Below are 72089 nucleotides of genomic sequence, written 5' to 3'. Positions count from 1 at the left end.
CTTGTCCCTAAGGAGTCAGTCTCTTTATGGCCAGACATATCCTGCTGTAGGGAATTTGTTTCAGTCTTTTTTGAACTAGCATTTTCTTGAATGGAGATAACCTCAGGTGGGAGATCACTCTTTGGGGGGCTGAATGTGGTGGTATCTTTAGTTGAACTCAACCTCTCACACACTTTTGGAACCCCATGGGACTTTTTTGAACTAGCAGAATCTTTAGCTAATTTTGTCCCGTTGGATTCCGTCTTTTTATTACCGGACCTATCCTTTTTGGAGCCAGCCTTTTCCTGAGTGGAGATAATCTCGGGTGGTAACGTACTCTTTAGAGGACTGGTTGTGGTGGTATCTTTAGTTGTACTTGATCTCAAAAACATTTCTGGAGCTTCATGGGCCTTTTTTGAACTAGCAGAATCTCGACTTAATCTTGTCCCTAAAGAGTCAGTCTCTTTATGGCCAGACATATCCTGCTGTAGGGAATTTGCTTCGGTCTTTTTTGAACTAGCAGTTTCTTGAATGGAGATAACCTCAGGTGGGAGATCACTCTTTGGGGGGCTGGATGTGGTGGTATCTTTAGTTGAACTCAACCTCTCACACACTTTTGGAACCCCGAGAGACTTTTTTGAACTAGCAGAATCTTTAGCGGAGGATTCAGTCTTTTTATTACCGGACCTATCCTTTTTGGAGCCAGCCTTTTCCTGAGTGGAGATAATCTCGGGTGGTAACGTACTCTTTAGAGGACTGGTTGTGGTGGTATCTTTAGTTGTACTTGATCTCAAAAACATTTCTGGAGCTTCATGGGCCTTTTTTGAACTAGCAGAATCTCGACTTAATCTTGTCCCTAAAGAGTCAGTCTCTTTATGGCCAGACATATCCTGCTGTAGGGCATTTGTTTCGGTCTTTTTTGAACTAGCATTTTCTTGAATGGAGATAACCTCAGGTGGGAGATCACTCTTTGGGGGGCTGAATGTGGTGGTATCTTTAGTTGAACTCAACCTCTCACACACTTTTGGAACCCCATGGGACTTTTTTGAACTAGCAGAATCTTTAGCTAATTTTGTCCCGCTGGATTCCGTCTTTTTATTACCGGACCTATCCTTTTTGGAGCCAGCCTTTTCCTGAGTGGAGATAATCTCAGGCGGTAACGTACTCTTTAGAGGACTGGTTGTGGTGGTATCTTTAGTTGTACTTGATCTCAAAAACACTTCTGGAGCTTCATGGGCCTTGTTTGAACTAGCAGAATCTCGACTTAATCTTGTCCCTAAAGAGCCAGTCTCTTTATTTGTTTCGGTCTTTTTTGAACTAGCATTTTCTTGAATGGAGATAACCTCAGGTGGGAGTGCACTCTTTGGGGGGCTGGTTGTGGTGGTATCTTTAGTTGTACTTGACCTCAGAAACACTTCTGAAGCACTTGTGAACTTTTTTGAACTGGCAGATATTTTAGTTAATCTTACCACTGAAGAGTCAGTCCTTTTATGGGCAGATCTTTCCTGCTGTGGGGAATTTGGTTGGGTCTTTTTGGAGCTAGCAGTTTCTTCAGTGGAGATAATTTCAGGTGGGATTGGACTCTTTGGGGGGCTGGTTGCGGTGGTTTCTTTAGTTGTATTTAATATTAGACCCACTTCTGGAACACCGTGGGACTTTGAGCTAGCAGAAAATGTACTTAATCTTGTCCCTAAAGATTCAGCCTCTTTATGGGAAGACCTGTCCTGCTGTGGGGAATTTGTTTGGGTCTTTTTCAAGCTCGCATTTTCTTTAGTAGACATACTCTCAGATGGGAGTGCAGTTTTTGCGGGGCTGGTTTTGGTCGTATCTTTAGTTGTACTTAACTTAGTGTTTGAAGTAGCAGAATTTTTACTTAATTTTGTCTTTTTATGGGCAGACAAATCCTGGTGTGGAGAAATTGTTTGGGTCAGTTGCGAGCCAGCATCTTCTTCGGCGGAGATACTCTCGGGTGGGACTGTACTCTCTGGCGTGCTGGTGGTATCTTTAATTGTGCTTGATCTTAGACACACTTCTGGAACACAAAGAGACTTTTCTGAACCAGCACCATCTTGGCCTAATCCCTTATCGGAAGATTCAGTGTTTTTACGGCAAGACCCATCCTGATGTGGAGAAACAGTTTGGATCTTTATCGAGCTAGCATTTTCCTGAGTGGAGATAATCTCAGGTGATGATTTAGTCTTTAGGGGGCTGGTTGTGGCGCTATCTTTAGTTGTACTTGACCTCAGAGACACTTCTGGAACCCCGTGAGATTTATTCGAATTAGCAGAATTTCGAGTTGACCTTTTCCCTGAAGATTCCGTCTCTGCATTTTCAGACCTATCTTGAAGTGGGGAAATTGTTTGGGTCTTTTTCGAGGCAGAATTTTCCCGGGTGGAGACACGCTTCTTACGACCAGGTGGGTCTGTTGTCTTTAGAGGGCTGCTTGTGGTGGTATCTTTAGCTGTACTTGATCTCAGACACACTTGTGTGATGCCATAAAACTTTTTTGAACGACCAGATTTTCTAATTAAACTTTTCCTTGGAGAGTCAGTCTTTTTATGGGCAGACGTATCCTGGTGCGGGCGATTTGCTCGGGTCTTTTTCGAACTGGCATTTCCCTGAACGGAGATGATCTCGGGTGGGAATGAACTCTTTGCAGGGCTGGCTTTGGTGGTACATTCAGTTGTACATGACCTCGGACTCACTTTTGCAACCTCACATAAAGATGTGTACCTCTCGAAAATAGTAGGAACATGGTCCACTCCATTATGTTCCTCACCATTATTTGACGCTGAAACAGCTATTTGTTTCGGAGTCTGAAGCAAACGTTTTACTTTGTCTGAGGGCTGTTTTCTTTGCCTTCGGTTTCTGTTTACCGTCACATTTATTTCCACGTTTGCCTTCTCTTCAGTCGAGCCACATTTGTTTGGCACCTCCTTCAGTGGTTTCTCCAGCAGTGTTTGCTCAACTTGCAGTTCCGTTCCTTCCAGTTCTTTCTCTGGCAGTGTTTGCTTTATTTGCTGTTCCTTTCCCACCAGTTCTTTCTCCAGCACCGTTGGCTCTACTTGATGTTCCTTTCCCGCCAGTTCTTTCTCAGGCACTTGCTGTTCCTCTTCAGTCAAGCTACATTTATCTCCCCCCACATCCAGTGGTTTCTCCAGCAGTGTTGACTCTACTTGCTGTTCCTTCCTCTCAGTTTGTTTCTCCAGCAGTGTTGACTCTACTTGCTGCTCTGTTTGCTCCAGTTCTTTCTCTGGCAGTGTTTGCTTTATTCGCTGTTCCTTTCCCTCCGGTTCCTTCTCCAGCACTGTTGGCTCTACTTGCTGTTTCTTTCCCTCTGGTTGTTTTCCCAGCAGTGTTGACTGTACTTGCTGTTCCTTCCTCTCAATTTGTTTCTCCCGCAGTGTTGGCTCTTTTTGCTGTTCCTTCAGCAATGTTGACTCTACTTGCTGTTCCTTCCCCTGCATTTGTTTTTTCAACAGAGTGGACTCTACTTGCTGTTCCTTCCCCTGCATTTGTTTCTCCGGCAGTGTTGGCTCTTTTTGCTGTTCCTGCCTCTCCATTTGTTTCTCCCGCAGTGTTGGCTCTTTTTGCTGTTCCTTCCTCTCCATTAGTTTTTTCAGCAATGTTGACTCTACTTGCTGTTCCTTCTGCTCCATTTGTTTTTTCAACAGAGTGGACTCTACTTGCTGTTCCTTCCCCTGCATTTGTTTCTCCGGCAGTCTTGGCTCCACTTGTTGTTCCTTCCCCTGCATTTGTTTCCCCAGCAGTCTTGGCTCCACTTGCTGTTCCTTCCCCTGCATTTGTTTCTCCGGCAGTCTTGGCTCCACTTGCTGTTCTTCTGGATGGGGAACACCACTGTACTGCTGCACAACCACACGTGCTTGTTTATTTGCTGGTGTTTTACCAAATGATTGAAGCTGAATTTGAACCTTTGGTGCGGCCAACTGTTCTTGGAAAGTTGTGGGATTAGCGTATCCTTTGCGCCCCAACATCTGTTCGGCATTGGATTTGGCTCTTGTCTTAATACCAGTGGTAGCAGGTGAATTTGCCAATATAGTTGGTGGTTTATGTACATCACGATCTCTTTTTAACCCAGCTTGAACTGCGGTCACTAAGCACTTATTTTTTCTACACATCCCATATGAACATTGCCGGTCAATATCTTCCGTGTCAGTTTGCTGGTCAATCTGATAGTCTTCTGTGTCAGTGTGCTGGTCAATCTGGTAGTCTTCAGTGTCAGTTTCACTGGAAGATTCTGGTGATGAATCTAAAAAACAGCGGGAGGTGAACGAGAAAAGATAGAAAGGCCAAATTTAGGGAGCTATTACACAAAGTAGTGTGGATGTTTTAAATCACATGTAAGGCATTACCTGTGAGAGCAAGGAAGAGTTCATTGCTGGTGTCTGTGGGTGGAGAGACGTTTAACATCTGGAGTGGAAAAGAGAAAAAATAAAAACCCATTTTGAACACAAACCAAAACCTTGTGGTCTTGATTGTTACAGTGAATATTGTGCTAATGACTTTTACAAACTTTATACACACACACACACACACACCTCTGGCTGCGACTGGTAAAAAATATCTTTAAATGAAGCATCATAGTCGTGGTCCTTCAGCAGGTTGTAAACCATCTCTTCGTGAGCACGTTGTGGGTTTTGATCCAACGAGGCGTGGCTGGGAAGCAGGTCTGCAAACACAAATAGAGCTTAATGACAAATAAGCTTTTAGAAATTCATTAAAGGGGAACATTATCACAATTTCAGAATGGTTAAAACCATTAAAAATCAGTTCCCAGTGGCTTATTATATTTTTCGAAGTTTTTTTTCAAAATTTTACCCATCACGCAATATCCCTAAAAAAAGCTTCAAAGTGCCTGATTTTAACCATCGTTATATACACCCGTCCATTTTCCTGTGACGTCACATAGTGATGACAATACAAACAAACATGGCGGAAAGAACAGCAAGCTATAGCGACATTAGCTCGGATTCAAACTCGGATTTCAGCGGCTTAAGCGATTTAACAGATTACGCATGTATTGAAACGGATGGTTGTAGTGTGGAGGCAGGTAGCGAAAACCAAATTGAAGAAGAAACTGAAGCTATTGAGCCATATCGGTTTGAACCGTATGCAAGCGAAACCGAGGAAAACGACACGACGGCCAGCGACACGGGAGAAAGCGAGGACGAATTCGGCGATCGCCTTCTAACCAACGATTGGTATGTGTTTGTTTGGCATTAAAGGAAACTAACAACTATGAACTAGGTTTACAGCATATTAAATACATTTGGCAACAACATGCACTTTGAGAGTGCAGACAGCCCAATTTTCATCAATTAATATATTCTGTAGACATACCCTCATCCGCGCTCTTTTCCTGAAAGCTGATCAAAAGAAAGAAACAGCAAGAAAACTAAATGATAATAATATTTACAGATAAATCAATTAAATAAATAAAATAATAATAATAATAATAATCAGAATTAAAATAAAATAATTTAAGCAGATGGTAAGTAATAATTAAAACAAATATATATAGACACATAGGGAGTAATCATTTTTTCTTCTTCACTAATTCGAGAAATTAAAATCAAGCTTATGGGGCGTGACATAAGTGACCCACTTTTCCCAGTATGAAGTAAATTTCTCCAATTTATAATTCATAAAAGCAGTTATCTTCTCCATTTTATAAATGTCCATTGTGATTTCCTTCCATTGCTTCAAAGTTGGGCTCTCCTGGGATATCCACTTCCTGGTCATGGTCTTTTTTACAGGCCACTAGTAGGACATTCATTAAGCGTTTATCTTTTTTTCAGCCAATCCTGAGGTACTGTCTTACTTTCAAGGGGTACTTCACATTTGAAAATATCCTGTAGAGCTTGGTGTATCTCTTTCCAATAGTCATTTATGGCAGAGCAGTCCCAGAAAATATGGTAGTGGTTTGCATTTAAGTTCCCACAATTCCTCCAACATACAGGGGAGTTATCTTAGTGAGACTTTTGAGAAGGTGGAACAAAACATCTGATCAAACTTTTCATGCCAAACTCCCTCCACTTGAACTGGAGGGAGTTGTATTTCTCCAACATACAGGGGAGTTATCTTAGTGAGACTTTTGAGAAGGTGGAACAAAACATCTGATCAAACTTTTCATGCCAAACTCCCTCCACTTGAACTGGAGGGAGTTGTATTTCTCCAACATACAGGGGAGTTATCTTAGTGAGACTTTTGAGAAGGTGGAACAAAACATCTGATCAAACTTTTCATGCCAAACTCCCTCCACTTGAACTGGAGGGAGTTGTATTTCTCCAACATACAGGGGAGTTATCTCAGTGAGACTTTTGAGAAGGTGGAACAAAACATCTGATCAAACTTTTCATTCCAAACTCCCTCCACTTGAACTGGAGGGAGTTGTATTTCTCCAACATACAGGGGAGTTATCTTAGTGAGACTTTTGAGAAGGTGGAACAAAACATCTGATCAAACTTTTCATGCCAAACTCCCTCCACTTGAACTGGAGGGAGTTGTATTTCTCCAACATACAGGGGAGTTATCTTAGTGAGACTTTTGAGAAGGTGGAACAAAACATCTGATCAAACTTTTCATGCCAAACTCCCTCCACTTGAACTGGAGGGAGTTGTATTTCTCCAACATACAGGGGAGTTATCTTAGTGAGACTTTTGAGAAGGTGAAACAAAACATCTGATCAAACTTTTCATGCCAAACTCCCTCCACTTGGGTGAGCTGAACCCCCTCAAAAGAATGTAATGCCTATTTTTGATTTTGGTACAATGTAGTTCGAGCTCCAGATGTAGGATATTTTTTGAAAACCATATCATTGTAGTTCACTTCTCGCTCCTCAAGACCGATAAATTATTTTTCAAACGTTGGTCAATATCGATAATTATTCATATTTTTATGACCTATTGAAAATAAGGACCAAGAAAAAAATACATTAAATGTTAATATTTTTATTTCCAATGTAACCTTCCTCGGTTTATAATCCCCTCATTTATCAAGGCAGAAAGGAAAGGAAAACACGGAAAACAATGTAAACAAAAGTTACACTGAACACTTAACAATAACCTTTTATAATGAAAGTGCAAATATACATAAGAAATACTTAATAACGTGGAAAAAAAATAGTGCAAAGTGTGAAAATGAAAACAGAACTATTTTAGGACAGAGCACAGCTAAGGTGGAGTGGTATTACTGATTACGGTCTGTTTGAAAAAGTCCAAAACACTGCCATACTGTCAACGTAACTTTTCCCGTTTTATCCACAAATATATAAATTTTTAGTTTCATGCAAAGAATCAACCGCCAGACAACAAGATGGCGCAACCAAACTTGATAGTTGATACTAGAGGTGGATGAAATAATATATATTTTAGATATGCAACCGGCCCCTTATTTTAAGGCTCTTATGTTCCAGTTTTGCACACATTTCCGGGAATGTAATAAACGTGATGGGAATTTCTTATTAAAAATGCTCTGTTTTTAAAAGTTGCAAGTGATAAACGCTTATTTAGTGAAACAAAACCACATTTAAAACTACACCAATGTACATCAATTAAAGATGCACCAATAATCGATTGTTAATCGAATCGTAGCTCCTGAATCGTAATGGTATCGTGAGATGGTCAAAGATCCCCACCTCTACTTGATACTGTCACCTGATTGGCTGTTGGAGTGTCACTCCCACTGATCAGTGGTCACTTCCTGCATTGCTCGGTTACCAAATTATCGACGTGATCTGTCTGCAGTATCATCCGTATAAACTTGCGCTACACTGTGAACCCACACCAAACAAGAATGACAAACACATTTCGGGAGAACATCCGCACCGTAACACAACAGAACAAATACCCAGAAGCCCTTGCAGCACTAACTCTTCCGGGACACTACAATATACGCCCCCCCCCCCCAACCCTGCCCACCTCAAGCTCCTCATGCCCTCTCAGGGAGAGCATGTCCCAAATTCCAAGCTGCAGTTTTGAGGCATGTTAAAAAAAATAATGCACTTTGTGATTTCAATAATAAATATGGCAGTGCCATGTTGGCATTTTTTTACCATAACTTGAGTTGATTTATTTTGGAAAACCTTGTTACATTGTTTAATGCATCCAGCGGGGCATCACAACAAAATTAGGCATATTAATGTGTTAATACCACGAATCTGTAATTAAGAGTTGGACAATATCAGAATATCGGATATTGGCAAAAAAGCCATTATCGGACATCTCTAGTAATAATCTTACAATGTTATGTAGAGATGTACTTATAACAAGTTTATAGATAAATTATGCAATATTTCTATTAAATGTGGAGAGTGGACAAAATATTTTCTTCTTCCTAGGGGGCGCAACAAAACTTCCATTTTTTTTCCAAAAAAGAAAACAAAAATGTACGTTTTATCGGACATATTTTCCATTGATATGGATTTTGCGTCGATTGCGATAAATAATGACATCATTTGATCGCCCAGCACTACATGGGTGTCCAAACGTTTCCACCGAGGGCCGGGTAATGCGAATTGAAACAATGAGGGGACCACTTTGGCTATGTTACGATTTTTTTGTAACCGATTTTTCCGTTAACAATACGCTTCAATTTTTTTTTTTATATCCACACTTTTGTATGTGGGTATTAATCAAATATGCATTCTGAACAAACGAGTCACGTCCATGTGACCCATATATCGTCAAAAAGTGACAAACGTCATCATATTTCTTCGCTAAAATAGACCGTGAATGAGCATAAAATAGGCGAGGAAGAAATTGAAGCAAACACCCCACAAAGTGTGACAGACAAAATTCTTGTCCACTTTCTTCGTGATCTATGACACAAAATAATTAAGAAAGATTTGACAATGCTTGTACAAATGCCTTCAATTTGTCATAAATGCACCAGGAGTAAAACCCACCAGAACCTAATGACTATATAAAAATCCAAATTAGGCAACATTCTCAGGAGTGAGAAGGTGGCCGAATCCGATCTTTTTATGCAGTCGTTCACGTAACAAAAAAATATGCGACTTCTATGTGTAATGTGGACCCAATGCGCAGAAATCGTGACACGGGGGCCCTGCATTTATACGGGTGTTGGCATCAGTTCGGTACCGCAATGTCTAGAAGTTTGGGACAAAAATAGCCTGAACCCTCCTCGGTTATGCACCACGTGAGGAAAACCAGAAAGATGTTTAAAACCAGGGGTGCTCACACTTTTTCTGCAGGCGAGCTACTTTTCAATTGATCAAGTCGTGGGGATCTACCTCATTCATATATATCATTTATATTTACTTATTTATGAAATATATGTTTTTGTTAACAAGTTAAAGGTGTTTAATGATAATGCAAGCATGTTTAACACATATAGTTAATATTGTTAAAAAATTAAAGGTGTTTAAAGATAATACAAGCATGTTTAATACATATAGTTAATATTGTTAACAAGTTAAAGGTGTTTAATGATAATACAAGCATGTTTAACACAGTTAATATTGTTAAAAAATTAAAGGTGTTTAATGATAATACAAGAATGTTTAATACATATAGTTAATCTTGTTAACAACTTAAAGGTGTTTAAAGATAATACAAGCATGTTTAACACATATAGTTAATATTGTTAACAAGTTAAAGGTGTGTAAAGATAATACAAGCATGTTTAACACATATAGTTAATATTGTTAATAAGTTAAAGGTGTTTAAAGATAATACAAGCATGTTTAACACATATAGATAATATTGTTAATAAGTTAAAGGTGTTTAAAGATAATACAAGCATGTTCAACATATATAGATTCCTTTCTTTCATGAAGACAAGAATATAAGTTGGTGTATTACCTGATTCTGATGACTTGCATTGATTGGAATCAGACAGTGGTGCTGATAACGTCCGCATTTTCGAATGGAGGAGAAAAAAAGTCCTCCTTTCTGTCCAATACCACATGAAAGTGGTTGGTTTTTGGCATCTTATTTGTCCAGCTTCCGTACTCCTTTGTATACACTTTACAAGAAATACATTGCCGGCAAACTCCGTAGCTTGCTAGCTTGTGCACGCCAGCTTTCTGAGACTCTGTATCGACCGGTAGCTCGCGATCGACGTAATGAGCACCCCTGTTTAAAACAAACATACATCTAGTCTTGTATTATACTTAACATAAATTAATTTCTATATTTGAGGAAGAATAACAGACCAAACTAAATGTTACACAGCCAGCGTAACTTCCTGGCAGTAAACCTGCAAAAAATGGTCTTCTCAGGTTTCTCCCTGTTTACATTTTCACACTTTGCACTATTTTGTTACACCTTAACAAGCATTTCTTACATATTTCTTATTTTTGCGCCTTCTTTTGAAGCACTTGTGGTTGAGTGTTTATTGCAATTTTAGAATGGTGTTGACATTGATTGTTTTCCAGGCTTGTGTTGACATTTCCTTTCATTTCTGCCTCGATAGCTGAAATATTGATATCAACCAGTATAAAACACCTATATCATGATGAGTTTTCAGCCATATAGCCTGCCCCTGATGTCAAACATGTTGAGGGGCAATAAAAAACTAGCAGTGGGACAAAAAAAGCCCCCGAGCTGCACTTTGAACACGCCTTGGTTATGCACCACGTGAGGAAAACCAGAAAGATGTTTAAAACCAGTGGTGCTCACACTTTTTCTGCAGGCGAGCTACTTTTCAATTGATCAAGTCGTGGGGATCTACCTCATTCATATATATCATTTATATTTACTTATTTATGAAATATATGTTTTTGTGAACAAGTTAAAGGTGTTTAATGATAATGCAAGCATGTTTAATACATATAGTTAATATTGTTAATAAATTAAAGGTGTTTAATGATAATAGAAGCATGTTTAACACAGTTAATATTGTTAAAAAATTAGAGGTGTTTAAAGATAATACAAGCATGTTTAACACATATAGTTAATATTGTTAACAAGTTAAAGGTGTGTAAAGATAATACAAGCATGTTTAACACATATAGTTAATATTGTTAATAAGTTAAAGGTGTTTAAAGATAATACAAGCATGTTTAACACATATAGTTAATATTGTTAATAAGTTAAAAGGTGTTTAAAGATAATACAAGCATGTTTAACACATATAGTTAATATTGTTAATAAGTTAAAGGTGTTTAAAGATAATACAAGCATGTTTAACACATATAGTTAATATTGTTAATAAGTTAAAGGTGTTTAAAGATAATACAAGCATGTTTAACATATATAGATTCCTTTCTTTCATGAAGACAGGAATATAAGTTGGTGTATTACCTGATTCTGATGACTTGCATTGATTGGAATCAGACAGTGGTGATGATAACGTCCGCATTTTCGAATGGAGGAGAAAAAAAGTCCTCCTTTCTGTCCAATACCACATGAAAGTGGTTGGTTTTTGGCATCTTATTTGTCCAGCTTCCGTACTCCTTTGTATACACTTTACAAGAAATACATTGTCGGCAAACTCCGTAGCTTGCTAGCTTGTGCACGCCAGCTTTCTGAGACTCTGTATCGACCGGTAGCTCGCGATCGACGCAATGAGCACCCCTGTTTAAAACAAACATACATCTAGTCTTGTATTATACTTAACATGAATTAATTTCCATATTTGAGTAAGAATAACAGACCAAACTAAATGTGACACAGCCAGCGTAACTTCCTGGCAGTAAACCTGCAAAAAAGGGTCTTCTCAGGTTTCTCCCTGTTTACATTTTCACACTTTGCACTATTTTGTTACACCTTAACAAGCATTTCTTACATATTTCTTATTTTTGCGCCTTCTTTTGAAGCACTTCTGGTTGAGTGTTTATTGCAATTTTAGAATGGTGTTGACATTGATTGTTTTCCAGGCTTGTGTTGACATTTCCTTTCATTTCTGCCTCGATAGCTGATAGGATTATAATCAGAGAAGGGTTATACATTACTGGTCCATATTCTCTATTGGGCATAAAAATATTGATATCAACCAGTATAAAACACATATATCATGATGAGTTTTCAGCCATATAGCCTGCCCCTGATGTCAAACATGTTGAGGACCAATAAACTAGCAGTGGGACAAAAATAGCCCCCGAGCTGCACTTTGAACACGCCTTGGTTATGCACCACGTGAGGAAAACCAGAAACATTTTAAAACATACACATACATCTAGTCTTGTATTATTACAACCCTCGTCCGTTCCCTAATCGGATGTATGGAAACAACAGGGTGGAACTATAAAGTGCAGGACTGTGTAAATTAAACAAATAAAATATAACAAATGTGCTACTTTGAAATAATAATTTGGTCTAACAATATTTACGTAAAAATAATTGCTGCTTGACATAAATTAATTTCTATATTTGAGTAAGAATAACAGACCAAACTAAATGTTACACAGACACGTAACTTCCTGCCAGTAAACCTGCAAAAAATGGTTTCTCCCTGTTTATATTTTCACACTTTGCACTATTTTGTTACACCTTAACAAGTATTTCTTACATATTTATTATTTTTGCGCCTTCTTTTGAAGCACTTGTAGTTAAGTGTTTATTGCAATTTTAGAATGGTGTTGACATTTCCTTTCCTTTCTGCCTTGATAGCTGATAGGATTATAATCAGAGAAGGTTTATATTTGAAGTAAAAAAATTAAATTTTTACTGGTCCATATTTTCTATTGGTCATAAAAACATTGATATCTACCAGTACAAAACATGTATATAATGATGAGTTGTTTAGCCATATAGCCTGCCCCTGGTGTCAAACATGTTGAGGGCCAATAAAAAACTAGCAGTGGGACAAAAATAGCCCCCGAGTTGAATTTTGAACACTTCCTTGGTTATGCACCACGTGAGGAAAACCAGAAACATTTTAAAACATACACATACATCTAGTCTTGTATTATTACAACCCTCGTCCGTTCCCTATTCGGATGTATGGAAACAACAGGGTGGAACTAAAGTGCAGGACTGTGTAAATTAAACAAATAAAATATAACAAATGTGCTACTTTGAAATAATAATTTGGTCCAACAATATTTACGTAAAAATAATTGTTGCTTGACATAAATTAATTTCCATATTTGAGTAAGAATATCAGACCAAACTAAATGTTACACAGACATCGTAACTTCCTGCCAGTAAACCTGCAAAAAATGGTTTCTCCCTGTTTACATTTTCACACTTTGCACTATTTTGTTACACCTTAACAAGCATTTCTTACATATTTCTTATTTTTTCGCCCTCTTTTGAAGCGCTTGTGGTTAAGTGTTTATTGCAATTTTAGAATGGTGTTGACATTTCCTTTCCTTTCTGCCTTGATAGCTGATAGGATTATAATCAGAGAAGGTTTATATTTGAAGTAAAAAAAAAAATTTTTTTTACTGGTCCATATTTTCTATTGGTCTTAAAAATATTGATATCTACCAGTATAAAACACGTTTATCATGATGAGTTGTTTAGCCATATAGCCTGCCCCTGATGTCAAACATGTTGAGGGCCAATAAAAAACTAGCAGTGGGACAAAAATAGCCCCCGAGCTGCACTTTGAACACGCCTTGGTTATGCACCACGTGAGGAAAACCAGAAACATTTTAAAACATACACATACATCTAGTCTTGTATTTTTACAACCCTCGTCCGTTCCCTATTCGGATATATGGAAACAACAGGGTGGAACTAAAGTGCAAGACTGTGTAAATTAAACAAATAAAATATAACAAATGTGCTACTTTGAAATAATAATTTGGTCTAACAATATTTAGGTAATAATAATTGTTGCTTGACATATATTAATTTCCATATTTGAGTAAGAATAACAGACCAAACTAAATGTTACACAGACATCGTAACTTCCTGCCAGTAAACCTGCAAAAAATGGTTCCTCCCTGTTTACATTTTCACACTTTGCACTATTTTGTTACACCTTAACAAGCATTTCTTACATATTTCTTATTTTTGCGCCTTCTTTTGAAGCGCTTGTGGTTGAATGTTTATTGCGATTTTTGGGTTGTTTTGACATTGATTGTTTTCCAGGCTTCTGTTGACATTTCCTTTCCTTTCTGCCTCGATAGCTGATAGGATTATAATCAGAGAAGGGTTATATTTGAAGTAAAAATGTAAATCTGTTTTTTTTACTGGTCCATGTCTTCTATTGGTCATAAAAATATTGATATCAACCAGTATAAAACACATATATCATGATGAGTTTTCAGCCATATAGCCTGCCCCTGATGTCAAACATGTTGAGGACCAATAAAAAACTAGCAGTGGGACAAAAAAAGCCCCCGAGCTGCACTTTGAACACGCCTTGGTTATGCACCACGTGAGGAAAACCAGAAACATTTTAAAACATACACATACATCTAGTCTTGTATTTTTACAACCCTCGTCCGTTCCCTATTCGGATGTATGGAAACAACAGGATGGAACTAAAGTGCAGGACTGTGTAAATTAAACAAATAAAATGTAACAAATGTGCTACTTTGAAATAATAATTTGATCTAACAATATTTACGTAAAAATTATTGCTGCTTTACATAAATTAATTTCCATATTTGAGTAAGAATAACAGACCAAACTAAATGTTACACAGACATCGTAACTTCCTGCCAGTAAACCTGCAAAAAATGGTTTCTCCCTGTTTACATTTTCACACTTTGCACTATTTTGTTCCACCTTAACAAGCATTTCTTACATATTTCTTATTTTTGCGCCTTCTTTTGAAGCACTTGTGGTTAAGTGTTTATTGCAATTTTAGAATGGTGTTGACATTTCCTTTCCTTTCTGCCTTGATAGCTGATAGGATTATAATCAGAGAAGGTTTATATTTGAAGTAAAAAAAATTACATTTTTACTGGTCCATATTTTCTATTGGTCATAAAAATATTGATATCAACCAGCATAAAACACAAATATCATGATGAGTTTTCAGCCATATAGCCTGCCCCTGATGTCAAACATGTTGAGGACCAATAAAAAACTAGCAGTGGGACAAAAAAAGCCCCCGAGCTGCACTTTGAACACTGCCTTGGTTATGCACCACGTGAGGAAAAACCAGCAACATTTTAAAACATAAACATACATCTAGTCTTGTATTATAGATGAAAAGGTGTCATTAATTGTGACTCATACGCTTCTGTTGTAGCTGGATTGTTTTTTTTAAACATTTCCTTGATGTTTCGCGGAACCGGAAAAGGCGCGGCCTTTAGCAGGACACAAAGCTTGCTACCGGAAGTGGAATTATCGGATTTATCTTCTACGAAACATTTATTTTTTTTATTCTGACTATTACAAAGTGCGCGAATTTTTTTTAGATTGTGTTCGATATCGATGTGTTTGGATGGACTTTTACACCGGCTATAAAAAACAAAAAGCGACACACAACAAGAAGGCCTGTACTTTGTGCCGCGTGTAGGGTTGAAATAAGACACTATGAATTACTTTTGAGAATTAAAAAATAAATATAATATGTTAGCGGGTTAATAACACATGTTTTTGAAAATCAAACTGAATGATAATTGTTTTTTTTTTAAACATTTCCTTGATGTTTCGCGGAACCGGAAAAGGCGCGGCCTTTAGCAGGACACAAAGCTAGCTACCGGAAGTGGAATTATCGGATTTATCTTCTACGAAACATTTTTTTTTAATGCCGATTATTAAAAAGTGCGCGTATTTTTGAGATTGCGTTCGATATCGATGTGTTTGGATGGACTTTAACACGGCTCTAAAAAAAGGAGGTTTGTTTGTGGCGTTTCCCTCCTATTGTACGTCCCCGCGCGTTACGCAATCCTTTGATCCAGTTGCAAAACAGACGAATTTAGCGCCGGCATCCAACACAACACGTCTTTAAAGATACTAACTTTGACGGAATAAACAAGTTTTTTCTCCACAAAACAGAACTCACCGCATTGGACGGCCGTGTCGCGCCGTTCCGGGCCCTCGCTTTGGCTCGACTCGTTGACCGAAGGAGTGTTCACGGTTTCGTTTTCCCGGCATGTTGTTTTCAGGGCCTCGTTCTCCATCTTGGCCCTCGATAGTTCCGCCTTTAAGTCGTCGACCATAGTTTCAAAAAGTTTGGTAGTTTCCTCGACGGTGCTCTTCACGATGTGCTCCATGAAGGAGGCGTACTTGGTCTGGAAGTCGTCCGTCGACATCTTGGCTAGCTCCGTGCTCCGAGTCGAACTACGGGCTCACTTTGGCGTGGTATCTCCCCCTCCCCGCCGTTTATGCGTCGAAATGTGGCGTGACGAGCGTCGTCAACATGGCTTCCTGAAAGCGTCCTCTTGCTTTTGTGTGTCTGCATACGTGACGCACGTTCGAGATGGGCAGGTCGGGAGCGAGCCGTTCGGAACGAGCCGCTGACTCGTGGCTCGCGGGCAGAGATGGGACACGCCCCTGTTTGGGCCGCGCGCAAAGCACAGACATCGCTGACGAGACGCGGGGCCGCCATCTTGGAGTGGTGATCAGTGCAATTCATTTGGCAGGAGCAATGAACTGTCAGCGCATTTAATTCATCTTACCTCACTGAATACCTATTTTTTTACGCGCTTTTTTTTGTCATACGTGTTGCTATGATAAAGGACACATGTTTTATTATTCATAGTTTGCTTAACAGTAATAGAATATTCTTATGGGGCAGGGCCGACATCCGGGCAACTGAGCTACATACGGGTTCTTCGAGCCATAGCAACCTGACTGGCGTTGAAAACAAACCGTCGCCATTACTCTTTAACCTGTCGACCTGCGCTGATTAAACCCGTCATTTTGCCTCCAAAATGCCAAAAAACTGTGTTGTTTTTGGTTGTGCAAACCACAACTGGAAACAGGGAAAACAAAGGTGGTATTTTGTTCTGCCAAAGCGTGCTAAAAGCCCACAGAGACGAGACAAATGGCTCGCAGCTTTACACCGGGAAAACGAGGACGGTTCTCACTGGAGTCCCCCAAAATCCCGGGTCGTGTGTTCGGATCACTTCGTTTCTGGTAAATATAAGGAACAAAAATCCACCTTCTTAACCACAACTTGAACGAATCCAGCTGTGAAGTAACGATGAGCTTCCAGTGATTTGTATGCCTTCATGGCCTGATGAGTGAAAACGCCTGTAATTTTAAATAAATAATTCAGTTAAAAAAAGGAACAGTAATTCAGCAAATAATAAATCATAATACTGAACTGAATTTGAATGAGCTCTCTACAGATATAATAAATATACAGATACTGGTAGCCACCGTGTCATCCTTATTATCATTTATCAACATACCTTGGGTGATTTAACCATTTTTATGTGATTTATTCGTTATATAACAACCGGAGCTAACAACCGACCTGGTGCGCTTGTGAGGTAGACATAAAGATTTCCAAATTCCATGTCCGGATTGTGTAGGATTATCAGTCCACGCATCTGCTGGAAGGCGGTAAGGGCAGTCGTTTAATCCAACTACAGAACATTTTAACTCGTATCTTAACCTAGCCTCACTGGAAAGACTATTTACATAATCATACGCCATTTAGAACAGTTTAAAATGCCGTGAAACCTCGTTAAATGCCTTTTCTGTCAATGCTGTGTTCGCTGTGAGCTGGTTTGTTTTCAACGAATTCAATATGGCGACCGCGTTGCTAGGGGATTGGCAGGCGGAAGTGACGTAGGTCCACCCTCGCCCATATGCTATAAGTGAGCAGACTTCCGAAATCAAAACTGGGAATATAATCCCAGAGAAGGGGAAAAAAGGGTCAGCTATTTTTAAATTGAAGAAACAATATGATTAGGTTATATATACACGCGTATATCCTACATAAGGGGCGGTATGGCGTAGTGGGTAGAGCATACTTGCCAACCTTGAGACCTCCGATTTCCGGAGGTGGGGGGAGGGGCGTGGTCGGGGTGGGACGGGGGGGTGGCTAAAAGGGGAGGAGTATATTTACAGCTATAATTCACCAAGTCAAGTATTTCACATATATATATATATTAGAGATGCGCGGATAGGCAATTATTTCATCCGCAACCGCATCAGAAAATCGTCAACCATCCGCAATCCACCCGATCTAACATTTGATCAGAACCGCATCCGCCCGCCATCCGCCCGCATCCGCCCGTTGTTATATATCTAATATAGACGATGCAAGGCATTAGTGAGGTTATAAAGCTTTTGCCTGTTAAAGAAAGGAGACTGATCCAATGTAGCAGAGACATTCAATGCGTGCCACGCTGTCACGGCCCAGACGCACACCAGTGCGCAATCATCTGGGAGCCGCGCTGAGCGCACCTCCAAGCGCGCTAGCTCGCGCCACTCAAACTGCTGCAGGCAGCTGCGTTCTATCTTGTTTTAACATCCTGTGGCACTCTTCTGGGATCACGGCGGACGAAACTGCTCATGCTCAGGGTGTTTGTGGAGGTTCGGGGTTTTGCACAAATGTGATGCACCATGTTAGATGTCCCGGTTTTGTGACTGTCGTAGACATAAACAGCGTCGCAGCTCTCACGTAGCCAGCATTACTATCATCCTGATTTACAACCTCATAAAAACGAGTCCACGCTGAACTTTTCTGGCCTTTTTTTCCCCTGGTCTTTAGTATTCCCTTTTTTAGTTTGTCGCGTACCACGTTTGCTGCCATCTCTTTTTTTTTTCTTCTTCTTGTTGTGGCATATGCTGCAGGTGCCTGCTCGTTTTTCGTATGTGGGTAACAACATTTAACTATGTATATATATTTCCCAATTGGTTTAACTGCCACCCGCCTGAATCTATTTAAAATCTAATTTTTTTTTATTTCAACCGCCCGACCCGACCCGCGGATAAAATCTAATTTTTTTTATTTCAACCGCCCGACCCGCGGATAATCCGCGGACTCCGCGGTTGTGTCCGCAAACCGCGCATCTCTACCCCCTACACAATCTGGACTGTGGTCCCAACTTTTACCCCTGTTGCCTTTTACAATCTTTATCTTCATCATTTATTTCAACTTCATGTTATTCAAGTATGACATTTTTAAATGTAATTAATTTCATTGACAAGCAATTCTATTATGGTCATACTCTTGTTTGCTAGCGGCTACGATTTCAGTACTATTGAAGATCTTTGCTCCTTCTCAACTCTGTGCTAATATTCTTTTCACAAAATACAACCAATAGTACGTTAATGTTAAATCTTACTTGGGAAAATTAATCCTCCGATTCCTATCTTCAACAGTCTGCTCATTTGAGCAGGAAAACGCTGAACACCATCTTTGTTTTCTACCTGTCAACTGTCAGTTTAGGCTGCTCATCACCATAGGTGGGTAGTAACGCGCTACATTTACTCCGTTACATCTACTTGAGTAACTTTTGGGATAAATTGTACTTCTAAGAGTAGTTTTAATGCAACATACTTTTACTTTTACTTGAGTATATTTATAGAGAAGAAACGCTACTTTTACTCTGCTACTTTTATGTACATTCAGCTCGCTACTCGCTACTAATTTTTATCGATCTGTTAATGCACGCTTTGTTTGTTTTGGTCTGTCAGACAGACCTTCAAAGTGCCTGCGTTTCAACAAATACAGTCACTAGTGACGTTCACTCCGTTCCACCAATCAGATGCAGTCACTGGTGACGTTGGACCAATCAAACAGAGCCAGTGGTCACATGACCTGACTTAAACAAGTTGAAAAACTTATTGGGGTGTTACCATTTAGTGGTCAATTGTACGGAATATGTACTGTACTGTGCAATCTACTAATAAAAGTTCCAATCAATCAATCAAAACTGTGAAGGAAAAAAGACCATTTTTTATTTCAACCGTACACCCCGTCAAAAGCCTAAAGACTGACTGCACAGTTCCTGTCTTCACAATAAAAGTGCCGCTCCATCGCGCCTGCGCTTTCAAAATAAGAGTCTCCGAAAGCCTGCGCAAACAAGCTAGCAAGCTAGGGAGTTTGCCGCCAATGTATTTATTGTAAAGTGTATAAAAACGAATATGGAAGCTGGACATATAAGATGCCAAAAACCAACCACTTTCATGTGGTATTAGACAGAAAGGAGGAACTTTTCTTCTCCTCCATTTGAAAACGTGGACGTTTGTCATCACTACTGTCTGATTACAATCAATGCAAGTCATCAGAATCAGGTAATACACCAACTTATATTCTTGTCTTCATGAAAGAAAGGAATCTATATGTGTTAAACATGCATGTATATTCATTAAAACACTATTAACATGTAAACAAAAACGGCAAAAAAAATAAATATAAATTATATACTGTATATATCAATGTATGTATATATATATATATATATATATATGTATATATATATATATATGTGTGTGTGTATATATATATATATATATATGTATATATGTGTGTGTGTGTGTGTGTGTGTATATATATATATATATATATATGATATGTGTGTGTATGTTACTCATCAGTTACTCAGTACTTGAGTAGTTTTTTTACAACATACTTTTTACTTTTACTCAAGTAAATATTTGGGTGACTACTCCTTACTTTTACTTGAGTAATAAATCTCTAAAGTAACAGTACTCTTACTTGAGTACAATTTCTGGCTACTCTACCCACCTCTGCTCATCACCACTTCAAGATGGCGGCCCAATTTCTTGCGTCACAGCAGCCAATGCTACTTATAACATGTCTATGCTAAAAAGCACGAAAAGCGATCCAATACGAGAAGGCTTGTACTTTGTGCCGCTTGCACACTATTTATCATGAATTGATTAACGTGGACCCCGACTTAAACAAGTGTAAAAACTTATTGGGGTGTTACCATTTAGTGGTCAATTGTACGGAATATGTACTGTACTGTGCAATCTACTAATAAAAGTTCCAATCAATCAATCAATGCAGTAGGGTTGAAATAAGGACACTATTAATGACTTTTTGAAGATGAACAAAAAAATCAGATACAATAAGTTAGTGTATTAATAGCACATGTTTTTGATGTTGACTATAAAGTAAACTAAATGACAACCAGTTGAGAAGTAAGAATGTTTTATTGATTTTAATTGACCTTTAATGGGAGTTAGGCCCGCACTAAGATGGCCGCCGTGTAGGCATGTTGCCAATGGCGCGCTGGTGCATCTATGCTCACAGCTCTCCTTGATGTTGATGGGGGAATTTCGGCTCATTACTGAGGGAGTCGTTCCTTTTGGCTCATCTCTTAATGGCTCTGATTCATTTTGTTAAGTTGATTCTTTGCTGACATACGTGTCAAATTAGTTTAATGCCAAAAGGTAATCATCTAAAAATGTTTATTATCAGAGGTGTACGTCTCGTTTCTTGAAGTGGTATCAAAACACTCTGGAGGCATCAGTTCTTTAAAGTGGAATCGTGCAGTTCTTTATTCTAACTGAAGCCAAAGCACTTGTTTTCAAAGACATCCGTGAACAAAAGTGGTTACGTAACACACTTTCTTTCATAATTCTTTTTATTGATTTCACATTCACATTAACAACATATTCAAACCCTCTTCATCCCCTACCCCTGCTGTCACTCAAAACAAAAACAAAAAACAAAAGTAAGAGTACAAAAGTACCCGGAATAAAAAAAATAAATAGATAAAGTTCAGTACAAGGCACTTAAAACAAGGTAATTGAAAACTGAAACATAATGTAGACGCAGCATGACAAGGCCATATTTTGGTACATATCTAAGGCTCTTCCTGCACTTGTGTAGAAGATTGGTCAAAAAAAGTCAAAAAAGGTCTCCACACTTTAAAAAACTTGTTTTCAGAGCCCCGTAATGTGTATCTTATTTTCTCCAGCTTCAGGTTTGCTAGTACGTCCCTTATCCAGTGGGAGACTAAGGGTGGGACGGCCTCCTTCCACTTCAACAATATCAGGCGGCGTGCGAGGAGGGTGGTGAAGGCAACCATTTTGTGACCCCCGACAGGTAGCTCCATCCCTTCAGGAATGATTCCAAATACAGAAATGAAAGGGTTTGGATTGATTTGAATTGTTAAAACCGTGGAGAGTGCTTCGAAGATGGACTTCCAGTACCCCTTTAGCTTCGGACAAAGCCAAAACATGTGTATTAATGTTGCGTTATCTAGTTTACATCTATCACATAATGGGTTAATATGGGGAAATATTTTTGCTAATTTTGCTTTTGAGAAGTGCACCCGGTGTATCACTTTAAATTGGACCAGTGAGTGTCGTGCGCACATTGAAGATGAGTGAACCCTTTTCTCAATTTTTGCCCAGGTTACGTCATCTATTGATGTTTGGAGGTCTTGTTCCCATGCTGTTCTGATTCTTAGCATGGAAGTGCATTCTAATCCTGAGAGTAAATTAAGTATATGTGAGATTGCCCTCTTCTTTATTGGATTTAAAGACATAATTTCATCTGTAGTTGATTTAGAGGGTTTGTTAGGGAACTGCGGAAGAACTGTTTTAACATAATCCCTTATCTGGAAATATCTAAATATATGGGAACTGGGTAGATTAAATTTCTTGGACAACTCCGTAAAAGAGGCGAATATATTGTCTATAAAAAGATCATTGAAGCATTTCAAACCCCTTTGATGCCACATATTAAAAGCTGTGTCAAGTGTTGAAGGTGGAAAGCAGTGATTTGATGCTACTGGACTGAAAAGGCTCATTCCTTGCAGGTTAAAATGTTTTCGAAATTGACAGTATATTTTGAGCGAGTGACTTACTACAGGATTAATATTAATTGTCTTCACTGATAGAGGCAAAGCTGCACCCATTAGGGCTGCTAAAGAAGCAGGACCACAATAATGTGTCTCCAGCTTCACCCATGTAGGACTTTCCTTATGTAGATGGTAATATGTCCAGTATGACATGCAATGCAAGTTGGTGGCCCAGTAATACATGCAGAAATTTGGAAGGGCCATACCTCCATCATGTTTTGCTCTTTGTAAAAACTCCTTGCGCAGACGTGGCTGTTTGCCATTCCAAATATAAGATGAGGTTATTGAGTCTAATTTTTTGAAAAATGTACCAGGGATAAATACAGGTAAACATTGAAAAAGATACAAATATTTTGGAAGCACAGTCATCTTAATTGCATTGACTCTGCCTATAAGTGAAATGAAAAGGGGAGTCCAATTAGCCAGATCTTGCTTGGTTTGTGTAAACAACTTCCCAAAGTTTTGCCTGAAGAGGTCTTTAAAATTCTTTGTAATAGTAACTCCGAGGTAATTAAAACTGTCTGTAGTGATCTTAAAGGGCAACCCAATGTTTTCTAGTATTGAGACGTCCATATTCAAGGGCAGTAGCTCACTTTTATTTAAATTCAATTTATAACCGGAGATTTCACCAAACTGTTGTAACAGGCTAAGAATTAATGGAATTGCAGATTCTGCGTTGGACACATAAAGGAGACGATCGTCAGCATAAAGGGACAATTTATGTTCCATGTTTCCTCTATTTATGCCCATTATAGAGTGATTAGATCTAATGGCTAAAGCTAGGGGTTCGACACACTTGAACACTGCCAACTCGTGGTCGTTATGAGGAATAGCATATGTAAACACAACAATGAAATAACAAAATTATTATTCATATTATATATATATATATATATATATATATATATATATATATATATATATATATATATATATATATATATATATATATATATATATATTCATTGTCTTCATTTATATTTTGTAGGACATATTTTGTTCTATATATTGTGGCACCACCTTATGGAATATTTGCAATGAAAACACAAGCCAAATTTAATGTAAAGTTATATTTTCGAATAAGTCCCACCAATAAAATACATAATGGCGTTTGACTGCTACCGGTGACTTTTTTTTTTTTGTTTTAAGTTAAATAATTGTTACTTCTAAAAAACAAAAACAATTAAGAAACACACCCATAAGTCAGTCTTTTGGAAGCCGCCTCCCTTCAGAGAGCCTCAACAACACCATTTTGACTCTCCTCTCGCTTGATGACGTCAAGAAGGACGTTCCAGGCCCCTCCTTTTAAAGGCACATACTCACTGTAACAGAAGTTTACAATGGAAAACTGTTTGTTTTGGCAAGTTTCCATCTCACTGTATGAAAACTGGACAGAACCAAGGTTTGTCTAATTCCTTTTTAATCCTGTGTGTATATTTTTGCAATGAATTTTAATACATTGACAAGAGCTTGGGCAAGGTTTTTGACTGCTCTTTGAGAGACACAACATCCATCCAGTCGACATGCGCTGAGTTGGATGGCTGGCTGAAATCCGTGGACAAGTCAGGCTTACCTGGGAAGTTTAAAGCCTGGATTTACCAGCATGGCATTCTTCCCAGGATCCTGTGGCCCCTCCTCATCTACTCGTTCCCCATCTCGACAGTTGAGATCCTAGAGCGGAGGGTCAGCAACCACCTCCGGAGATGGCTGGGACTACCTAAGAGCCTGAGTAGCATTGCACTCTACGGGAACAGCAACAAACTGCAGTTGCCTTTCAAATCCTTGGAGGAGGAATTTAAGGTAACTAGAGCCAGAGAAGTGGTACAGTACAGGGACTCAAGTGATCCGAAGGTGGCCAAAGCAGGGATCCAAGTGAGGACTGGCAGGAAATGGAGGGCAGAGGAAGCAGTTCAAGAGGCAGATGCAAGGCTGCGACATAGGAGCCTGGTTGGAGCAGTTACACGGGGTCGAGCTGGGCTAGGGTCCTTTCCAACTCCCCAACTGAACACTAGGGGGAAGGAAGGCCGACGTTTTGTTCAGGATGAGGTGAGAGCGGCAGTGGAGGAGACAAGAACCTGCAAGGCTGTTGGAATGAAGCAACAGGGAGCTTGGACAAGATGGGAGAATGCGGTTGAGAGGAGAGTGACCTGGGCTGAGCTTTGGAAAGCTGAGCCGCAACGCATCAAATTTCTCATCCAGGCAGTATATGATGTGCTCCCAAGCCCTTCAAACCTGCACACATGGGGCATAGCAGAGACATCAGCATGCCCACTGTGCTCCAAGCGAGGAACCCTGGAACACATCCTCAGTTGCTGTACAAAGGCACTTGGAGATGGAAGGTACAGGTGGAGGCATGACCAAGTCCTGAAGACCATCGCTGAAGCCATTAGCACAGGACTGGCATGGGCAAAACAGTTCCACCCCTCCAAGAAAACCATCGCCTTTGTCAGAGCTGGGGACACGCCAACTGCTGCTAGGAAAACATCAACAGGCATCCTGACGTCTGCAAAAGACTGGCAGTTGTTGGTGGACCTTGAAAGCCAGCTGAAGTTCCCCAGCCATATCGCAGTCACCACCCTGCGACCAGACATTGTCCTTGTGTCTGAGTCCACCAAACAAGCTGTGCTGCTGGAGCTGACAGTCCCGTGGGAAGATCGCCTGGAAGAAGCCTTCGAGAGGAAGCTCTCCAAGTATGCAGGACTGGTCAGCGACTGTCAGCAGGCTGGTTGGAGAGCAAGGTGTTTCCCTGTGGAGGTTGGATGTCGAGGATTTGCAGCCCGTTCCTTGGTCAGAGCCTTCAGCAGTTTGGGCATCGATGGAGAGAGAAAGAGGAGAGCCATCCGCAGTACCACCGAAGCGGCGGAAAGGGCCTCGAGATGGTTGTGGCTCAAAAGAGGAGATCCTTGGAGTCATGGTAGCTAGCGAGCCGTCTGGACACAAGCCGGGGGATTTGATCACCCCCGGTTGGGTCGCTTGGAGGAGGGCGTATGACCAGTTGAGAGACCCGAAACGCCCGATGAATCCAAGAGGTCACTGAGGATGTGTCCAGACTAAGCATCAGTAGATGTATGTACACAGCGAATCCAATAAATGTTTATATTGATAGTTAGTCTATCAGTTTTTTCTAAGCATAAACTTATGTTGCCTAATATTGCACTTATTGTTTACGTTGTTTAACACGTTCTTTGCGAAGGAGGTATCTTTTAAAATCATTCCTGGTTATTACCCTGTAAAGACTGTGATGTTAGATACAAGAAGGACATTGATGTTACCTGCACCTTATGTAACATGCATGTTGCACCTTATGTAACATGCATGTTGCACCTTATGTAACATGCATGTTGCACCTTATGTAACATGCATGTTACACCTTATGTAACATGCATCCAGAGACTGTTTACCACATGTTTTGGACTTGTGAAAGCACTCCATCGCCATGGCAGGCATCTGTCGCTTCATCCTGGACAATATTCATGACAAATGTGTGCTTTTTTTTTTTTAAAGATGTGCTATTTGGATTTACACTGTATGAAAAAAAATATGAAAAGGAATTTTACCTTTGCAACCTCATTATACTATTGGCTACGTTTTTTATTCATAAATGTAAGTTTCTCAATACCCGACCTGTTTTTTTGTGCCAAGAATTAGAACTCTACGTTCCAAATATAAGTTATTTACTGAAATTGAGTGAGCCTATGGCTTTGCACTTTGTTATATATATATATATATATATATATATATATATATATATTATATTATATCGTATTTTTGTCAAGACTTGGTCCGGGGTGTGCAGGTGTGTGCTTTTCCAGGATGCAACGGAAAGTTGGCTCGTGCGAGACGGGAATGAAGGTACATGATTTATTATTATCAAAAAAAAGGAATAACTGAAAGCGCGCACAGTGGCGCAGAATAAACTATGAAACCAAAAGACTATAGCAAAAAAGTACAAACAAAAAACACGCACAATGGCGGAGAGAACAAACTATGAAACCAAAAAGACTATAAATATGGAACAAAAACTTACTTGGCTTGGACAAAAGTCGTTGCTTGAGGAATTGACATGAAAAGAAGTATCAGGCATGAACAGAGCATAAATGTGTTGTGAGGTCGTCAGGACGAACAACAGAAAATGAGTGAACTTAAATACTTATGGACATGATTAACAACAGGTGCGTGACTCAAAACAGGTGCGTGACATGACAGGTGAAACTAATGGGTAACTATGGTGACAAAACAAATCAAAAGTGCACAAAAAGTCCAAAAATAAAACCTGATCACACAGACATGACAATTTTAGTTGAATTTACAACTCCCTGGCGCTGTTTTGTACTGTTTTTGTACTTACTTTGATTGTTATTTCTCATTTCTACATCACATGTTGGATATAGAGAACATACAAACCCTTTATTTATTAAATCACAATTATTGAAATTCAACAATTCAACAATTTGGTATCACCTGCTACCCAAAAATGTTCAACAATTTTTCTCAACAAAAGAGGGGAAATATAACCTCAGAGGAAAATCTAATTTAAAACATTTGTATGCTCGTACGACACTTACAATTTTTTAGTATATCAGTATGTGGAATTAAATTATGGAACGGATTAACCAAAGAAATCAAACAAAGCAGCAATATGATTCAGTCTGTTCAAACTACACGTGTTCACAAAGTACACGTATCGTATGGATGTTCGAAATAAACTACAACTGAACTGAACTGAACTGTTTGTAAATGTTGACATTTATAAATAAAGGTTTATTAAAAAAAAATTAAAAAAAAGATTTTGCAGCTTTTCAATTTGAGCATAATTTCCTTATTGCCGCAAGATGGAGGTAGTTTAACATTATGGAATCTTCGGCTACTGGAAAACCTTAATCGAAGAAGAAAAAGGCGGATTTTATGGAATATACAAAGGACATGGGATGATGTGAGAAGAAATAGTTTCATTTTTTATGTATACATATGTTTTTGTAAAATAACGTCTTAAATTATATTGTGATTTCGACCAATGTGAAGAAGGTACAGCTGTAAAGCCCACGTCGCATACTCCAGTGCAGCAGGTGGCGCTGTGCAAGTCATGGCGCCAACACGCCATTGAGCAAAAAGAAAGAGAAAAAAGAGGCAGAAGAAGAAAAGGCAGGAAAAGGCAGAAAGCGACACATTCCAGACAAAGCGCAACATTCCAGTTGTTTTCCACAAAAAAACATCAAAAATGTTGAAAGAGTTGGTGAAGGAGCGACTCATGGCGGCGGCCGATGAAATATTCGCGCTGTTTGAAAGAACCATCGCGTCGTACGAGGAGGAACTTTCTAGAACAATCCAGGAAAAGGAGCGGCATCGACAACTGGAAGCTTCTAGCAAGACTCCGATTGTTTGGCACGGTGGAGGTAAGTTTATACATGTTCACTAACATTATAGTGGGTTCATACATGTTCACTAACATCATGGTAGGTTTATACATGTTCACTAACATTATAGTGAGTTCATCCATGTTCACTAACATCATGGTAGGTTCATACATGTTCACTAACATTATAGTGGGTTCATACATGTTCACTAACATCATGGTAGGTTTATACATGTTCACTAACATAGTAGGATCATACATGTTCACTAACATTATGGTAGGATCATACATGTTCACTAACATCATAGTAGGATCATACATGTTCACTAACATTATAGTGGGTTCATACATGTTCACTAACATCATGGTAGGTTTATACATGTTCACTAACATTATAGTGGGTTCATACATGTTCACTAACATCATGGTAGGTTTATACATGTTCACTAACATAGTAGGATCATACATGTTCACTAACACTATGGTAGGATCATACATGTTCACTAACATTATAGTAGGATGATACATGTTCACTAACATTATAGTGGGTTCATACATGTTCACTAACATTATGGTAGGTTCTAGGGATGGGTTGATGAGGCGTCATGAAGCGTTATTAGCCTATTACCAAAATGACTTTAAAAGTCTTATTTAAGTGTTATAATGAAGACAACACATGATGTAAGTGTCTATATTAGTTACATTAGCCTACTATCAAAATGACTTTAAAAGTCTTATATAAGTGTTATAATGAAGACAACACATGACGTAAGTGTCTATATTAGCCTACTATCAAAATGACTTTAAAAGTCTTATTTAAGTGTTATAATGAAGACAACACATGATGTAAGTGTCTATATTAGTTATATTAGCCTACTACCAAAATGACTTTAAAAGTCTTATATAAGTGTTATAATGAAGACAACACATGACGTAAGTGTCTATATTAGTTACAATAGCCTACTATCAAAATGACTTTAAAAGTCTTATATAAGTGTTATAATGAAGACAACATATGATGTAAGTGTCTACATTACAAATTACACAAACAACTATGAGAAATGCAGCTAATACTACACACAGATAATGTGTCATGAGACATACAAATACAAATTAAATACACAGAGGACATAAGTAAAGGCAATGAAATGAGCTCAAATATACTGTAGCTACAAACGTGGCATAATGATGCAATATGTCCATGCAGCTAGTCCAGATAGCATTATGCATTCACTCACAGCATAAAACGTTTGGTGGACAAAATGAGAAGACGGAAGGAGTGGCATGAAACAGGTCTTTCTGTAGCAGCGTCGCAGGGAGTTGTAGATGTAGTCAAACTACGGAGAGTTCAAAGACCGCTGAAATTAGTAGGACAAAACGGCGCTCGCCAAATACTCTCACCAGTAAGGAATGTTTGATATAAAGAGTGGGATTTCTAACAGTTAGGAAGGTTTGTGTCATGTTTGTCCTCCTAAACAAACCATATTAAACAAAAAAAGTTATGCATTTAAAAAAATAAAAACTCCAGGGAACCACTAAGTTAACAATAATAATAATAATAATAATAATACATTTTATTTGGTATAGCGCTTTTCAGTTGGCGCTAAAGAGCCGCATGCAGCTCTGGAGCCGCTGGTTGCCGACCCCCGATCTAAAGTAAGGACAGGATAAATGATGTCCTCTCGTAAGTTCTAGGTATGGATGATACTGCGGACAGATCACGTCGATAATTTTAATAATGAAAAATCACCCGATTCAAAGAAAAGCTTGTCATTTCCGTGATTAGAGTCGGACCATAAAACGATGTGTGTTAGACGCGTAATCAATACCAATAAAAATTAAAGCTGCAAGCAGCGTTGGTCGGGCCCGCGTATTTGGCAGGTGCTAGTCCTAAGTGTCCCAATACTTTTGTCCAGTTTTAGTCCCAAGTGTCCCAATACTTTTGTCAAGTTGTAGTCCCAAGTGTCCCAATACTTTTGTCCAGTTTTCGGCCTAAGTGTCCCAATACTTTTGTCCAGTTTTCGGCCTAAGTGTCCGAAATACTTTTGTCCGGTGGTAGTCATAAGTGTCCCAAGACTTTTGTCTAGTGTACCTACCTTGTCTGCATTGTGTGGGCACGCTGGTGCTTCCTGCTTTTAAACAGCCATCTTAAAAAAACAGCAGCGCAGCAGCATCAGCGCAGCGGGTCTTTGAAGGGTCATAAAATCAAAACCGGAGCAGGTATTAAAACGCTGTTCTGTTATTTTATACACAAGGGTTTAATCTCTCTCCTGTGTTAGTTTGAAGCCGAAACGACAAACGCGCTCAGAGGAGATAGTTTTTGAAGGAAGGTGACCGGTTTTTACAAAAAAATTGTTTTGAAGGGGGAATAGCAAACTTCCTGTTGATTTTTGCTGGGGGTTGTCAGTTTATGAAATGTAGGTCTAAGTGAGACCTACATAGAGGTTTTTGTTTCATGTCTCTCCGACCTTCCCAGTGGGAGTTACAGGCAGTTTTGTCAGTTTTTTCATCCGAGGAGCAGTTTTTTGTGCGTTTTATTAAAAAATTGCGCTAGAGCGCAATTTTGAGGTTTGGGGTTAGGTTTTTTTATTAGATCACAATTTTTGCCAGTCCTGATGTGTGCGTTCAGTTTGGTGAGTTTTGAAGCATGTTAAGGGGGTCAAATTACAGCTCAAAGAGGCAAAAGTGACTGTTTTTAGTACTTTTTTGTCTTGAAGGGGGAATTGCCAACTTCCTGTTGATTTTAGCCCGACAATGTACCATTATGAAATGTAGGTCTAAGTCAGACCTACATAGAGGTTTTTGTTTCATGTCTCTCCGACCTTCCTAGTGGGAGTTACAGGCAGTCTAGTTTTTTTTTTCCTAGGGGGCGCTGGAGCGCAATTTTGAGTTTTGTGGTTCGTTTTTTTTTAAAAAGGCAATTTTCGCAGGTCCTGATGTGTGGGTCAAATATGGTGAGTTTTGAAGCATGTTAAGTGGGTCAAATTACAGTTTAATGTGGCGGTGGAAGAATAAAGAATAAAACCTTACAAATTCAATAGGTCCTTATGTCCCATTGCATAAGGACTCCCTTTGGGAGTCCTTATGCAATGGGCCATGCGGGCCCTAAAAATGCGTTCGAGAAAACTTTCGATACTTTTTTTGTATTCTTCGTCGGAAGAAATCGCAAGTTGCAAAGCAAGGTTGGTTGCGTGAACAAAAGACACTATCTCTTAGTGATGGGTTGATGAGGCGTCATGAAGCGTTTCGACACATTGCAAAACTGTATTGATACTGTGTCGATACTGTGTCACTAAATACTGACATCTGCTGGACATTAAAAATCCCTACAGGCAACCTATGGACCGACTCAACTGACACTGATTTGATGCCCTAGTACAGGGGTCACCAACCTTTTTGAAACCAAAAACTACTTCTTGGGTACTGATTAATGCGAAGGGCTACCAGTTTGATACACACTTAAATAAATAAATATATTGTCATTTGTAAGTTACACGTAAGTGTGATTTAAACAAGAATAGCTAAATAAATACATTTATATATATATAAAAAAATGGGTATTTCTGTCTGTCATTCCGTCATACATTTTTTTCCTTTTACAGAAGGTTTTTTGTAGAGAATAAATGATGAAAAAAACACTTACCGTATTTTCCGCACCATAAGCCGCCCTGGGTTATAAGCCGCGCCTTCAATGAACGGCATATTTCAAAACTTTGTCCACCTATAAGACGCCCCGTGTTGTAAGCCGCATCTAACTGCGCTAAAGGAATGTCAAAAAAACAGTCAGATAGGTCAGTCAAACTTTAATAATATATTAAAAACCAGCGTGATGTGGGCGTGCATGGAGTCGTATATCAACATGGACGGAGCTGCGTGAAAAAAGCCACCAGGCCTCTTCGCGTAAACTTACCTTAACCACTCGCTCATCTTTTCTTCATCCATCCCTTCGAGTTAGCTTTTATGATGACGCCGGCTGGAAAGGTCTCTTTTGGCAAGGTCTTCCTTTTGAATATCACCATGGGTGGAAGTTTCTGGCCATTAGCATGGCAAGCTAGAACCACAGTGAAGGATGACTTCTCATTCCCTGTGGTGCGAATATTCACCGTACGTGCTCCCGTTGTATCCACAGTGCGGTTCACAGGAATATCAGTTGCTGTGAAATAGTAATCCGTGTGCGGATGGAGAGATTGCGTCTTTTCATGAACCGGATCCTTGTCGCTTAGTAGGAGCCATTTTGTGGTCTTTACAGATGTAAACACACAAAGGAAATGAAACGTACGGTAATATCCGCGCGCTTTTTCTTCTTCTACGCGGGCGGGTGGTTGCTTACAGTAGAAGAAGAAGCGCTTCCTGTTCTATGGGGGCGGGTGCTTACCTTGGCGGTTGCTTGCGTAGAAGAAGAAGCGCTTCCTGTTCTACCGGGAAAAAAGATGGCGGCTGTTTACCGTAGTTGCGAGATCGAAACTTTATGAAAATGAATCTTAATATTAATCCATATATAAAGCGCACCGGGTTATAAGGCGCACTGTCAGCTTTTGAGAAAATTTGTGGTTTTTAGGTGCGCCTTATAGTGCGGAAAATACGGTAGATATTGGCTTTCACTATGTAAAAGCGCTTTGAGTCACTAGAGAAAAAGCGCTATATAAATATAATTCACTTCACAAACTGAGACTCACTGACTTTGGCTCATTTTCTGTGAAGAAGATGAGAACTGGGTCTTCCCCGTGGCCTCCTACCGGTCGGGAGGCGTTTGGGTGGCATCCTGACCAGATGCCCGAACCACCTCATCTGGCTCCTCTCTTTGTGGGTTGTGGTTGTGAAGTATAAACTAAATAGTATTCATTTTCTTGGTCTTTATTATTGATTTTATACACATACTTTTTACAAACCCTGTTTTCATATGAGTTGGGAAATTGTGTTAGATGTAAATATAAACGGAATACAATGATTTGCAAATCATTTCCAACCCATATTCAGTTGAATATGCTACAAAGACAACATATTTGATGTTCAAACTCATAAACATTTTTTTTTTTTGTGCAAATAATCATTAACTTTAGAATTTGATGGCAGCAACACGTGACAAAGAAGTTGGGAAAGGTGGCAATAAATACTGATAAAGTTGAGGAATGCTCATCAAACACTTATTTGGAACATCCCACAGGTGATAAAAAAAAAAGGCAGCTCAGTTGCCAGAATTTTACTGTAAAATTTACTTTTGTTTTTTTTACTGTAAATAAAAAGAACTGCATTTTTACAGTACAATTTTGGCACCTGAGCTGCCAAAACGGCACCACAGTTTATTACAGTAAAAAAAAAAAAAAGTACTGTTTTTTTCATTTAGAGAAAAATGCTGTAAAAAGCACAGTAAATGTCACAATTTGACCATGAAATCTATTGCTACTTTTACATTGCACAATTTGATGGATAACTTGCTTTGAAATCATTATTATTAGTATTTATTTCTATTTAAAAAATGGTTTGAATGTTTGATCATATATTTTTGCATAATTAGATAATATTTAAGTTAACGTAATTTGCGATTACATGGAGTACTTTTTTTTTTTTTTTTCCAAAATTGGGAAAAAAAGTAGTTTTAAGTCATAAAAACATATGGATGCACGATAATGGAACTTTGAACCGATAATAATCATTTCCGACCTAGGGGTGTCAAAAAAAATCGATGTTCCATTGAATCGTGATTCTTACTTGTAATGATTCTATTAGAGTAGAAAATAAATCGATTTTTAAAACAATTTTTTTTAATTTTTTTTTAATATGTCCTGTCCAGCCACTCAGGCAAATTGTATTGTTGATGTAAATCAGAGGTGTCAAAGTGCTTTTCACTGAGGGCCACATGGCAGTTATGTTTGGCCCCAGAGGGCCGCTTCTAACAGTGAATACTATTATTACACCATTTTATTAGTAGATTATTTTTTAAACTAAAATGTAAAAAAAAATATGGTAAGTTGCAATAATTTTATCTCAAAATGTAGTGTATATTACTGTAAATGTAGTGTATATTACTGTAAATGTAGTGTATATTACTGTAAATGGAAAAACACTACTGCTGTTTTTATGGTAAAAAAGGCAGCTCAGTTGCCAGAATTTTACTGTAAAAAATTTACTTTTGTTTTTTTACTGTAAATAAAAAAAAACTGTGTTTTTACAGTACAATTTTGGCACCTGAGCTGCCAAAACGGCACCACAGTTTATTACAGTAAAAAAAAAAAATAGTACTGTTTTTTTCATTTAGAGAAAAATGCTGCAAAAAGCACAGTAAATTTCACAATTTGACCATGAAATCTATTGCTACTTTTACATTGCACAATTTGATGGATAACTTGCTTTGAAATCATTATTATTAGTATTTATTTCTATTTAAAACATGGTTTGAATGTTTGATCATATATTTTTGCATAATTAGATAATATTTAAGTTAACGTAATTTGCGATTACATGGAGTACTTTTCTTTTTTTTTTTTTCAAAATTGGGGAAAAAAAGTAGTTTTAAGTCATAAAAACATATGGATGCACGATAATGGAACTTTGAACCGATAATAATAATTTCCGACCTAGGGGTGTCAAAAAAAATCGATGTTCTATTGAATCGTAATTCTTACTTGTAATGATTCTATTAGAGTAGAAAAAAAATCGATTTTTAAAGCAAAAAAATGTTTTTGTTTTTTTTAATATGTCCTGTCCAGCCACTCAGGCAAATTGTATTGTTGATGTAAATCAGAGGTGTCAAAGTGCTTTTCACTGAGGGCCACATGGCAGTTATGTTTGGCCCCAGAGGGCCGCTTCTAACAGTGAATACTATTATTACACCATTTTATTAGTAGATTTTTTTTTAAACTAAAATGTAAAAAAAATATGGTAAGTTGCAATAATTTCACCCCTTAATGTAGTGTACATTACTGTAAATGTAGTGTATATTACTGTAAATGGAAAAACACTACTGCTGTTTTTATGGTAAAAAAGGCAGCTCAGTTGCCAGAATTTTACTGTAAAAAATTGACTTTTGTTTTTTTTACTGTAAATAAAAAAAACTGCATTTTTACAGTACAATTTTGGCACCTGAGCTGCCAAAACGGCACCACAGTTTATTACAGTAAAAAAAAAAAAAAAGTACTGTTTTTTTCATTTAGAGAAAAATGCTGCAAAAAGCACAGTAAATGTCACAATTTGACCATGAAATCTATTGCTACTTTTACATTGCACAATTTGATGGATAACTTGCTTTGAAATCATTATTATTAGTATTTATTTCTATTTAAAAAATGGTTTGAATGTTTGATCATATATTTTTGCATAATTAGATAATATTTAAGTTAACGTCATTTGCGATTACATGGAGTACATTTTTTTTTTTTTTTCCAAAATTGGAAAAAAAAAGTAGTTTTAAGTCATAAAAACATATGGATGCACGATAATGGAACTTTGAACCAATAATAATAATTTCCGACCTGGGGGTGTCAAAAAAAAATCGATGTTCTATTGAATCGTGATTCTTACTTGTAATGATTCTATTAGAGTAGAAAATAAATCGATTTTTAAAACAAAAAATGTTTTTGTTTTTTTTAATATGTCCTGTCCAGCCACTCAGGCAAATTGTATTGTTGATGTAAATCAGAGGTGTCAAAGTGCTTTTCACTGAGGGCCACATGGCAGTTATGTTTGGCCCCAGAGGGCCGCTTCTAACAGTGAATACTATTATTACACCATTTTATTAGTAGATTATTTTTTTAAACTAAAATGTAAAAAAAAAAATATGGTAAATTGCAATAATTTCACCCCTTAATGTAGTGTACATTACTGTAAATGTAGTGTATATTACTGTAAATGTAGTGTATATTACTGTAAATGTAGTGTATATTACTGTAAATGTAGTGTATATTACTGTAAATGCAAAAACACTACTGCTGTTTTTATGGTAAAAAAAAGGCAGCTCAGTTGCCAGAATTTTACTGTAAAAAATTTATTTTTGTTTTTTTACTGTAAATAAAAAAAACTGCATTTTTTACGGTACAATTTTGGCACCTGAGCTGCCAAAACGGCACCACAGTTTATTACAGTAAAAAAAAAATAAAAGTACTGTTTTTTTCATTTAGAGAAAAATGCTGCAAAAAGCACAGTAAATTTCACAATTTGACCATGAAATCTATTGCTACTTTTACATTGCACAATTTGATGGATAACTTGCTTTGAAATCATTGTTATTAGTCTTTATTTCTATTTAAAAAATGGTTTGAATGTTTGATCATATATTTTTGCATAATTAGATAATATTTAAGTTAACGTAATTTGCGATTACATGGAGTAAATTTTTTTTTTTTCCAAAATTGGAAAAAAAAGTAGTCTTAAGTCATAAAAACATATGGATGCACGATAATGGAACTTTGAACCGATAATAATAATTTCCGACCTAGGGGTGTAAAAAAAAAATCGATGTTCTATTGAAACGTGATTCTTACTTGTAATGATTCTATTAGAGTAGAAAATAAATCGATTTTTAAAGCAAAAAAATGTTTTTGTTTTTTTTAATATGTCCTGTCCAGCCACTCAGGCAAATTATATTGTTGATGTAAATCAGAGGTGTCAAAGTGCTTTTCACTGAGGGCCACATGGCAGTTATGTTTGGCCCCAGAGGGCCGCTTCTAACAGTGAATACTATTATTACACCATTTTATTAGTAGATTTTTTTTTTAAACTAAAATGTAAAAAAAAAAATATGGTAAGTTGCAATAATTTCATCTCAAAATGTAGTGTATATTACTGTAAATGTAGTGTATATTACTGTAAATGTAGTGTATATTACTGTAAATGGAAAAACAGTACTGCTGTTTTTATGGTAAAAAAGGCAGCTCAGTTGCCAGAATTTTACTGTAAAAAAATTATTTTTGTTTTTTTACTGTAAATAAAAAAAAATGCGTTTTTACAGTACAATTTTGGCACCTGAGCTGCCAAAACGGCACCACAGTTTATTACAGTAAAAAAAAAAAGTACAGTTTTTTTCATTTAGAGAAAAATGCTGTAAAAAGCACAGTAAATGTCACAATTTGACCATGAAATCTATTGCTACTTTTACATTGCACAATTTGATGGATAACTTCCTTTGAAATCATTATTATTAGTATTTATTTCTATTTAAAAAATGGTTTGAATGTTTGATCATATATTTTTGCATAATTAGATAATATTTAAGTTAACATAATTTGCGATTACATGGAGTACATTTTTTTTCTTCTTCCACAATTAGGGAAAAAAAGTAGTTTTAAGTCATAAAAACATATGGATGCACGATAATGGAACTTTGAACCGATAATAATAGTTTCCGACCTAGGGGTGTCAAAAAAAATCGATGTTCTATTGAATCGTGATTCTTACTTGTAATGATTCTATTAGAGTAGAAAATAAATCGATTTTTAAAACAAAAAATGTTTTTGTTTTTTTTAATATGTCCTGTCCAGCCACTCAGGCAAATTGTATTGTTGATGTAAATCAGAGGTGTCAAAGTGCTTTTCACTGAGGGCCACATGGCAGTTATGTTTGGCCCCAGAGGGCCGCTTCTAACAGTGAATACTATTATTACACCATTTTATTAGTAGATTATTTTTTAAACTAAAATGTAAAAAAAAAAAAAAAGGTAAGTTGCAATAATTTCATCTCAAAATGTAGTGTATATTACTGTAAATGTAGTGTGTATTACTGTAAATGTAGTGCATATTACTGTAAATGGAAAAACACTACTGCTGTTTTTATGGTAAAAAAGGCAGCTCAGTTGCCAGAATTTTACTGTAAAAAATTTACTTTTGTTTTTTTACTGTAAATAAAAAGAACTGCGTTTTTACAGTACAATTTTGGCACCTGAGCTGCCAAAACGGCACCACAGTTTATTACAGTAAAAAAAAAAAAGTACTGTTTTTTTTCATTTAGAGAAAAATGCTGCAAAAAGCACAGTAAATGTCACAATTTGACCATGAAATCTATTGCTACTTTTACATTGCACAATTTGATGGATAACTTGCTTTGAAATCATTATTATTAGTATTTATTTCTATTTAAAAAATGGTTTGAATGTTTGATCATATATTTTTGCATAATTAGATAATATTTAAGTTAACATAATTTGCGATTACATGGAGTACTTTTTTTTTTTTTTTTCCAAAATTGGAAAAAAAAAGTAGTTTTAAGTCATAAAAACATATGGATGCACGATAATGGAACTTTGAACCGATAATAATAATTTCCAACCTAGGGGTGTCAAAAAAAATCGATGTTCTATTGAATCGTGATTTTACTTGTAATGATTCTATTAGAGTAGAAAATAAATCGATTTTTAAAGCAAAAAAATGTTTTGTTTTTTTTTAATATGTCCTGTCCAGCCACTCAGGCAAATTGTATTGTTGATGTAAATCAGAGGTGTCAAAGTGCTTTTCACTGAGGGCCACATGGCAGTTATGTTTGGCCCCAGAGGGCCGCTTCTAACAGTGAATACTATTATTACACCATTTTATTAGTAGATTACTTTTTAAACTAAAATGTAAAAAAAAAAAATATGGTAAGTTGCAATAATTTCATCTCAAAATGTAGTGTATATTACTGTAAATGTAGTGTATATTACTGTAAATGTAGAGTATATTACTGTAAATGTAGTGTATATTACTGTAAATGTAGTGTATATTACTGTAAATGTAGTGTATATTACTGTAAATGCAAAAACACTACTGCTGTTTTTATGGTAAAAAAGGCAGCTCAGTTGCCAGAATTTTACTGTAAAAAATTTACTTTTGTTTTTTTACTGTAAATAAAAAAAACTGCGTTTTTACAGTACAATTTTGGCACCTGAGCTGCTAAAACAGCACCACAGTTTATTACAGTAAAAAAAAAAAAGTACTGTTTTTTTCATTTAGAGAAAAATGCTGCAAAAAGCACAGTAAATGTCACAATTTGACCATGAAATCTATTGCTACTTTTACATTGCACAATTTGATGGATAACTTGCTTTGAAATCATTATTATTAGTATTTATTTCTATTTAAAAAATGGTTTGAATGTTTGATCATATATTTTTGCATAATTAGATAATATTTAAGTTAACATAATTTGCGATTACATGGAGTACTTTTTTTTTTTTTCTTCCACAATTAGGGAAAAAAAAGTAGTTTTAAGTCATAAAAACATATGGATGCACGATAATGGAACTTTGAACCGATAATAATCACTTCTGACGTAGGGGTGTAAAAAAAAAAATCGATGTTCTATTGAATCGTGATTCTTACTTGTAATGATTCTATTAGAGTAGAAAAAAAATCGATTTTTAAAGCAAAAAAATTTTGTTGTTTTTTTTAATATGTCCTGTCCAGCCACTCAGGCAAATTGTATTGTTGATGTAAATCAGAGGTGTCAAAGTGGTTTTCACTGAGGGCCACATGGCTTTTATGTTTGGCCCCAGAGGGCCGCTTCTAACAGTGAATACTATTATTACACCATTTTATTAGTAGATTTTTTTTTTTAACTAAAATGTAAAAAAAATATGGTAAGTTGCAATAATTTCACCCCTTAATGTAGTGTGCATTACTGTAAATGTAGTGTATATTACTGTAAATGGAAAAACACTACTGCTGTTTTTATGGTAAAAAAAGGCAGCTCAGTTGCCAGAATTTTACTGTAAAAAATTTACTTTTGTTTTTTTTACTGTAAATAAAAAAAACTGCGTTTTTACAGTACAATTTTGGCACCTGAGCTGCCAAAACGGCACCACAGTTTATTACAGTAAAAAAAAAAAAGTACTGTTTTTTTCATTTAGAGAAAAATGCTGTAAAAAGCACAGTAAATGTCACAATTTGACCATGAAATCTATTGCTACTTTTACATTGCACAATTTGATGGATAACTTGCTTTGAAATCATTATTATTAGTATTTATTTCTATTTAAAAAATGGTTTGAATGTTTGATCATATATTTTTGCATAATTAGATAATATTTAAGTTAACATAATTTGCGATTACATGGAGTACATTTTTTTTCTTCTTCCACAATTAGGGAAAAAAAGTAGTTTTAAGTCATAAAAACATATGGATGCACGATAATGGAACTTTGAACCGATAATAATAATTTCCGACCTCGGGGTGTCAAAAAAAATCGATGTTCTATTGAATCGTGATTCTTACTTGTAATGATTCTATTAGAGTAAAAAAAATCGATTTTTAAAACAAAAAATGTTTTTGTTTTTTTTAATATGTCCTGTCCAGCCACTCAGGCAAATTGTATTGTTGATGTAAATCAGAGGTGTCAAAGTGCTTTTCACTGAGGGCCACATGGCAGTTATGTTTGGCCCCAGAGGGCCGCTTCTAACAGTGAATACTATTATTACACCATTTTATTAGTAGATTATTTTTTAAACTAAAATGTAAAAAAAAAAAAAGGTAAGTTGCAATATTTTCATCTCAAAATGTAGTGTATATTACTGTAAATGTAGTGTATATTACTGTAAATGTAGTGTATATTACTGTAAATGTAGTGTATATTACTGTAAATGGAAAAACACTACTGCTGTTTTTATGGTAAAAAAGGCAGCTCAGTTGCCAGAATTTTACTGTAAAAAATTTATTTTTGTTTTTTTACTGTAAATAAAAAAAAAGAAGCGTTTTTACAGTACAATTTTGGCACCTGAGCTGCCAAAAAGGCACCACAGTTTATTACAGTAAAAAAAAAAAAAGTACTGTTTTTTTCATTTAGAGAAAAATGCTGTAAAAAGCACAGGAAATGTCACAATTTGACCATGAAATCTATTGCTACTTTTACATTGCACAATTTGATGGATAACTTGCTTTGAAATCATTATTATTAGTATTTATTTCTATTTAAAAAATGGTTTGAATGTTTGATCATATATTTTTGCATAATTAGATAATATTTAAGTTAACGTCATTTGCGATTACATGGAGTAAATTTTTTTTTTTTTTTCAAAATTGGAAAAAAAAAGTAGTTTTAAGTCATAAAAACATATGGATGCACGATAATGGAACTTTGAACCGATAATAATAATTTCCGATCTAGGGGTGTCAAAAAAAATAGATGTTCTATTGAATCGTGATTCTTACTTGTAATGATTCTATTAGAGTAGAAAATAAATCGATTTTTAAAACAAAAAATGTTTTTTTTTTTTTTTAATATGTCCTGTCCAGCCACTCAGGCAAATTGTATTGTTGATGTAAATCAGAGGTGTCAAAGTGCTTTTCACTGAGGGCCACATGGCAGTTATGTTTGGCCCCAGAGGGCCGCTTCTAACAGTGAATACTATTATTACACCATTTTATTAGTAGATTATTTTTTAAACTAAAATGTAAAAAAAAATATGGTAAGTTGCAATAATTTCACCCCTTAATGTAGTGTATATTACTGTAAATGTAGTGTATATTACTGTAAATGTAGTGTATATTACTGTAAATGTAGTGTATATTACTGTAAATGTAGTCTATATTACTGTAAATGGAAAAACACTACTGCTGTTTTTATGGTAAAAAAAGGCAGCTCAGTTGCCAGAATTTTACTGTAAAAAATTTACTTTTGTTTTTTTACTGTAAATAAAAAAAACTGCGTTTTTACAGTACACTTTTGGCACCTGAGCTGCCAAAACGGCACCACAGTTTATTACAGTAAAAAAAAAAAAAAAGTACAGTTTTTTTCATTTAGAGAAAAATGCTGTAAAAAGCACAGTAAATGTCACAATTTGACCATGAAATCTATTGCTACTTTTACATTGCACAATTTGATGGATAACTTGCTTTGAAATCATTATTATTAGTATTTATTTCTATTTAAAAAATGGTTTGAATGTTTGATCATATATTTTTGCATAATTAGATAATATTTAAGTTAACGTCATTTGCGATTACATGGAGTACTTTTTTTTTTTTTTTTTCAAAATTGGAAAAAAAGTAGTTTTAAGTCATAAAAACATATGGATGCACGATAATGGAACTTTGAACCGATAATAATAATTTCCGACCTAGGGGTGTCAAAAAAAATCGATGTTCTATTGAATCGTGATTTTACTTGTAATGATTCTATTAGAGTAGAAAATAAATCGATTTTTAAAGCAAAAAAATGTTTTTGTTTTTTTTAATATGTCCTGTCCAGCCACTCAGGCAAATTGTATTGTTGATGTAAATCAGAGGTGTCAAAGTGGTTTTCACTGAGGGCCACATGGCAGTTATGTTTGGCCCCAGAGGGCCGCTTCTAACAGTGAATACTATTATTACACCATTTTTTAATGCATTTTATTAGTAGATTTTTTTTTAACTAAAATGTAAAAAAAATATGGTAAGTTGCAATAATTTCACCCCTTAATGTAGTGTACATTACTGTAAATGTAGTGTATATTACTGTAAATGGAAAAACACTACTGCTGTTTTTATGGTAAAAAAGGCAGCTCAGTTGCCAGAATTTTACTGTAAAAAATTTACTTTTGTTTTTTTTACTGTAAATAAAAAAAAAAAGCGTTTTTACAGTACAATTTTGGCACCTGAGCTGCCAAAACGGCACCACAGTTTATTACAGTAAAAAAAAAAGTACTGTTTTTTTCATTTAGAGAAAAATGCTGTAAAAATCACAGTAAATGTCACAATTTGACCATGAAATCTATTGCTACTTTTACATTGCACAATTTGATGGATAACTTGCTTTGAAATCATTATTATTAGTATTTATTTCTATTTAAAAAATGGTTTGAATGTTTAATCATATATTTTTGCATAATTAGATAATATTTAAGTTAATGTAATTTGCGATTACATGGAGTACTTTTTTTTTTTTTTTTCCAAAATTGGAAAAAAAAAGTAGTTTTAAGTCATAAAAACATATGGATGCACGATAATGGAACTTTGAACCGATAATAATAATTTCCGACCTCGGGGTGTCAAAAAAAATCGATGTTCTATTGAATCGTGATTCTTACTTGTAATGATTCTATTAGAGTAGAAAATAAATCGATTTTTAAAGCAAAAAAATGTTTTTTTTTTTTTTAATATGTCCTGTCCAGCCACTCAGGCAAATTGTATTGTTGATGTAAATCAGAGGTGTCAAAGTGCTTTTCACTGAGGGCCACATGGCAGTTATGTTTGGCCCCAGAGGGCCGCTTCTAACAGTGAATACGATTATTACACCATTTTATTAGTAGATTATTTTTTAAACTAAAATGTAAAAAAAAATATGGTAAGTTGCAATAATTTCACCCCTTAATGTAGTGTACATTACTGTAAATGTAGTGTATATTACTGTAAATGTAGTGTATATTACTGTAAATGGAAAAACACTACTGCTGTTTTTATGGTAAAAAAGGCAGCTCAGTTGCCAGAATTTTACTGTAAAAAATTTACTTTTGTTTTTTTACTGTAAATAAAAAAAACTGTGTTTTTACAGTACAATTTTGGCACCTGAGCTGCCAAAACGGCACCACAGTTTGTTACAGTAAAAAAAAAAAAAAGTACTGTTTTTTTCATTTAGAGAAAAATGCTGCAAAAAGCACAGTAAATGTCACAATTTGACCATGAAATCTATTGCTACTTTTACATTGCACAATTTGATGGATAACTTGCTTTGAAATCATTATTATTAGTATTTATTTCTATTTTAAAAATGGTTTGAATGTTTGATCATATATTTTTGCATAATTAGATAATATTTAAGTTAACGTAATTTGCGATTACATGGAGTACTTTTTTTTTTTTTTCCAAAATTGGCAATAAAAAGTAGTTTTAAGTCATAAAAACATATGGATGCACGATAATGGAACTTTGAACCGATGATAATAATTTCCGACCTAGGGGTGTCAAAAAAATGTCGATGTTCTATTGAATCGTAATTCTTACTTGTAATGATTCTATTAGAGTAGAAAATAAATCGATTTTTAAAACAAAAAATGTTTTTGTTTTTTTTAATAAGTCCTGTCCAGCCACTCAGGCAAATTGTATTGTTGATGTAAATCAGAGGTGTCAAAGTGCTTTTCACTGAGGGCCACATGGCAGTTATGTTTGGCCCCAGAGGGCCGCTTCTAACAGTGAATACTATTATTACACCATTTTATTAGTAGATTATTTTTTAAACTAAAATGTAAAAAAAAAAAATATGGTAAGTTGCAATAATTTCATCTCAAAATGTAGTGTATATTACTGTAAATGTAGTGTATATTACTGTAAAGGGAAAAACACTACTGCGGTTTTTATGGTAAAAAAGGCAGCTCAGTTGCCAGAATTTTACTGTAAAATTTACTTTTGTTTTTTTTACTGTAAATAAAAAAAACTGCGTTTTTACAGTACAATTTTGGCACCTGAGCTGCCAAAACGGCACCACAGTTTATTACAGTAAAAAAAAAAAAAGTACAGTTTTTTTCATTTAGAGAAAAATGCTGCAAAAAGCACAGTAAATGTCACAATTTGACCATGAAATCTATTGCTACTTTTACATTGCACAATTTGATGGATAACTTGCTTTGAAATCATTATTATTAGTATTTATTTCTATTTAAAAAAATGGTTTGAATGTTTGATCATATATTTTTGCATAATTAGATCATATTTAAGTTAACGTAATTTGCGATTACATGGAGTACATTTTTTTTTTTTTCCAAAATTGGAAAAAAAAGTAGTCTTAAGTCATAAAAACATATGGATGCACGATAATGGAACTTTGAACCGATGATAATAATTTCCGACCTAGGGGTGTCAAAAAAATCGATGTTCTATTGAATCGTAATTCTTACTTGTAATGATTCTATTAGAGTAGAAAATAAATCGATTTTTAAAACAAAAAATGTTTTTTTTTTTTTAATATGTCCTGTCCAGCCACTCAGGCAAATTGTATTGTTGATGTAAATCAGAGGTGTCAAAGTGCTTTTCACTGAGGGCCACATGGCAGTTATGTTTGGCCCCAGAGGGCCGCTTCTAACAGTGAATACTATTATTACACCATTTTATTAGTAGATTTTTTTTTAAACTAAAATGTAAAAAAAATATGGTAAGTTGCAATAATTTCACCCTTTAATGTAGTGTACATTACTGTAAATGTAGTGTATATTACTGTAAATGCAAAAACACGACTGATGTTTTTATGGTAAAAAAGGCAGCTCAGTTGCCAGAATTTTACTGTAAAAAATTTACTTTTGTTTTTTTTACTGTAAATAAAAAAAACTGCGTTTTTACAGTACAATTTTGGCACCTGAGCTGCTAAAACGGCACCACAGTTTATTACAGTAAAAAAAAAAAGTACTGTTTTTTCCATTTAGAGAAGAATGCTGCAAAAAGCACAGTAAATGTCACAATTTGACCATGAAATCTATTGCTACTTTTACATTGCACAATTTGATGGATAACTTGCTTTGAAATCATTATTATTAGTATTTATTTCTATTTAAAAAATGGTTTGAATGTTTGATCATATATTTTTGCATAATTAGATAATATTTAAGTTAACATAATTTGCGATTACATGGAGTACATTTTTTTTTTTTTTCAAAAATTGGGAATAAAAAGTAGTTTTAAGTCATAAAAACATATGGATGCACGATAATGGAACTTTGAACCAATAATAATAATTTCCGACCTAGGGGTGTCAAAAAAAAAAATCGATGTTCTATTGAATCGTGATTCTTACTTGTAATGATTCTATTAGAGTAGAAAATAAATCGATTTTTAAAACAAAAAATGTTTTTGTTTTTTTAATATGTCCTGTCCAGCCACTCAGGCAAATTGTATTGTTGATGTAAATCAGAGGTGTCAAAGTGCTTTTCACTGAGGGCCACATGGCAGTTATGTTTGGCCCCAGAGGGCCGCTTCTAACAGTGAATACTATTATTACCGGTACACCATTGTATTAGTAGATTTTTTTTTTAAACTAAAATGTAAAAAAAATATGGTTAGTTGCAATAATTTCACCCCTTAATGTAGTGTGCATTACTGTAAATGTAGTGTATATTACTGTAAATGTAGTGTATATTACTGTAAATGTAGTGTACATTACTGTAAATGTAGTGTATATTACTGTAAATGTAGTGTATATTACTGTAAATGCAAAAACACTAGTGCTGTTTTTATGGTAAAAAAGGCAGCTCAGTTGCCAGAATTTTACTGTAAAAAATTTACTTTTGTTTTTTTACTGTAAATAAAAAGAACTGCATTTTTGCAGTACAATTTTGGCACCTGAGCTGCCAAAATGGCACCACATTTTATTACAGTAAAAAAAAAAGTACTGGTTTTTTTCATTTAGAGAAAAATGCTGTAAAAAGCACAGTAAATGTCACAATTTGACCATGAAATCTATTGCTACTTTTACATTGCACAATTTGATGGATAACTTGCTTTGAAATCATTATTATTAGTATTTATTTCTATTTAAAAAATGGTTTGAATGTTTGATCATATATTTTTGCATAATTAGATAATATTTAAGTTAACAAAATTTGCGATTACATGGAGTAAATTATTTTTATTTTTTTTCAAAATTGGAAAAAAAAGTAGTTTTAAGTCATAAAAACATATAGATGCACGATAATGGAACTTTGAACCGATAATAATAATTTCCGACCTAGGGGTGTCAAAAAAAAATCGATGTTCTATTGAATCGTAATTCTTACTTGTAATGATTCTATTAGAGTAGAAAAAAAATCGATTTTTAAAGCAAAAAAATGTTGTTGTTTTTTTTTAATATGTCCTGTCCAGCCACTCAGGCAAATTGTATTGTTGATGTAAATCAGAGGTGTCAAAGTGCTTTTCACTGAGGGCCACATGGCAGTTATGTTTGGCCCCAGAGGGCCGCTTCTAACAGTGAATACTATTATTACACCATTTTATTAGTAGATTATTTTTTAAACTAAAATGTAAAAAAAAAAAAAAAAAGGTAAGTTGCAATAATTTCATCTCAAAATGTAGTGTATATTACTGTAAATGTAGTGTATATTACTGTAAATGTAGAGTATATTACTGTAAATGTAGTGTATATTACTGTAAATGTAGTGTATATTACTGTAAATGGAAAAACACTACTGCTGTTTTTATGGTAAAAAAGGCAGCTCAGTTGCCAGAATTTTACTGTAAAAAATTTACTTTTGTTTTTTTACTGTAAATAAAAAAAACTGCGTTTTTACAGTACAATTTTGGCACCTGAGCTGCCAAAACGGCACCACAGTTTATTACAGTAAAAAAAAAAAAGTACAGTTTTTTTTATTTAAAGAAAAATGCTGCAAAAAGCACAGTAAATGTCACAATTTGACCATGAAATGTATTGCTGCTTTTACATTGCACAATTTGATGGATAACTTGCTTTGAAATCATTATTATTAGTATTTATTTCTATTTAAAAAATGGTTTGAATGTTTGATCATATATTTTTGCATAATTAGATAATATTTAAGTTAACGTAATTTGCGATTACATGCAGAACATTTTTTTTTTTTTTTTTCAAAATTGGGGAAAAAAAGTAGTTTTAAGTCATAAAAACATATGGATGCACGATAATGGAACTTTGAACCAATAATAATAATTTCCGACCTAGGGGTGTCAAAAAAAAAATCGATTTTCTAATGAGTCGTGATTTTTACATGTAATGATTCTATTAGAGTAAAAAAAAAAATCGATTTTTAAAACAAACATTTTTTTTAATTTTTTTTTTAATATGTCCTGTCCAGCCACTCAGGCAAATTGTATTGTTGATGTAAATCAGAGATGTCAAAGTGCTTTTCACTGAGGGCCACATGGCAGTTATGTTTGGCCCCAGAGGGCTGCTTCAAACAGTGAATACTATTATTACACCATTTTATTAGTAGATTTTTTTTTTTAAACTAAAATGTAAAAAAATATGGTAAGTTGCAATAATTTCACCCCTTAATGTAGTGTACATTACTGTAAATGTAGTGTATATTACTGTAAATGGAAAAACACTACTGCTGTTTTTATGGTAAAAAAAGGCAGCTCAGTTGCCAGAATTTTACTGTAAAAAATTTACTTTTGTTTTTTTACTGTAAATAAAAAACAATGCGTTTTTACAGTACAATTTTGGCACCTGAGCTGCCAAAACGGCACCACAGTTTATTACAGTAAAAAAAAAAAGTACTGTTTTTTTCATTTAGAGAAAAATGCTGCAAAAAGCACAGTAAATGTCACAATTTGACCATGAAATCTATTGCTACTTTTACATTGCACAATTTGATGGATAACTTGCTTTGAAATCATTATTATTAGTATTTATTTCTATTTAAAAAAATGGTTTGAATGTTTGATCATATATTTTTGCATAATTAGATAATATTTAAGTTAACATAATTTGCGATTACATGGAGTACTTTTTTTTTTTTTTTTCCAAAATTGGAAAAAAAAAGTAGTTTTAAGTCATAAAAACATATGGATGCACGATAATGGAACTTTGAACCGATAATAATAATTTCCGACCTAGGGGTGTAAAAAAAATCGATGTTCTATTGAATCGTGATTCTTACTTGTAATGATTCTATTAGAGTAGAAAATAAATCGATTTTTAAAACAAAAAATGTTTTTTTTTTTTTTAATATGTCCTGTCCAGCCACTCAGGCAAATTGTATTGTTGATGTAGATCAGAGGTGTCAAAGTGCTTTTCACTGAGGGCCACATGGCAGTTATGTTTGGCCCCAGAGGGCCGCTTCTAACAGTGAATACTATTATTACACCATTTTATTAGTAGATTATTTTTTAAACTAAAATGTAAAAAAAAATATGGTAAGTTGCAATAATTTCACCCCTTAATGTAGTGTACATTACTGTAAATGTAGTGTATATTACTGTAAATGTAGTGTATATTACTGTAAATGTAGTGTATATTACTGTAAATGGAAAAACACTACTGCTGTTTTTATGGTAAAAAAGGCAGCTCAGTTGCCAGGATTTTACTGTAAAAAATTTACTTTTGTTTTTTTACTGTAAATAAAAAAAACTGCGTTTTTACAGTACAATTTTGGCACCTGAGCTGCCAAAACGGCACCACAGTTTATTACAGTAAAAAAAAAAAAGTACTGTTTTTTTCATTTAGAGAAAAATGCTGTAAAAAGCACAGTAAATGTCACAATTTGACCATGAAATCTATTGCTACTTTTACATTGCACAATTTGATGGATAACTTGCTTTGAAATCATTATTATTAGTATTTATTTCTATTTAAAAAATGGTTTGAATGTTTGATCATATATTTTTGCATAATTAGATAATATTTAAGTTAACGTAATTTGCGATTACATGGAGTACATTTTTTTTTTTTCTTCCAAGTCATAAAAACATATACCGTATTTTCCGCACCATAAGGCGCCCTGGGTTATAAGCCGCGCCTTCAATGAACGGCATATTTCAAAACTTTGTCCACCTATAAGCCGCCCCGTGTTATAAGCCGCATCTAACTGCGCTAAAGGAATGTCAAAAAAACAGTCAGATAGGTCAGTCAAACTTTAATAATATATTAAAACCAGCGTGATGTGGGCGCGCATGGAGTCGTATATCAACATGGACGGAGCTGCGTCGGCCTCTTCGCGTAAACTTAAACTTCCCTTAACCACTCGCTCATCTTTTCTTCATCCATCCATCCCTTCGAGTTAGCTTTTATGATGACGCCGGCTGGAAAGGTCTCTTTTGGCAAGGTCTTCCTTTTGAATATCACCATGGGTGGAAGTTTCTGGCCATTAGCATGGCAAGCTAGAACCACAGTGAAGGATGACTTCTCATTCCCTGTGGTGCGAATATTCACCGTACGTGCTCCCGTTGTATCCACAGTGCGGTTCACAGGAATATCAAAAGTCAGTGGAACCTCGTCCATGTTGATAATGTTCTCTGGCCGGATTTTTTTTCAGCTATCTTGTTTTTACAATATGCACGGAAAGTAGCCAGCTTTTCTTGAAAGTCTTTAGGCAGTTGCTGTGAAATAGTAATCCGTGTGCGGATGGAGAGATTGCGTCTTTTCATGAACCGGATCCCTGTCACTTAGTAGGAGCCATTTTGTGGTCTTTACAGATGTAAACACACAAAGGAAATTAAACGTACGGTATATCCGCGCGCTTTTTCTTCTTCTACGCGGGCGGGTGGTTGCTTACAGTAGAAGAAGAAGCGCTTCCTGTTCTATGGGGGCGGGTGCTTACCTTGGCGGTTGCTTGCGTAGAAGAAGAAGCGCTTCCTGTTCTACCGGGAAAAAAGATGGCGGCTGTTTACCGAAGTTGCGAGATCGAAACTTTATGAAAATGAATCGTAATATTAATCCATATATAAAGCGCACCGGGTTATAAGCCGCACTGTCAGCTTTTGAGTAAATTTGTGGTTTTTAGGTGCGGCTAATAGTGCGGAAAATACGGTAGACACTTATGTCATGTGTTGTCTTCATTATAAGACTTATATAAGACGTTTAAAGTCGTTTTGATAGTAGGCTAATATAACTAATATAGACACTTACGTCATGTGTTGTCTTCATTATAACACTTAAATAAGACTTTTAAAGTCATTTTGATAGTAGGCTAATATAGACACTTACATCATGTGTTGTCTTCATTATAACGCTTATATAAGGCTTTTATTTATTGGAGGCTCCAGACAGATATTAATGTATTTATTTTTTTGGTTCGATATTGCTCTTTTAACATTTTGGGTTGGCGACCCGTGCTTTTAGATGGATTAAATCATGTTGCTCGTGTCTGGGCTAAAGTGTGTTTGTGTCCTGCAGAAGTCCGCAAGCGACTTGGTCGTCAAGAAGAACGTCGCTCCGCTTTAAAGCCGGAGTATTCACAGCCCCCCCGCGTCAAAGAGGAAGAGGAGGAACTTTGGGTCACTGAGGAGCCCCCCCGCATTAAAGAGGAAGAGGAGGAACTTTGGGTCACTAAGGAGAGAGAGCGTCTTCTCGGGTCGGAGGAGGCCGATTTCACCAAGTTGCCGCTGACTGTAGTCTGTGTGAAGACCGAAGAGAAACCACCCGAGTCCTCACTGCTTCATCGCAGATGGGCGGAGCCTCCCAGCAGCAGCTCACATCAACACTGGACAACAGAAGCAGATGGAGACCACTGTGGAAGAGCACAAGCAGACAACCTCTTCGCCCCGCTGTCCCATAGTGACGACACATCACTCTCTCCCGGGGACGAAGACCGGAACAATGCCCGGGAACCTTTGAGCAGCGATACGGACTGCGAAGCTGACAACAAACACGACGACTGCTCAAAAAAGAAGCCAGGGACTTACGTGACCTGCTTAGTTTGCGCTAAGAAATTTGCTAAATCGGGCGGCCTGACTCGGCACATGCTGACGCACACGGGAGAGAAACCTTTCATTTGCTCGGTTTGCGGACAAAAATTTGCCCACAGGTTTACCTTGGCCCGACACATGAGGACGCACACGGGGGAAAAACCCTTTAGTTGTTCTGTTTGCGACAAACGATTCTCCGAGAAGTCGAACATGGTCGCGCACATGAGGACGCACACGCACGAGAAACCGTTCGCGTGCGCCGCTTGCGGCAAGAGCTTCTCCCACAAGCGGGACTACTCCCGGCACCTGCGGACGCACTCGGGGGAGAAACTCTACAGCTGTCCCACCTGCGGCGAGCGATTCTCCCGGAAGTCGTACATGTTGTCGCACACCAGGACGCACACGGGAGAGAAACCGTGCGTTTGTTCAGTTTGCGGGAAAAGCTTCTCCCAGACGGGGACCATGGTGAGACACATGAGGACGCACACGGGAGAACAGCCTTTCAGTTGCTTAATTTGCGGGAAAAGATTCTCCGCCAAGGCAAACATGGCGACACACATGAAAACACACATGGAATGACTCCCTCGCCGCCAACATCAACATGTAGGAAACATATAGGCCACCTTCACACTGTGTCAAGACTTGGTCTTGGGTGTTAGAAGTAAACAAAAGGCGCGCACAGTGGCGGAGAACAAACTATGAAACCAAAAGACTATAGCATTAATAAACAAAAATTTACTTGGCTTGGACAAAAGTAGCAGCATGAATGATGAACATGAAAACAAGTGTCAGGAATGTACAGAGCATAAATGTGAGGATGTCGTCCGAAAGACAAACTGAAAACAATGAACTTAAATACTACAGACATCCATCCATCCATCCATCTTCTTCCGCTTATCCGAGGTCGGGTCGCGGGGGAAGCAGCTTAAGCAGGGAAGCCCAGACTTCCCTCTCCCCAGCCACTTCGTCCAGCTCCTCCCGGGGGATCCCGAGGCGTTCCCAGGCCAGCCGGGAGACATAGTCTTCCCAGCGTGTCCTGGGTCTTCCCCGTGGCCTCCTACCGGTCGGAAGTGCCCGAAACACCTTCCTAGGGAGGCGTTCGGGTGGCATCCTGACCAGATGCCCGAACCACCTCATCTGGCTCCTCTCGATGTGGAGGAGCAGCGGCTTTACTTTGAGCTCCCCCCGGATGGCAGAGATTCTCACCCTATCTCTAAGGGAGAGCCCCGCCACCCGGCGGAGGAAACTCATTTCGGCCGCTTGTACCCGTGATCTTGTCCTTTCGGTCATGACCCAAAGCTCATGACCATAGGTGAGGATGGGAACGTAGATCGACCGGTAAATCGAGAGCTTTGCCTTCCGGCTCAGCTCCTTCTTCACCACAACGGATCAATACAGCGTCCGCATTACTGAAGACGCCGCACCGATCCGCCTGTCGATCTCACCATCCACTCTTCCCTCACTCGTGAACAAGACTCCGAGGTACTTGAACTCCTCCACTTGGGGCAGGGTCTCCTCCCCAACCCGGAGATGGCACTCCACCCTTTTCCGGGAGAGAACCATGGACTCGGACTTGGAGGTGCTGATTCTCATCCCAGTCGCTTCACACTCGGCTGCGAACCGATCCAGTGAGAGCTGAAGATCCTGGCCGGATGAAGCCATCAGGACCACATCATCTGCAAATAGCAGTGACCTAATCCTGCAGCCACCAAACCAGATCCCCTCAACGCCCTGAGACTGCGCCTAGAAATTCTGTCCATAAAGGTTATGAACAGAATCGGTGACAAAGGGCAGCCTTGACGGAGTCCAACCCTCACTGGAAACTACAGACATGATTAACGAAAACAGGTGCGTGACTCTAAACGTCAAACAGGTGCGTGACATGACAGGTGAAAACTAATGGGTTGCTATGGTGACAAACAAGAGTGCACAATGAGTCCAAACGTGGAACAGGTGAAACTAATGGGTAATCATGGAAACAAGACAAGGGAGTAAAAAGCCAGAAACTAAAGAGTCCAATAACTAAAAACATGACTAAAACAAAACATGATTACACAGACATGACACATTGCAGGGTAAACTGTCCAATTTTTTTTTTTTTTGTCAGATCCGATCTTTTCTATTTGTCGGTCACATTACAAAAAAATGACGTCGTCTAATGCGAACGCAATCTGTCACACGTGCTTCAACTGCTTGGGCATCTGTGGTCAAATCAAGGGTTTTGGGCAATCAAAATCAAAAAATGTTTAAAACTATATTATTGCGCTTAGACCAGGGGTGTCAAACGTGCGAACAGGTTTTATGCGGCCTGCGGGAAGAGTTTGCTAAGTATAAAAATGAGCCAACATTTTTGAATGAAAGAAACTGCTGTTCTAAGTGTGGCAATTATTTTTTTTATCTTTGTAGATGATGCTACGAGTCTTCTCAACAAGAGGACTACATACCTGCCAACTACTCCGGTTTTCTCGTAATTAGTACGGTTTTCATCAACCTATTCCGGGTTACGGTTGCAGTGATAAAAAATACGGTTTTTCATTAATTAAAAAAAAAAAAATTTTTTTAAGTTTTATTCACGAAATCACGTAACAACAATGACATTCGACACTGCTTCCCGTAACTTCCTATCGAGCCATTCCGAATGCCATGCGCGAGGCTATTTATAGCACCGCTGCCAAGCACGAGGCACCAGTTGCCATTGTTTCCAAACGAGTGAACGATCATGGAATCAGCCGGAGAAAAATCGCAAACGAGTCATAAACCGAAAAGAAAACTGCAGTCATTCCGTGAAGAATATTCAAAAGCCTATCCGGGAATAATTATCCGTTCCAAAAAGGGTGAAAACTAGGCGAATTGCACCTTGTGCAGACAAGATTTTTCGATCGGACACGGAGGAATTAGAGATGTAAAAGACCACGTTGGGACAAAAAAACACAAGTCTAATGCCGTTGCTAGCGATACAAGTGGAAAACTTTCAACGTTTTTCGGATTTTAGCCACAAAAAGGTAATGACACCAATGTTATCTATTGGAATTGTTTAGTACTGTTATACTGTTAAAAGTGTTTATACTATTTATGCTTTCAAGTCCAAGTTGAAGAAATCTTGTTAAATGTTGACAGCATAACTACCAAAATACAGAAGTATGTCCTTAATATTTTTGCAGTGCTATTTCTGTTGAAAAGTTCAAATGATTACATTAGAGATGTGATGTGCCACTTTTCAAGTGTCTGATGGCTTCAATTAATTTTCATTCATTTTTCATATTTTGAATTCTTTTGAAAGGCTTACAAAAAAAACGACATTTGAATTGTAATTCCATGCTATTGACAGGACTATTAATTTTAATGAAGTTAGCTTACCATGTTTACAGTATGATAATTGTGATAGAAATGTGAATTTTAGGCACAGAATATTTTTTACAATTGAACAAGGCAGTAGATTATATAAGCTTGGACAGAAAGTTAATAATGACACCATTTTTTTTTTTTTATGGAATTGTTTAGTACTGTTTTACCATTTGTTTATTGTAAAAAGTGTTTATACTGTTTATACTTTCAATGAACAAATTGAAGTCTTGTGAAAGGTTGACAGGATAACTGGCATTAACTGTCAAAATAATTTCAAACTATTGAAGTTAGCTTACAGAATAAACATGCCAATCAACCCATATGATTTTTGCTGTAATATTTTTGTTTTGAAAAGTCACTGTGACTGATAGAAAAGTGATGGTTTTAGCAACATTTTAACCTGTCTGAATGCTAATAATCATTTTGCGTCGGGGGGCGAAGCCTGAACCCCCCACCAGGACTTTGTCCTGGACCTAACGGGGCCTGCGGCCCCTGGATCCTGGCTACTAGGTTTTTCTGATTTCAAAAGTTGGCAGGTATGCATCAACATTTTGGAAACATATAGGCCACCTTCACACTGCAGCGTAAACTGTCCAAAGATCCCATCTTTTCTATTTGTCGGTCACATTACAAAAAAATGACGTTGTCTAATGCGAACGCAATCCGTCACACGTGCTTCAACTGCTGGGGCATCGGTGTTCAAATCAAGGGTTTTGGGCAATCAAAATCAAAAAATGTTTAAAACTATATTATTGCGCTTAGACCAGGGGTGTCAAACGTGCGAACAGGTTTTATCTGGCCTGCGGGAAGAGTTTGCTAAGTATAAAAATGAGCCAACATTTTTGAATGAAAGAAACTGCTGTTCTAAGTGTGGCAATTTTTTTTTTTTTATCTTTGTAGATGATGCTACGATTCTTCTCAACAAGAGGTCTAATATAACCTTAGAGGAAAAATCTCACTTAAAACATTTGTACGCATGTGCAACACTTAAAACCTTTAGTACAGTGGTGTCAAACGCGGGATGAATTTTCTAAGAATAAAAATTAGCCGAAATTTTGGAACGAAAGAAGCTGCTGTTCTAAATGTGTCCACCAGATGTCGCAATAGCAATTCTTTGCATCTTTGTAGATGATGCTACATATGTAACAAATTAAGCCACATGATGTTAGTGCACCAGTCGAGGAAAATGAGCAAACTACATCAATAACATCCTGTAATTTGATTTTGATATTATTATTTTTTATCTTGATAGATTGAAAATGAACACCAATGACTCATACTTGCCAACCCCCCGGATTTTCCGGGAGACTCCCGAAATTCAGCGCCTCTCCCGAAAACCTCCCGGGACAAATTTTCTCCCGAAATTCAGGCGGACTCAGGTCCTCCACAACATAAAAAAGCGTACCTGCCCAATCACGTTATAACTATAGAATGATGGAGGGCGAGTTCTTGGTTTCTTATGTGGGTTTGTTGTTAGGCAGTTTCATTAACGTCCTCCCAGCGCGGCAACAACACACAACGACAGCAGTCACTTTTTTGTATACCGTAAAGCAGTTTGTCTGCAGTAAACAGCAATGTTGTGACACTTTTAAACAGGACAATACTGCCATCTAGTGCATTTGATGAAAGCACTTTTGTGCGTGCCGCACATCAATGCTCAGAGAGGGTGTTCAGCATGGTTCGAAAAATAGTGACAGAGAATAGAACAAGGATGGACAATTCAACCCTTAACTCAAAAATGAGTAGATGAGTGTTATGTGTGTGTGTATATGTGTAAATAAATGAACACTGAAATTCAAGTATTTATTTTATATATATATATATATATATATATATATATATATATATATATATATACAGGTAAAAGCCAGTAAATTAAAATATTTTGAAAAACTTGATTTATTTCAGTAATTGCATTCAAAAGGTGTAACTTGTACATTATATTTATTCATTGCACACAGACTGATGCATTCAAATGTTTATTTCATTTCATTTTGATGATTTGAAGTGGCAACAAATGAAAATCCAAAATTCCGTGTGTCACAAAATTAGAATATTACTTAAGGCTAATACAAAAAAGGGATTTTTAGAAATGTTGGCCAACTGAAAAGTATGAAAATGAAAAATATGAGCATGTACAATACTCAATACTTGGTTGGAGCTCCTTTTGCCTCAATTACTGCGTTAATGCGGCGTGGCATGGAGTCGATGAGTTTCTGGCACTGCTCAGGTGTTATGAGAGCCCAGGTTGCTCTGATAGTGGCCTTCAACTCTTCTGCGTTTTTGGGTCTGGCATTCTGCATCTTCCTTTTCACAATACCCCACAGATTTTCTATGGGGCTAAGGTCAGGGGAGTTGGCGGGCCAATTTAGAACAGAAATACCATGGTCCGTAAACCAGGCACGGGTAGATTTTGCGCTGTGTGCAGGCGCCAAGTCCTGTTGGAACTTGAAATCTCCATCTCCATAGAGCAGGTCAGCAGCAGGAAGCATGAAGTGCTCTAAAACTTGCTGGTAGACGGCTGCGTTGACCCTGGATCTCAGGAAACAGAGTGGACCGACACCAGCAGGCATGGCACCCCAAACCATCACCCAACCACGCAAATTTTGCATTTCCTTTGGAAATCGAGGTCCCAGAGTCTGGAGGAAGACAGTAGAGGCACAGGATCCACGTTGCCTGAAGTCTAGTGTAAAGTTTCCACCATCAGTGATGGTTTGGTCCACTCTGTTTCCTGAGATCCAGGGTCAACGCAGCCGTCTACCAGCAAGTTTTAGAGCACTTCATGCTTCCTGCTGCTGACCTGCTCTATGGAGATGGAGATTTCAAGTTCCAACAGGACTTGGCGCCTGCACACAGCGCAAAATCTACCCGTGCCTGGTTTACGGACCATGGTATTTCTGTTGTAAATTGGCCCGCCAACTCCCCTGACCTTAGCCCCATAGAAAATCTGTGGGGTATTGTGAAAAGGAAGATGCAGAATGCCAGACCCAAAAACGCAGAAGAGTTGAAGGCCACTATCAGAGCAACCTGGGCTCTCATAACACCTGAGCAGTGCCAGAAACTCATCGACTCCATGCCACGCCGCATTAACGCAGTAATTGAGGCAAAAGGAGCTCCAACCAAGTATTGAGTATTGTACATGCTCATATTTTTCATTTTCATACTTTTCAGTTGGCCAACATTTCTAAAAATCCCTTTTTTGTATTAGCCTTAAGTAATATTCTAATTTTGTGACACACGGAATTTTGGATTTTCATTTGTTGCCACTTCAAATCATCAAAATTAAATGAAATAAACATTTGAATGCATCAGTCTGTGTGCAATGAATAAATATAATGTACAAGTTACACCTTTTGAATGCAATTACTGAAATAAATCAAGTTTTTCAAAATATTCTAATTTACTGGCTTTTACCTGTATGAATGAGGTAGATCCCCACGACTTGATCAATTGAAAAGTAGCTCGCCTGCAGAAAAAGTGTGAGCACCCCTGATGTAAAGCGTCTTTAAATACTTAGAAAAGTGCTATATAAGTATTATTATTATTATTATTATGTTGGTTGTTGTGATGTAAAAATCCTGGAATATATTGATTGGAAACTGCCGCTTTTCGTATATTTAATTGTTCAATTAAAAGAAACTAAAAAAAACCCGTTCAGTCTCGGCTTGAGTCGTCTTGAATGTCGCCGCACGGTGGCAGCAGTGTGACGTCACCAGTGCATTCCAATCGAAGAAGAAAAAAAGGCGGAAGTTAGCAACATCTCCAAAACAGACGCCAAACATAAGGCGAGTATAATAAAGAGCAATTGAGTTGCAAAAAAAACGTTCAAAAATGTTAAAAACGATGATAAAGGAGCGACTCATGGCGGCGGCTGATGAAATATTCGCGCTGTTTGAAAGAACGATCGCGTCGTACGAGGAGGAACTTTCTAGAACAAGCGAGAAGGAGCGACATCGACAACAACTGGAAGCTGTTGCGTTTGATGATAAAGGTACTTTGAAATACTTCAATATTTAACATATTCTCTACCAGCTAATAATCCAGGCTTGGGCAAACTAAGGCCCGGGGGCCACATGGGGCCCGTCAAGCATTTCAATGTTCAAGTAAATTTATTTATTTTTTATTGTAAAGAATAATAAATATTTTAGCTTCTGTTTTTTCGACGAAGAATATTTGTGAAATATTTCTTCAAACTTACTATGATTAAAATTCAAAAAAATTATTCTGGCAAATCTAGAAAATCTGTAGAATCAAATTTAAATCTTATTTCAAAGTATTTTGAATTTCTTTTAAAATTTTTGTTCTGGAAAATCTAGAAGAAATACTGATTTGTCTTTGTTAGAAATATAGCTTGGTCCAATTTGTTAAATATTCTAACAAAGTGCAGATTGGATTTTCATACCTGCCAACTACTCCGGTTTTCCCTTAATTCGTACGGTTTTCATCAACCTATTCCGGGTTACGGTTGCAGTGATAAAAAATACGGTTTTTCATTAATTTAAAAAAAAAAGGGTGAAAACTACGCGAATTGCACCTTGTGCAGACAATATTTTTCGATCGGACACGGAGGAATTAGCGATGTAAAAGACCACGTTGGGACAAAAAAACACAAGTCTAATGCCGTTGCTAGCGATACAAGTGGAAAACTTTCAACGTTTTTCGTCGCCCAAACAGATTCTTTGGATGTGATAAATGCCGAAGTTTTATTTACGGAGGCAATAATTGAGCATGGACTTCCAATCGCACTGGCTGATCACATGGGACAGTTAAATGTTTGTAATGCAACCTTTAAAAATCATTACGCGGTGATCGCGGTCCCAAAAATAAACTTTTCTTGCATGATAATGTCCAGAAAAACTCGCTTTATATTACTATAGAGTCCTTTTAACGAATGAGTTTGATGGTTTATCACAAACCTTAAATGAAAGAAGTCCTTTGTTCTCCTGCACCATGCATGCGCTTTGGCCTTGCTTCGTGTTTGGTGCGCAATCCTGTCGGCTGTATTTCACAGCACGTCTTTGACAACTTGAAGTGGCATAAAACATTTAAAACAAGTCCAAGTTGAAGAAATCTTGTTAAATGTTGACAGCATAACTACCAAAATACAGAAGTATGTCCTTAATATTTTTGCAGTGCTATTTCTGTTGAAAAGTTCAAATGATTACATTAGAGATGTGATGTGCCACTTTTCAAGTGTCTGATGGCTTAAATTAATTTTCATTAATTTTTCATATTTTGAATTCTTTTGAAAGGCTTACAAAAAAACTACATTTGAATTGTAATTCCATGCTATTGACAGGACTATTAATTTGAATGAAGTTAGCTTACCATGTTTACAGTATGATAATTGTGATAGAAATGTGAATTTTAGGCACAGAATATTTTTTACAATTGAACAAGGCAGTAGATTATACAAGCTTGGACAGAAAGTTAATAATGACACCAATTTTTTTTTAATGGAATTGTTTAGTACTGTTTTACCATTTGTTTACTGTAAAAAGTGTTTATACTGTTTATACTTTCAATGAACAAATTGAAGTCTTGTGAAAGGTTGACAGGATAACTGGCATTAACTGTCAAAATAATTTCAAACTATTGAAGTTAGCTTACAGAATCAACATGTCAATCAACCCATATGATTTTTGCTGTAATATTTTTGTTTTGAAAAGTCACTGTGACTGATAGAAAAGTGATGGTTTTAGCAACATTTTAACCTGTCTGAATGCTAATAATCATTTTGCGTCGGGGGGCGAAGCCCTGAACCCTCCACCAGGACTTTGTCCTGGACCTACCGGGGCCTGCGGCCCTTGGACCCTGGCTACTAGGTTTTTCTGATTTCAAAAGTTGACAGGTATGTAATTAGTTACTATGGTCATCTAATTACTGTGGTCATCTAGTTAGTTACTATGGTCATCTAATTAGTTACTATGGTCATCTAATTAGTTACTGTGGTCATCTAATTAGTTCATACTTGCCAACCCTCCCGAATTTTCCGGGAGACTCCCGAAATTCAGCGCCTCTCCCGAAAACCTCCCGGGACAAATATTCTCCCGAAAATCTCCCGATTTTCAGCCGGAGCTGGAGGCCACGCCCCCTCCAGCTCCATGCGGACCTGAGTGAGGACAGCCTTTGTTCACGATGAGAGGACAACAGGGTGACAAGAACTAAATCATCCAGACTTGAGATAAATTGTATTATTATGTTTATCTTACCTAAAAATACATATATTTATTAATTAAAAAAAATAAAAAATTTTACTATATTTTGCTAAAAACATCAAAATTAATTGTATTTTTATTTTGTATTTTTTCTGACTCCTTATTACATCCAACCATAGAATTATACATTAAAATAAACATATTTGAAATAATTAATTTTAAATGATCATAATAATTCATTTAAAATGACCATATTTAATTATTAAAATAATTGCTTGTTTATCAACAACTTTAGCATTTTATTCATTACATTTTGAAGCTCTCAGAAGCCAAGTTATGTTATATTCCTTAAGATTTATTTATGCAAGTTTGAAGTATAAATGATCCAAACACAGTTTTGTTTGCATATTTTCAGGATATATATATATATATATATATATATATATATATATATATATATATATATATATATATATATATCAGTGTTTCCCACAGGACAGGCATCTATTTGTGGTGGTGTGGTCGGGGGGCGGGGGGTGGCGGCAGCGGCGATGACCAAGAAGAACGCGGAGTTGGAATATAAGTACAACACTTTATGTACATATTTAGCTCATTAAAATTACCGACAGGAAGGCGAGAAACACTTTATTTCAACAGACTCTGGCGCCGTACCTGTCGTCAAAACTCCAAAGACCGACTGCACAGTTGCGCTAACAAAATAAGAGTCTCAGAAAGCTGGCGTGCACAAGCTAGCAAGCTACGGAGTTTGCCGACAATGTATTTCTTGTAAAGTGTATACAAAGGAGTACGGAAGCTGGACAAATAAGATGTCAAAAACCAACCACTTTCATGTATTAGACAGCAAGGAGGACTTTTTTTCTCCTCCATTCGAAAATGCGGACGTTATCAGCACCACTGTCTGATTCCTATCAATGCAAGTCATCAGAATCAGGTAATACACCAACTTATATTGTATTCTTGTCTTCATGAAAGAAAGGAATCTATATGTGTTAAACATACTTGTATTATCTTTAAAAACCTTTAACTTGTTAACAATATTAACTATATGTGTTAAACATGCTTGTATTATCTTTAAACACCTTTAACTTGTTAACAATATTAACTATATGTGTTAAACATGCTTGTATTATCTTTAAACACCTTTAACTTGTTAACAATATTAACTATATGTATTAAACATACTTGTATTATCTTTAAACACCTTTAACTTGTTAACAATATTAACTATATGTATTAAACATACTTGTATTATCATTAAACACCTTTAATTTATTAATAATATTAACTATATGTGTTAAACATGCTTGCATTATCATTAAACACCTTTAACTTGTTAACAAAAACATATATTTCATAAATAAGTAAATATAAATGATATATATGAATGAGGTAGATCCCCACGACTTGATCAATTGAAAAGTAGCTCGCCTGCAGAAAAAGTGTGAGCACCCCTGAGTTACACCCATCTGAACAGGTCAGCCACCTGTTTAAAGCCCGATCACAGTTGAAATCTTGAAATGAAGGGCCTTTAATGGCCAAAACATTAACCTGGACAACATTTTAACAGCTGTTTGGCTCAGATTTTATTCTTTTCATTGCATTCACATGCTACAGTGGACAATTTATCTTCAGTATTAATGCAGTATCTGAAGCACCGTCTCCACGTGTGTTTATTGACAACAGGGTTATAACCTGGACACGTTAGCTCGTCGGTATGAAAACAGGAGACTGTTACTACTTAATGAAGCAGCGTCAGGCTGCTCACCGTCAGTGAAACGCTCGGTGAAATCACAGATTAACGTTAAATATATGACGAGCCGCGAGCGATGCAGCTATAACCAATATTACCCTCATATTTTGATCCGGTCGGTCCGTTCTTTTACTACTTCTTCTTCTTCTTCTTCTTAGTGCTATTGGCGGAGTTACAATGCATAGTAGGCTACCGCCACCTACTGCACCGGAGTTGTAACTACAAGGTACATTCACAGACAGAGTCCCATTGCTTTTATGAGCGGTCGAGCGAGTCAAAAGCCGAAAAATCTATTTGTGGCGGACGTAATTCTTTCGTGGCGGGCCGCCACAAATAAATGAATGTGTGGGAAACACTGTATGTATATATATATATATATATATATATGTATTTGTGGGGGAAAAAAATCGCAAGACTATTTCATCTCTACAGGCCTGTTTCATGAGGGGGGTACCCTCAATCATCAGGAGATTTTAATGGGAGCATTCGCATACCATGGTTTGTATAGGGCACAGAGTGGGTGGGTACAGGCTGGCCTAGGGGCGTGGTGATTGGCTCATGTGTTACCTAGGAGGTGTTTCCGTCTATGGCGGCATGCTGTTACAATTTCGCTGCGCTTGTTGAGGGATGACAGGTCTGGACGGTATATAATAAACAGTTTCTCTTTCAAGCATAGGTTGCATCTTTTATTACCACTATTGTAAGGTGTGCTGGATGCAAGAATTTGCCATGTTATTGAATATTCAACATTATTGTCTTTGAGGTCCCAAATGTGTTTGCTGAGTTCTGTGGTATTTCGCAGGTTTTGGTTCCTGAAAGAAGCCTTGTGATTGTTCCATCTGGTTTTGAATTCTCCCTCGGTTAATCCTACATATGTGTCGGATGTGTTAATGTCCTTGCGTATTACCTTAGATTGGTAGACAACTGATGTTTGTAAGCACCCCCCGTTGAGAGGGCAATCAGGTTTCTTTCGACAACAAAGGCTGTAACTGTCGAAAGAAACCTGATTGCCCTCTCAACGGGGGGTGCTTACAAACATAGTAACTAGTTACTATGGTCATCTAGTTAAAAGTAAAGTTAAAGTAGCAATGGTAGTAACACACACTCACTAGGTGTGGAGAAATTATTGTCTGCATTTGACCCATCACCCTTGATCACCCCCTGGGAGGTCATTATTTGATCATTTGTGTGCAGTTTTACACTGCATATATTCTTCAAAGACTACCACGTATGTCTAGCTTGTGTGCTACTGTGTGCTTAGCTGTTGTGTAGCTGCTAGCTCCGAGTAATTTATAGCCTAGCACACAGGTGTCAAACTCAAGGCCCCAAACACCTGGGAATGAAATGTGTCAATAAAGTACTTCATATTTTCTCACATTTTTTAAAATTTGTATACGATATAAATGTACTGCTTGAAATTGCATACCTTTTCAACTTTAATAGTGTTTAATATTGCAACAAATATTACAGTATTTTTTATCATACTTTCCCAAAAAATGTTTGTCTAAATAAAAATACTTAACTTTACAGCAAACTACCCATCAAATTAATAAAAATGACAATACATTTTACGTTGTTCTTTCCAGCATATTACGGCCGAGTCATACCAAAGACGATAAAAATGGGACCGTGTTTGGCACTCGGCATCAAGGGTTGGAATTGGGGGTTACCGTATTTTCTGCACCATAAGGCGCCCTGGGTTATAAGCCGCGCCTTCAATGAACGGCATATTTCAAAACTTTGTCCACCTATAAGCCGCCCCGTGTTATAAGCCGCATCTAACTGCGCTAAAGGAATGTCAAAAAAACAGTCCGATAGGTCAGTCAAACTTTAATAATATATTAAAAACCAGCGTGATGTGGGCGCGCATGGAGTCGTATATCAACATGGACGGAGCTGCGTGAAAAAAGCCACCCGGCCTCTTCGCGTAAACTTAAACTTCCCTTAACCACTCGCTCATCTTTTCTTCATCCATCCATCCCTTCGAGTTAGCTTTTATGATGACGCCGGCTGGAAAGGTCTCTTTCGGCAAGGTCTTCCTTTTGAATATCACCATGGGTGGAAGTTTCTGGCCATTAGCATGGCAAGCTAGAACCACAGTGAAGGATGACTTCTCATTTCCTGTGGTGCGAATATTCACCGTACGTGCTCCCGTTGTATCCACAGTGCGGTTCACAGGAATATCAGTTGCTGTGAAATAGTAATCCGTGTGCGGATGGAGAGATTGCGTCTTTTCATGAACCGGATCCCAGTCGCTTAGTAGGAGCCATTTTGTGGTCTTTACAGATGTAAACACACAAAGGAAATGAAACGTAATATCTGCGCGCTTTTTCTTCTTCTACGCGGGCGGGTGGTTGCTTACAGTAGAAGAAGAAGCGCTTCCTGTTCTATGGGGGCGGGTGCTTACCTTGGCGGTTGCTTGCGTAGAAGAAGACGCGCTTCCTGTTCTACCGGGAAAAAAGATGGCGGCTGTTTACCGAAGTTGCGAGACCGAAACTTTATGAAAATGAATCTTAATATTTATCCATATATAAAGCGCACCGGGTTATAAGGCGCACTGTCAGCTTTTGAGAAAATGTGTGGTTTTTAGGTGCGCCTTATAGTGCGGAAAATACGGTAAATCACCAAAATTATTCCCAGGCGCGGCCACCGCTGATGCTCACTGCTCCCAGGGGGTGAGGGTGATGAGTCAAATGCAGAGGATAATCTCACCACACCTAGTGTGTGTGTGTGTGTGCGTGTGTGTGTGTGTGTGTGTGTGTGTGTGTGTGTGTGTGTGTGTGTGTGTGTGTGTGTGTGTGTGTGTGTGTGTGTGTGTGTGTGTGTGTGTGTTTGACAATCTTTGGTACTTATTACAGTAAATTGAAAAAAACTACTACTGTATTTTGCGTCAAAATGCTGTTGAGCGAGCTGCCAGTTTTTGACTGTAAAATCTACAGTTGTCGTTTTTATGGGTGTGTTACTGTAAATGGAAAGACGGTACATTTGTTTTTACGGTAGAAAAACGGGCAGCTAAGTTGCCAGAGTAAATAAAGAACTTGTACTGTTTTCCCATGAACAATATCAGGTTGTAAAAAATCCAATGTCAATTTAACACAAACATTCTGGCAAGTAAACTGCCAGCTTTTTCTGTAAACCCCCCCTACCCCAAAAATAAAAACAGTGGTACTGTTTTTCCATTCATGGTAAAATGTTGTCAGAGAGAGTTTCAATTCCCACCTCCGGAAGAACTTTGAACATGTCACGAGGGAGGTGCTGGACATTGAGTCCGAGTGGACGATGTTCCGTACCTCTGTTGTCGAGGCGGCCGATTGGAGCTGTGGCCGCAAGGTGGTTGGTGCCTGTCGTGGCGGTAATCCTAGAACCCGTTGGTGGACGCCGGTGGTGAGGGATGCCGTCAGGCTGAAGAAGGAGACCTATCGGGTTCTTTTGGCTCATGGGACTCCTGAGGCAGCAGACAGGTACCGACAGGCCAAGCGGTGTGCGGCTTCAGCGGTCGCGGAGGCAAAAACTCGGACATGGGAAGAGTTCGGGGAGGCCATGGAAAAAGACTTCCGGACGGCTTCGAAGCAATTCTGGACCACCATCCGCCACCTCAGGAAGGGGAAGCAGTGCAGTGCCAACACCGTGTATGGTGGGGATGGTGTTCTGCTGACCTCGACTGCGGATGTTGTGGATCGGTGGAGAGAATACTTCGAAGACCTCCTCAATCCTACCAGCACGTCTTCCTATGAGGAAGCAGGGCCTGGGGAATTTGTGGTAGGCTCTCCTATTTCTGGGGCTGAGGTTGCCGAGGTAGTTAAAAAGCTCCTCGGTGGCAAGGCCCCGGGGGTGGATGAGATCCGCCCGGAGTTCCTTAAGGCTCTGGATGCTGTGGGGCTGTCTTGGTTGACAAGACTCTGCAAAATCGCGTGGACATAGGGGGCGGTGCCTCTGGATTGGCAGACCGGGGTGGTGGTTCCTCTCTTTAAGAAGGGGAACCGGAGGGTGTGTTCCAACTATCGTGGGATCACACTCCTCAGCCTTCCCGGTAAGGTCTATTCAGGTGTACTGGAGAGGAGGCTACGCCGGATAGTCCAACCTCGGATTCAGGAGGAACAGTGTGGTTTTCGTCCTGGTCGTGGAACTGTGGACCAGCTCTATACTCTCGGCAGGGTCCTTGAGGGTGCATGGGAGTTTGCCCAACCAGTCTACATGTGCTTTGTGGACTTGGAGAAGGCATTCGACCGTGTCCCTCGGGAAGTCCTGTGGGGAGTGCTCAGAGAGTATGGGGTAACGGACTGTCTTATTGTGGCAGTTCGCTCCCTGTATGATCAGTGTCAGAGCTTGGTCCGCATTGCCGGCAGTAAGTCGGACACGTTTCCAGTGAGGGTTGGACTCCGCCAAGGCTGCCCTTTGTCACCGATTCTGTTCATAACCTTTATGGACAGAATTTCTAGGCACAGTCAGGGCGTTGAGGGGATCTGGTTTGGTGGCTGCAGGATTAGGTCTCTGCTTTTTGAAGATGATGTGGTCCTGATGGCTTCATCTGGCCAGGATCTTCAGCTCTCACTGGATCGGTTCGCAGCTGAGTGTGAAGCGACTGGGATGAGAATCAGCACCTCCAAGTCCGAGTCCATGGTTCTCTCCCGGAAAAGGGTGGAGTGCCATCTCCGGGTTGGGGAGGAGATCTTGCCCCAAGTGGAGGAGTTCAAGTACCTCGGAGTCTTGTTCACGAGTGAGGGAAGAGTGGATGGTGAGATCGACAGGCGGATCGGTGCGGCGTCTTCAGTAATGCGGACGCTGTATCGATCCGTTGTGGTGAAGAAGGAGCTGAGTCGGAAGGCAAAGCTCTCAATTTACCGGTCGATCTACGTTCCCATCCTCACCTATGGTCATGAGCTTTGGGTCATGACCGAAAGGACAAGATCAGGGGTACAAGCGGCCCAAATGAGTTCCCTCCGCCGGGTGGCGGGTCTCTCTCCCTTAGAGATAGGGTGAGAAGCTCTGTCATCCGGGGGGAGCTCAAAGTAAAGCCGCTGCTCCTCCACATGGAGAGGAGCCAGATGAGGTGGTTCGGGCATCTGGTCAGGATGCCACCCGAACGCCTCCCTAGGGAGGTGTTTAGGGCACGTCCGACCGGTAGGAGGCCGCGGGGAAGACCCAGGACACGTTGGGAAGACTATGTCTCCCGGCTGACCTGGGAACGCCTCGGGGTCCCACAGGAAGAGCTGGACCAAGTGGCTGGGGAGAGGGAAGTCTGGGCTTCCCTGCTTAGGCTGCTGCCCCCGCGACCCGACCTCGGATAAGCGGAAGAAGATGGATGGATGGACTTTCTCTTCTCACTCCATGCAAAGAATCAACCGCCAGACAACCAAACATGACAGTTGGCACTGTTACCTGATTGGCTGTTAGCGGGTCACTCCGCACTGATCAGTGGTCACTTCCTTCGAAGACGAAAAACATTTTATCTAACACATTTTTTATTGACATCACAAGGTATATTATTATGGTTTTAGCGCCCGGCTCTATTTAATGATTTACTTTTTTTTTTTTTTTTAACTAAAGTGTTGTTTGTCTTCTGCAGACGTCCAGCAGCCCCCCCGCATTAAAGATGAAGAGGAGGAACTGTGGACCACTCAGGCTGATCTTGCCCAGTTGCCACTGACTGGTGTCTCTGTGAAGACTGAAGATGATGAAGAGAAACCACCCGAGTCCTCACAGCTTCATCGCAGAGGGGCGGAGCCTCCAAGCAGCAGCTCGCAACAAGACGAGACAACAGAGGCTGAGGGAGACCACTGCGGGGGATCACAAGTAGACAAGCTCTTAGCTCCACTATCAGATAGTGACGACATAACATCTCACTCTCCTGAAGACACCCAAGATGCTTTGAGCAGCGATACAGACCGGGAAGCCGATATCAGGACTCACGCCGACTCACAGTGCTCTAAAAAGAAGACGCGTCAAAAATGTTTCACCTGCTCAATTTGCGATAAAAGCTTCTATTACAAGAGTAATTTATCTCGCCACAGGTGGACGCACTCAAAAGAAAAACCCTTTTCATGCCCGGTTTGTGCCAAAAGCTTTTCCCATAAGAGCAACCTGACCCGACACGCGCTGACACACACCGGAGAGAAACACTTTAGTTGCTCAGTTTGCGGCGACAAATTCGCCTACAGCTACACGCTGGCCCGACACATGCGCACGCACACCGGGGAGAAACCTTTCGTTTGCTCAGTTTGCGGCCAAAGCTACTCTCAGAAATCGAACATGGTCGCGCACATGAAAACGCACTCGGGAGAAAAACCCTTCAGTTGCTCAATTTGCGGCAGGAGGTTCAGTCAGAAGGTGAACATGGCGTCGCACTTGGCGACGCACGCGGTGGAAAAACCTTTTCGGTGCTCGGTCTGCGGTAAAAGTTTTTGCTACCAGAAAAGTTTGACGGCGCACATGTTGGCACACAACGGGGAATAAATGTTTTCTTGTTCATCCATCTTCTTCCGCATAGCCACAGTCGGGTCGCGGGGGCAATAGCCTAAGCCAGGGGTGCTCATTACGTCGATCGCGAGCTACCAGTCGATCTCGGAGGGTGTGTCAGTCGATCACCAGCCAGGCATTAAAAAAATAGTCCTAAAAATGAGCGATCATAAATCTTCACTATGACGTCACTTTCGTCACTTGATTGACATTCACGGCACCCGAGGGTCTTCTGAGATGACGCTGGCTGCTGCCAGCTCATTAAAATTACCAACAGGAAGGCGAGAAACACTTTATTTCAACAGACTCTGGCGCCGTACCTGTCGTCAAAACTCCAAAGACCGACTGCACAGTTGCACAGTTGCGCTAACAAAATAGGAGTCTCAGAAAGCTGGCGTGCACAAGCTAGCAAGCTACGGAGTTTGCCGTCAATGTATTTCTTGTAAAGTGTATACAAAGGAGTACGGAAGCTGGACAAATAAGATGCCAAAAACCAACCACTTTCATGTGGTATTGGACAGAAAGGAGGACTTTTTTTCTCCTCAATTCGAAAATGCGGACCTTATCAGCACCACTGCATAATCACTGCAAGTCATCAGAATCAGGTAATACACCAACTTATATTCTTGTCTTCATGAAAGAAAGGAATCTATATGTGTTAAACATGCTTGTATTATCATTAAACACCTTTAATTTTTTAACAATATTAACTATATGTGTTAAACATGCTTGTATTTTCTTTAAACACCTTTAACTTGTTAACAATATTAACTATATGTATTAAACATGCTTGTATTATCATTAAACACCTTTAATTTTTTAACAATATTAACTATATGTGTTAAACATGCTTGTATTATCTTTAAACACCTTTAACTTGTTAACAATATTAACTATATGTATTAAACATGCTTGTATTATCATTAAACACCTTTAATTTTTTAACAATATTAACTATATGTGTTAAACATGCTTGTATTATCTTTAAACACCTTTAACTTATTAACAATATTAACTATATGAGTTAAACATGCTTTCATTATCTTTAAACACCTTTTACTTGTTAACAATATTAACTATATGTGTTAAACATGCTTGTATTATCTTTAAACACCTTTAACTTGTTAACAATATTAACTATATGTATTAAACATGCTTGTATTATCATTAAACACCTTTAATTTATTAACAATATTAACTATATGTGTTAAACATGCTTGTATTTTCTTTAAACACCTTTAACTTGTTAACAATATTAACTATATGTATTAAACATGCTTGTATTATCATTAAACACCTTTAATTTTTTAACAATATTAACTATATGTGTTAAACATGCTTGTATTATCTTTAAACACCTTTAACTTGTTAACAATATTAACTATATGTATTAAACATGCTTGTATTATCATTAAACACCTTTAATTTTTTAACAATATTAACTATATGTGTTAAACATGCTTGTATTATCTTTAAACACCTTTAACTTATTAACAATATTAACTATGTGTTAAACATGCTTGTATTTTCTTTAAACACCTTTAACTTGTTAACAATATTAACTATATGTATTAAACATGCTTGTATTATCATTAAACACCTTTAATTTTTTAACAATATTAACTATATGAGTTAAACATGCTTTCATTATCTTTAAACACCTTTTACTTGTTAACAATATTAACTATATGTATTAAACATGCTTGTATTATCATTAAACACCTTTAATTTATTAACAATATTAACTATATGAGTTAAACATGCTTTCATTATCTTTAAACACCTTTTACTTGTTAACAATATTAACTATATGTGTTAAACATGCTTGTATTATCTTTAAACACCTTTAACTTGTTAACAATATTAACTATATGTATTAAACATGCTTGTATTATCATTAAACACCTTTAATTTATTAACAATATTAACTATATGTGTTAAACATGCTTGCATTATCATTAAACACCTTTAACTTGTTAACAAAAACATATATTTCATAAATAAGTAAATATAAATGATATATATGAATGAGGTAGATCCCCACGACTTGATCAATTGAAAAGTAGCTCGCCTGCAGAAAAAGTGTGAGCACCCCTGGCCTAAGCAGAGAAGCCCAGACTTCCCTCTTTTCCGGGCGAGAACCATGGACTCGGCTTTGAAGTGCTGATTTTTCAACCCAATCGCTTCACACTCGGCTGCGAACCGATCCAGTGGGAGCTGAAGATCCTGGCCAGATGAAGCCATCAGGACCACGTCATCTGCAAAAAAACAGACCTAATCCTGCAGCCACCAGACCGGATACCCTCAACACCTTGACTGAGCCTACACTCTTAGAAATAAGGGTTCTAAAAGGGTTCTTCTACAAGGGCTGAGGTTCTAACTGGAACCATTTGTTTCTGAAAAACCCTTTCCCGAAGAAAGGGTTTTTCAAGGGTTCTTGGTAACGCTAATGGTTCCAGTAAGAACCATTTTGATCCAGAGAACCCTTTAAAACCCCTTTTCTGAATAATTGGTTTTAAAAGGGTTCTCACTAACACTAAGGGTTCCAGTAAGAACTATTTTGATCCAGAGAACCGTTTTTGGAAGAAAGAGTTCTTCAGGGATTGTTGAAAGCATGGGTAAGATCCTGTGTCACCAGGGACATACTTCCTGATAACATTTGCCAATAATGGTGCCTATCTTTAAATAAATGTTTTTCTCATTCAAATGTTTTGAATGTTTGTTCAATGTCAACATGATAAATGACCACAATATAATATGAACTAAACTGATCTGTAGAATACAATATGGTTCTTTATAGAACCCTCAGAAGACAAGACGGTTATCGGTGAAAACCTTTGAAAAGGGATGTTTTTAGAACCCCCTGTGTCAGATCTAGATGAAACCCTTGAAACATGAAAGAGTTCTTTGTGGAACTCCGTGTGTGAGTTCTAGATGAAACCCTTGAAACTTGAAAGGGTTCTTAGTGGAACTCCCTGCATAGGTTCTAGATGAAACCCTTGACAAACGAAAGGGTTCTTAGTGGAACTCCCTGTGTGGGTTCTAGATGAAACCCTTGAAATACGAAAGGGTTCTTAGTGGAACTCCCTGTGTGGGTTCTAGATGAAACCCTTGAAATACGAAAGGGTTCTTAGTGGAACTCCCTGCGTGGGT

The 72089-nt window shown here is 37.6% G+C and overlaps 3 protein-coding genes across 3 annotated transcripts in view; 2 read left to right on the top strand and 1 right to left on the bottom strand.

Moving 5' to 3' along the window:
• LOC133619169 (uncharacterized) overlaps nucleotides 1-16299 on the bottom strand; it is a 19111-nt gene extending 2812 nt beyond the window's left edge. The window contains exons 1-4 of the mRNA XM_061980088.1: nucleotides 15877-16299; nucleotides 4539-4669; nucleotides 4353-4410; nucleotides 1-4249 (exon numbers count right to left, since the gene is read on the bottom strand). The exon at nucleotides 1-4249 is cut by the window's left edge and continues 2812 nt beyond it. Of these exons, the coding sequence (XP_061836072.1) occupies nucleotides 1-4249; nucleotides 4353-4410; nucleotides 4539-4669; nucleotides 15877-16126 (4688 nt within the window). The 5' untranslated portion in view covers nucleotides 16127-16299. The remainder of the gene's footprint in view (nucleotides 4250-4352; nucleotides 4411-4538; nucleotides 4670-15876) is intronic.
• An 11199-nt stretch (nucleotides 16300-27498) lies between these two features.
• Nucleotides 27499-51819, top strand: LOC133619186 (uncharacterized). The gene is made up of 2 exons (XM_061980111.1): nucleotides 27499-28005; nucleotides 50695-51819. Exons 1-2 carry the CDS (start codon nucleotides 27831-27833, stop codon nucleotides 51783-51785), a joined length of 1266 nt encoding a protein of 421 aa, XP_061836095.1. The 5' UTR covers nucleotides 27499-27830; the 3' UTR covers nucleotides 51786-51819.
• A 6081-nt stretch (nucleotides 51820-57900) lies between these two features.
• On the top strand, nucleotides 57901-69615 carry LOC133619741 (uncharacterized). Its single transcript, XM_061980986.1, has 2 exons — nucleotides 57901-58542; nucleotides 68047-69615. Exons 1-2 carry the CDS (start codon nucleotides 58383-58385, stop codon nucleotides 68931-68933), a joined length of 1047 nt encoding a protein of 348 aa, XP_061836970.1. The 5' UTR covers nucleotides 57901-58382; the 3' UTR covers nucleotides 68934-69615.
• Nucleotides 69616-72089: the final 2474 nt, after the last annotated feature.

This window comes from Nerophis lumbriciformis, linkage group LG20 (genome assembly GCF_033978685.3).
Source record: "Nerophis lumbriciformis linkage group LG20, RoL_Nlum_v2.1, whole genome shotgun sequence".
In the NCBI taxonomy this organism is placed as follows: Eukaryota; Metazoa; Chordata; class Actinopteri; order Syngnathiformes; family Syngnathidae; genus Nerophis; species Nerophis lumbriciformis.
The sequence above is the reverse complement of the archived record's forward strand: the minus strand, read 5'-3'. Positions and strand labels throughout refer to the sequence as shown.

Excerpts from the sequence above, each read along its gene's own strand:
- LOC133619741 (XM_061980986.1), top strand. The coding sequence starts at position 58,383 with ATGTTAAAAACGATGATAAAGGAGCGACTCATGGCGGCGGCTGATGAA. Across the intron at positions 58,543-68,046 it reads TGTTGCGTTTGATGATAAAG|ACGTCCAGCAGCCCCCCCGC; the intron begins GTACTTTGAAAT and ends TGTCTTCTGCAG.
- LOC133619186 (XM_061980111.1), top strand. The coding sequence starts at position 27,831 with ATGTTGAAAGAGTTGGTGAAGGAGCGACTCATGGCGGCGGCCGATGAA. Across the intron at positions 28,006-50,694 it reads GATTGTTTGGCACGGTGGAG|AAGTCCGCAAGCGACTTGGT; the intron begins GTAAGTTTATAC and ends TGTGTCCTGCAG.